A 72,089-nucleotide genomic window follows, 5' to 3' on the forward strand; every position below is an offset into this window, starting at 1 on the left:
TTTTGCCGGGTCAAGCATTCTAGTCATGCATTATTAAGATATTATTAGAGTAGATCTCTAGATTAAAATTGCAGTTAATGTTTACCACAATAAGCCTCCCTTTGGATACCACTTAAAAATGAAAATTATTTCATTATTCAGCTTATTTTGCTACTATTTATGGGCCATACTGCAATATTTGGTACTATTCATGGGTCCCATTATACTATTTCAATTAACTTTTACTTTTATCTATAGTACATTCAGCAAAAAGTTTTTAGTTTCAACAAAATAAGCGGTATCTAAATAGATATTAAATATATCTCTATTATATACTTAGTCTTACCCTAGAATCGAAAGATTTCATAAAAAAATATTAAAAAAAAAAACCGAAAGATAATTATATGTTGACCACCCAAAAATATAATACTTACCAATCTTCATAATGAGTATAACATATTAAGCCTCTATTTGGGAAGCACGTTTTCCAATGGAAGCGTTTTTTCCTATGGGTTTCGTGCACTATTCACAGAACCCAGAAGTACCATATTCAGTAACTTTTTCTTTAAAACTGGGTCTCACAACACTATTTACACATTTAAAAATTATTTTGCTACAATGTTTTCAGTTTTCAGCAATAAGCGGTATCCAAACAGATCCTAACAAACACAAGATCTGGTTTTGAAGCTGTTCTCGACAATCGAAAAGGGTCAATGGACTTTTTAATCTCCTACTCGCGAGTTGTTAGTCTCCAACCGAAAAGAATCTTACCTGCTAATTCTCAAGAGTTGTTTATCTATTACTCCTTTTTCTTTCTTTTTTTATTTTTTAGAATTGTTTATCCATTCCTAATTACCAAAATAAATATATACTTTTTTTTTTTTTTTTTAGAAATGGGGGTGTTAAGGACTCAAGACTTGAGAGATCTGTGGGTTCTATTAGTTCCACAAGTAAAATCTGAAATTCAATCTCCACCTACACTAAAAACTGATTGATGTCTGTTGATACCTATTTTCGCAACACATTTTCTACAAGCCCAATTCAACTAAGTCCGACTTTCTTATGGGCTCAATTCATGTATTATATTATATTTTATTCTTTTAAGTATGGCCTGAACCATGCAACTTATGGAGAAAATTGAGAAAGTGTGGTTTGGAAGGTATGGGTCGATTCCTTCGGACCTTTTGCATGAGCTCAGCCTATGCATGCACCAAGTGAGCAAGAGACACTGGTAGCACCTCTGGCTTATGAATGAGGTTTTGTACCCGAAATTTCCACTCCAAAACAACTTTTATGCTCTAGCTGACTGTGGCCCAAAGTTTCTACCTAAACCCTTTTTTCCTTTAAAAATGGTTGGCTCTCATTGGCTAACTTCAGCTACTAGCTCTCATTCAGGTGAGCCTCCCAATGGTCTGAAACAACTAAAAAGAGGGAGCCAATAAGGGTTAGTCAAGCATTTCCCAAATCATGTTAAAAGCATGCCAAACTCTTCCCTAAACAAAAGCAACCCAAGCATGCCAAACTCTTCCCTAAACAAAAGCAACCCAAGCCAAGACTCCAAATTAGTGTCATGGGGGATAAAAGCCTCTTCTACTACCAAAAATCTAGTCATTAGCAACACCTCAAACTCTATATAAAACTCTCTCTTCAGCTCAAAAATGAACCAACTACGTTTTCCCCATAGAACTAAAACTTGAGAGCAAAAGCCCATTCAGCCAGGAAACATTCTCACAATTCCGAAACTTGGGGGTGGAAATATGGGTACAAGGAAACCTTCCCTTTCTTCCTCAAAATCTCTCCCAATTTTCTCTTCTTGCTAACTATGGGTTGAAGTTTCAGACCTGTGTTTCTTTTATATATTTTTCAACATTTTTGTTATTGGCATTTTGATTTCTATCTTGTTAAAGCATCATTAGCCTTTTTACTAAATATTGGAATTTTGGGCTTGATACTCTCCACAAATAATCACTTCTAAATAACCCAAGGGGTGATTTGGGTTAATCTTGCATTTTTGGCCCTTGTCGCAAAAACGTCCCCGACAATGTCTTAGTCTTATAATAAAAAACTATCACTAGGAGCATACGCCATAAATTGAAATTACCTCAAAAAAAAAAAAAAAAAGACTCAAGAGATCTTTGAACGCCTATTTTATACATTTATGGACAAAGTTTGTATTTTTTTTTTTTTTAAGAATTAGAAGAATATCCTCCAAATTCATTATTTATGAATTAAATTATCCATGTGTTTTAAATCACTTTACTCGTTAAATTTTAAAATAAGTCATATTACTCATTAAATATACATGTGACTAAAACTACACATGGATAGATATAAAATATTTTTCTTTATTTGGACTTTGATAGGAATTTTGACCCCTGTTGATTAATTTTAATCCAAATTACCAACTTGATAAAGTAAATCAATTGTGCAATTGATTCCAATTCAATTAGTGACGGGCACAAACATATCACAAACACTAAATGAATAGGAAGTAAATTTTGAGACCCTTTGGGGGTTTATCAATCACCATCCAATAGAAGAATTCACTAAGGTAAAATAACTGTTTAATATCAACCGTCCTTTTATCGTTACCTACGCTTGAACGTATTTATATATATATATATATAAGTCTCAGTAATTTTCCAAAATTTTGAATTGTTAAGATTAAATTAAAATGAGATATTATCATTTGGTTATGCATTGTGAGGTGTCTAACATACATTCCCTACACATAATAGAACTTCCGAGTCCAAGGTATTTTATTCGAGGCTTTATCCTACCTTATTAGTCTAGGAGCCCTAATTTAGTTAATTAGGTAATTAAAATGTATTAGACACAATCACATCTAAAAAATCCAATGGCTAGTGGCAACTAGCGACTCTTAAACATATTACCCTTGTGTCACTAATGCACACAAATCATCACACGACGCCAAGATGAAAACACTCCCTAAAAGACACACTTTAAGGAGGCAAGTGGATCCACACTTTGATTATTCAAAATTCGGTGTCCATATGCATAATCAATTCATTTTAAAAATCTTTCTAAGATTATATTTAAACTTAAATGGTTAAAACAAATTAAATAATTAAAAAAAAAAATTCTCATAGGCCCATTAGATGGACCTCACTTGACCACAATCTAGTGATAATTAATGAAAGCCAGTTTCAGCTAGTTAGTCTAGGATGCCTAATCTCTTTCCGCGATTGTCCCTAACTTTGGACTTAGTCTAGTTGTGTAAACCTTTGATCATGGAGTTAACAAATGACAATGACCTGAAACCAAGTACCAACTCCTTTATAGCCTCTATTTTAGAGACACTGGCTGTTGAGGACCAAAATGTAACAAGAAGCCCATTCCATGAAAAATAAGGTCTTAAAAAAAAATGCCCAATTCATGAAGTTAAGAAGGACAATGAAGGCCCAAAGTCCCAAAAAGAAGGAAAAAGAAAGAAATAATAATAATTAAAAAAAAAAAAAGGAACCTAGACTTGGTTAGGCCAAAAAACATGCAGCAAGAAGAATCAACATCAAGGCCCTAGGACATTGATGTGTCCTTTTGAAGCCTTGAGAAGAAGACCTTGGCTGACACATGGGAAAGCCAAGGTGTATGTTCAAATTTCTAGCAAAAGCCATTAAAAAATCTAGCAAAACCAAGTATTATCTTTGTAACCCATGGTTGAAGCCCATGGGATCTCGAGTTAGTAGTAAGGGAAAAGTGGTTTGGTCGGGAAGGGAGTGATTTCTAGTGAAAGAAGGATCCCAAAGGTTTCCCTTGGTTCATATATTTGCTTAGAATGCATGAATCAATGGAAAACTCAGTTCCTCCCTGTGCATGATATCTCCCCACACTTTCCTCTCAATTGTCATTTTCAATCAAAGCTGTCATCCATTGCATTAAGTAGCCCACCCACTCCTTTGACTTTCCAAGAAGGCATCTTCAATTTATAGCTAAAGCCAAACGCCCATTTTGAGTTGTAATTGCCTAATTAAAATAAACATTTTCCCAATGCACTTTTTCAAGCGCCAAAGGACATGGTTTTACCTAGCAGACAAAGGAGGTCCTCGCTTGGGGTACCAAACCATGTTTGCTATAAAGGGAACACTAAAGCATAGCAAAGGGGGGGAAGGGGGAATGGGGATTCAAATAGAGGAAAAATGGGAGAGTTCAGAGGTTTAAAAGGATAATTCTTAGAGCTTTAAGAGCCTAGCAAGGGAGATGGGAGAGAAAATGAACAAAATAAGAAAGCCAAGGAGGAGGAATTCGTCCCATATCCTTGAGATCATTCAAAATATCACTTAGCCTCCAAAGAAACATATGTCAAAACATGCACACATCAGATATCACTCTCTCCCACAAAATCCTCCTCACCTGACTATCTTGAAAAGCAATGCTCAAGCAAAGCTACTTAGACTTGAGTTCCAAATCCCACAAGTTTTGTGCAAAAGCACTAAGTCTGTGAGAATTGGGGTCAGGATCCTCATAACTAACTCATTCTTATGAAATTCATTTACATATATGTATTAGAATGCATATCCTAATATAAGGAACTAACAATTATTTGAAAATATGCGTATTGTATAGTTCTTGTGTAGGACCTATAGAGGTAAAGGGAAAGGATAAAACTCCATTGCATAATAAGCATGGAGAAAGATCCTATAGTTCAAGGAACAAGCATTATGGGTTTTATGGATTACAGACCTAGTACCCTTGGGAACCTCGACATCACATTCAGGGTATCACGACATCACGCTCGGGGAACCAAGTAAAGAAACTCTTTTAATTGTTCACATAATAAAATATAAGTTTTAAATATTCTATTTTAATCTCCTTCTCATTGTGAATATTATGAATAATAATTATTTTATTTATTTTGTAAGAGTAAAGGGACACTAAAACACTTATAATGATATTTTATTACTTAGTAGGAAATCACATTTTTACCTTGAGGAGTTTTATGTGACTTGTGCATAAACCGGTTCATATAATGACCCAATAGGCCGCGGAGAATTGGACCCAGTCCAACCATCCATCCTTGGAGGCCCAGGATCCCTTGTCATCAATGGACTTGGGTACTTTCCAAAAATGTAACCCACACCGGCATACTTCTAAGCTTGATGCTAATGAATGAGTCCAAATCACACCAAGGGAGATCAAGTACTGTGTATCCTATCGTGTAACAAAGGGACCCAAAGGCATTGAAAAGGGCGTACAACCCACAACACTCACAATGGCTATTCACACATTCCCGCATATGACGCCAACTAACAATGTACAAAAAAATTAATGAGCCAAATATTCAAATAAAAGCACCTAGAGACTTGCTAGAATAAAACTCACTGTCAAAGAACTTTGATGTGGTATCAACTTAAACTTCTTTGATACGTAAGTAAGGATCTCAAAGAAGCCTAGGAAAATTGAAAATGCTCAAATTTTAGGGTTTCTCACTCATCCCAAGACTGGGGAGACCTGAGGTTTATATTGGAATTTAGTCTCATCACTTTTCCCTGATTTTCTCTACTTTCCTTAGTGGGTGGATGATGGAAGACCTGGTGTTAATGGTGGCAAGATCTTTGGGGTTCTGCCCATAGGTGGAGAACATGGGTTGGTGGGCAAATATCTCACACTTATGGCTTGTTTGGAAGTTTAGAGAGGGAGGAGAGTAGAGGAGAGTAGAGGGAAGGGGAGTAGTGGGGAGGAGAGTAGAGGAGAATGATTCACCTCCACCTTATTTGGATGTTTTTAAAATTAGTAAGGGGGAAGGGAGTAATTAGCCATTCTCCTTGTGTAATTTTGTTAATATAATAAGGGTAAATTAGGTAATTTACTTGGTTAATAGTTTATATACTCTACTCCCCCTCCAAATCTCTCCAATTTGGGGGAATTAAAATTGGGGGGCTAGAGGGAGTCCAAACCCCTCCAAACTCCTCCAAATCCCTCCTCCTCATTCTTTAAAAAACTTCCAAACAAGGTAATTGCATTACTCTCCCTCCCTCTACTCTACTCCCCCTCCTTTTTTAAACATCCAAACATGCCATTAAAGTTAAGGGTCTCCATGAGTGCACCTCTATCACTGTTTTGTCGTCCAACCAGTTAAACAGATCAAGCTGGACGTGCAATAGGCTTCTTAGAGCACTAGCATCCGGGGATGCCAAAATATATATATATATATATATATATATATATATATAACATAAGGCCCTACCATCGAGGAGTGCCATATGTGAGGGCTGTCTTAGCCTTCCTTGACCAAGATCGCTCCCACACCTGTAGCGTTCATGATCAGCCTACTCAACTATGTATCGATCGAAAGGCAGGGCAGCATAGCCCCTAACCAAGGGAGTGGTTAAATCTAGCATGTCCTCCCTTATTCCTAACATGTTATGGTGCCCCGAGGTAGGTAGGAGCGGGTCGAGTCCGTATCGCCGCAGAGTAAGAGCCATGTCCGGATTTAATCTATCTACTCAACAATTCATCTGGTGACTTCACGGTCGCTAAAGAAGCCCCAAGGTGCATCAAACTTTTCCGATGAGACCCATGAAGCGATTCCTAGATAGCAAGCACTAGCTCCCGATGTGACTTCATAAAAAGCAATCAAAGATAAGATCAAAGAGAATGAAACGCACGTAGTGGTCATTATAGCGCTTCCTTCTTATCCTAGAAAACATCCGAAAAACCCTGCTATGGAATTGCTGAGCAGGGGCAAACCTAAGTCCCCCTAAAAGATAAGCTTCATAAATGCCTACCCTAAAATGAAGGTTACAACATCATTCACCACGGTTGGCTAAATGAGGGTTAAGGTCATCAGGGATTTAGTACCAACTCCTAACAGAATTAAACTTTTTCTCTTTAGTTGAAGAAGGGATTCCTACAGCATAGCAATATATGGTCTCTTCTTCACTTGAAGAGGCATACTAGTGGGCACTGGTAGATGTGCCAAATAGTGACCCAGAGGCCATTCTTCTCCTCATCTCCTCTTGGAAGACCTCTAAGGGAACTCTAGGAACCCAAAATGTATATTGCTCGTCCATGGTGTTTCCCCCACTACTACTATTACTACTGCTAGTACTACTACCACTAGAGCTACTATCATGGTACTCGTCTATCGCCTTGTCATCACTATTACTAGACGAAGACACTACAATTTCAAACATTTTGAAAAAAAAAAAGGACGGAAAGAGGAGAATATCTAGCTCTAAACGAGGATGACTAAAGACGAAAGAAAACTCCTAGACGAGGCACTGGACGATAGAAGGTAGAGGAGAAAATATGAGAAATGTAAGGAGGTAGGATTGAAATTCCACTATTTATAGAAGACAGACCTGTCACTGAAACAATGTGAACCAACCAAAAGGAGTCACGTGGCACTTCTCTTGAAGAATGAAACGATGCAGCAAATGAATCCTAAGATCACACCACGTGTCAACATCAGGAGCGGGGTCCAGATCACAACAAAAATAAAATCAAATAAAATAAAAAAATCAAATCAAACCTATTGGAAAATCTGGTTTTGTATCTCATACAAAACACACAGCGGAAGCAACAACCATGGATCTACTTCAATAATGAAAGATAACATGTAACCATGAATTCTAAAATAAAGAACAGAAATCGTACCTTGATGCAGTGAATTTCAAAACATGACTTGAAAATACCTTCAATCTTCATCTCAATTCCACATGGTGCCCAAGATGTGTGGTCTCTCAATCAGTCTTTTGTACATAGACTATTAAAGAAAAAATCCTTCTTTTCTCCTTTTTGGAGAAAATCTTATTTCTTTTCTTTTCATCATCTTACGTACATTAAACTATTCTCATAGTTTCATTATGTCATGCAAACCAATTGGATTTTAGGGCATAAACCCCAACAAAACCAAAATCAAAACAACTACAAGAACGACACAAGGACAAAAGGGGGCAACTAATGGGACTCATCTAACAATGTTCATCCATAATGTTCATCCAGGTAGTCATCATAGCCATAACCTGATTACACCCAAAAAACCTTAAAAAGAGAAAAGCCCAAGTGGTACCAAGTATAACCTATACTCGTCAACAAGGTAACGACCACTTAATGGTGATCGTTTAGGATTGGCACAAGGTCGTGAAAAATCATAGAATACTTGGTTAATTCTACTAGAAAACTTCTAGTAAGGCTCCATGTAATCAAGTTGTAGACACTCAATTTTGCACCCATGATTTAATCTAGGAAGATGACTAGAGTGACCATTCATATACCAAAAATTTAGAGCTGCATTACATGCATTAATTCATTTATTTCATATCATAAAAATGATCTTGAGGTTCTAACGATCACGACGGTATGTTCAATTTCCAAACTAGACCGTCAAATTGAAAGATATCAGATGATCAAGTTTGCACGGTCTGCATGCATTTTGTTTGGGTGGAGTCTATCACGCATGATTAATTTAAATTAATTCTGATTAGTTAGACAATTAAAATTAATTAAATAATTTTGTGATTAGTTGTTGGTTAGTGTCAAAAATAGGCCTGCTTGCATGGGAATAAAGTGGGTAATCAGATAACAAAGAAATTGTGGATAATCAAGTCCTTTTGGAATATTTATCTACAAGATAATTATCACTTTAAAGATTAGAATATCAAGAAAAAAGAGATTAATTTTTAGAATATGGATTAAAAATGCATCTATGTGCAATTTCCAGCTAAAAAAACCTCAAAAAAGGAGTCCAAAATGAAACAAAACTCAAACGCAGGTTCGACACCCAAGAGGGCCTGTTAGCACTCTTAGAGTGCCGATCGTCACATGGCAGGTGTCGATTGGCCCAAATTTTCGGCCCGGCTCGGGGACTTCCTGATTGAGATAAAGCTTATCTTTTTCAACTTTTTAGAGATAAGGATGCGTTCCAATTCGTATCTGATCTCATTCAGCATCCCAACCTCTATAAATAACGGAAACAAATTAGAATTAAGGGCTCTTCTCTTCTGACTTTTCAATTCCCCTTACATTAAAGATGTTCTAGAGGCTTTTGCTTTAGGAACTTCTTTTTTGTAAGTAAGGTATTTTAGAGCTCAAAGAGGTAAATAAACTTCTTTGATTTCTAAATATTCATTCATTAGAAAAGCACGCTAGAGGTATTCTATTCTTCTTCTTTCTTTTCTTTTTCCATTAATTAGTTTGATATTGTTTAATGCATAAATATGTTTAGTATGTTTCATTATGACTTGTTCTTAATATACAATTGCCATGCTTAGATACCTTAGATTATTGTTTATTTCAATTCTTTCTTTTTTACTCCAAAATTTGCAATGATTAACAAAAAAAATTATGAAGATTCAAAACTGATCTGTATTTTCAGATCTGATTTTTTTTAAAACCCAAAACTGATCTATATTTTCATTAAATACAAATCTGATTTTTTTTTTTTTGAAAAAGTTTTCTTTTTTATAAAAGTGCAAATTTTCAAATTCAAAAAGAAAGAATTAAGATTTTAGGTTGAAGTTTTTTTTTTGTGACGCATGCATAATAAATTTGTCTTATGATTGTGAATCTTTCTTCAAAAGTCCTTTTTATTTGTTTCCAACAACAGATCTAGTTTTTCTTAAGCCAAAAATCTTTTTCTTTTTTTTTTTTTTTTTACTATATACAAAACAGATCTGATTTTCTTGATAAAATCTTGCTTTTTACACCTTACCAAAACAAATTTGATTTTTTTTTACAAACCAAGTCTTATTTATTTTAATTCACAAAACAGATTTGATTTTTCTTACAAACCAAGTCTTATTTATTTTAATTCATAAAAATAGATCTGATTTTTCTTTTAAAAGAGAACATCATTCATAAATTAAATTTTTTTGAATTATTTTTTGTCAAGTGTCTATCATGTGTGTTCAACATATCATTCAACATCATGTAAAAAAGGGTATATTGGTCATTAGAGTCTAGAAGATTAGCCTCTATCTGGGGCGGAATAGGTGCCTAACACCTTCCCATTCTGTAACCTAGCCCCCAAGCTTAGGATTTTTGGATAGGTAGATTAGTGTTTCGTCTTTTAATTTTGGTAGATTGTAAGTAGGACCAAAGCTTTGTATTCTTTTGCATAGATTGTAACTAGGACCCAAAGCCTTGTAAGGTTAACTAGGACCAAAGTTGTACTTTTCTTTATTCAATCAATGACAATGACGTATTTTGAATATGTAGTTTGTATTTATATTTTTTTCTTATTTTTTCTATAAAAAATAAGTGGCAACTCCACACCATTTACCCAAAAAGAGTGGTGCCCTTAAAAGCACCCCATATCTCTTTTTTGAGAGCACCTAATTTTTCGGTCTCTCATAGTGGTGACTCCGCTGGGGATGTCGAGAGCTATGTTTTGTGTTAGACTTAAGTGACCAACTATATACTCTTGTATTTGCATGAAGTTGTTGTTTGTTTGTTTGCATTATGTTTTGAGATGTTTGTACAATATTTTTTTTGTTTGTGATGCCATGTTGATTGTTAAGAGCTTTCCTAACTGTCATAATTTGTGCTATCAAAATAATAAATATGTATGCCCCATCTCAATATATGGTGGTAGTAGCCATGGATTACCGGTCTTCATTAGATTCGGGTACCCAATGGTGAACTCACAAACTCATAGCCCAAAGTCACTAAATCATCTCTTGTTGACTATAGAGGGTAGACCTGATGGAAATTAGAGATGAGTGCAGTGGAAAATAAGTTTTAAACGGATCTACTTCATTCGATATTGATAACACGTACTAAGTAAATTTCTTTGAGAACAAGAGATCGTACCTTGAAGCGGTGAATTTCAAAAACAAAGATTGAAGTACTCGGGAATACTTTTAATCTTCACTCTAATTCCACTAACGCCAAAGATGTGTGGTCTTTCAATTGGTAACAAAAGGGATGACTAGTGAGTGACAAAAACTCATATGCACACCATTTCAATATTGTTTTTCACACACAGAAAAATATGAACGTTTTTCCCTTTGTATCTAACCAATTTATCTAATTGGGCTGGCCTTTTGGGCCTTACCAATTGGGCTTAAATGTGTGGCTTGGAGTGGGACCAAAAGGGACCAATAAGACACTAGCTCCAATGGGCCTTAGGCTTTTCTGTCAACTCTTGACAAGTCCAAAATTACCATTAACTATATTTAATACCACTATATAAATATAGTTGCACTCTAGGTCTTATCTATAAATTATATACCAAGACTTTATTATACATGCAACCCCTTCATAAAATATTCGTAGTAATACAAAGTCATTAATGTAAACTGCTACTTTGTAAATTACTACATCTTAATCCTTGAGTACCCGGTTTAATCCTTTAATATTATTCATTATATATTTATGAAATCCAATTCCATAAATATATACTTTAGTCTTACTAAAGTGGTTAGGCCTAACTCTCTGAATAACAAACTCATTAAACATCAAAGCAACCTACATCTCATGATCAGGTCCATTATTCTCTCAGGATTTAGAGTTGATGTAAATAGAAGTCGTGAGCTTTATTATTCATTTGACAGTCATTAGGAGAATAATAAATCTCACAGCGGTCCAGTTCAATATGTCTTAACTCTTAAAACATATCAACATACCAACTAGAAGTCTCCACTTCCATGATCAAGACAAATCATCTTAGTTGATATGTTATAGTCTTCGCAGATGAAATGCCCAATTTCATCACCGACTACGAACTAAAATTCTGAGTTTACAAAGAACTTGTGATTTATATCTTTCTGTGACTTTTCACATAAATCACATACTATGCATCTCATGGACTAAGATAATGTCCCATTAGTTCATAAATGGTCTCATGCAATTAAACAACTTAATTATTCATGACATGCCAATAAATTGGATTTTAGGGCACAAACCCTAACAGATATGACAATTAATGCATGAAAGGTCCTACAAAGATTGAAGGAATTAGATCAATGACCAAAAGAGCAAAAACTCAACCATAGGAACCCTTCCTCATCCAAATAGAACAATTGTTTGGAATGAGTGTCTCAAGAGAAGTGAGACGAGGGTTGAAAGAATGAGAGCCAAAGATGCACATAATCAAAGAGTTAAGAGCATTAAACACTTTTTTTAACAACATGCTATTTTCACTAAAATCTAGTTTACCTTTTTTAGCACAACTTCCAAAAAGCTTAAGTTTCTCTTTTCTTTTGATACTTTTAAGAGTATGAAACTTAAAGCAATGAGGTCTTAAATGACCAAAAGCACCACAATAGTGATAAACAATGTGTTTAGGTCCACTAGGCTTTTTAGGAAGGGATCTAGCAACATGATTTTGTTTTCTCTTCAACTTATGACATTGAGGTCTTATATGACCAATCACACCACAATGGTGAAAAGTTGGAACAAATTTAGATCCATCCAAAACCTTAGGTTGAGACTTAAACGGATGCTTTAACTTAATAGTCTTTCTCTCCACCTTTTGATTTCTTTTGTGTGGAGGAATGTACAACGATTTGTCTTTTGAGGTAGAACACACAATACGTACAAAATCGGGTACCACAACATGATTGCAACAAATATTTTCATCGTTTTTAATAATAGGTTCAGCAATCAAACACTTGGTATGCATTTTAAGAGATTTATTTTCACATTTTAGCTTATCAACAAGTTTGTTAGACAGAACATGTTTAGCATCCAAGTCCCTATTTAAACATTTAAACTATTTTAGGTTTTCAAGAGAATTTTTAGCAAGTTTCTTATATTTCTCAACCAATTTATTGGATTCATTGAGCTTAGCAATTAAATCATCATTTTCACAAAATAATTTGCTCAAATCCTTTTGAAAGTTTTTAGCCTTTTTCTTCAAGAGTTTAATGTTAAGAATATCAACAACACCCAAGGATTCTTGTGACATAATATCACAATCATGAGGATTATCACTCATAAAGGAATTTTCACAAACACGTGGTATGTTACATTCATCAATATCCAAAACATGCATAGAAGCATACAAAGCACTATCCATGGTAAATAACACAAAGGGTCAAGGATCACACTTAGGAATTTAAACAACAACAAGTGTACCCACTCTGATACCAATTGAATGTTCAAAATGTGTGTAAAACACCCTTAAATGTTTAGACTCCCAAATTACAAATTACCAATTCAAACTTATTAACAAACAATGTACGTGCAAGAAATGTAAATAAGCTAAATCAGAATTGATAACATAATCTAAACCAAACAAAATCATATCCACAGCAGAAATTAAATGGTAAAGATTAAGGGAAGAGAGATGCAAACACAAAGACAACACAACGATGTGTTATCGAAGAGGAAACCGAAGTCCTCGACGTAAAATCTCTCCGCTGTCCTTCAAATAGTCAATAATCCACTAAAGAATGAAGTTGGAATACATGAACAGTAGAAGACTCTCCAAGCCTAATTTACCTAGTGTACCTAAACCCTCCAAGCTTCTTACTCTAACAAGGTTACGCCGAACCTTTGTCTTTTTTAGCTTACCGAATTCCGCTATAGCCTATAACATTAACCAATATCCATTGGTCCCTTTCTAACTGCTTCCCAAGTACCAAAAGTCCTTCTCATAGATATGGGTATGGTGAGAAAAGGATTTGGCTAAGTGTACCTCTCAAGGATGTAACAATAAAGAGGGTGAGAGTAGAGAAATTTGAAGTAACAAAGATGAAGATTGTGGATGAGTCAATCTTGTTTTTCTCTAGGGTTTCCCTTTCAAAATTCTCTTTAGAAGCTCTCTACATTTCGTGGGAATAAGGGGTATTTATACTAGAATGAGAATGGAATGCGAAGAGTCAGTTTTTCCAAAACAGAGTGGACTGGCGACTTGGTCTCGTGACTTGACTAAGTCGCGAGTTCAAGCCGCAAGCTAGCTGAATGGCCAGTCTAGACTTTTTATCCTGTAGTGCTCCAACTGCTGCGACTATTCAGCTCCTCTGCATGCTCCACATGTGTGCCACTTTTGGCAACTTGCAAGCTTCAAGCAAGTCGCGAGATCTAGTTGCAAGCCACTTGCTAAGTGCACAAACTTAAACTTTTCTTCACACTCTCTCACACACTACCCTTACATGATTCTTACCTAAATAAAGGGTTTCTAAATGCTGAAATACAACCAAATTTAGCATGGAATAAAGCCAACAAAATGGTTGATTAAATTCAACCTTACAAAAAGTACTAAATAATAGATGCCTAAAATTAAGGTCGATTTGGTTTGAAATTAACAACTCTAGAATAGGAAAAATAGCTATTAATTGGCATGGAGCTGGAAAGTCAATCAGTCATTATTCCACATCATAAATTATGCCCAATTAAGCGAGATCGGCCCTATCGATAGCTTGGATTAAGTTTATTACGTCTTTATCTTCCTTTAGGCCAAGCTTGGAATGTCCTGTGTTAGAATCAGCCCAAATCTCTTGAATCAGCCCATTAAGTGCTTCTTTGATCTTCTTGGATCTTGCACTAGTAATAAGCGCAACTGGAACATGCAATGGATCCTTTAATGGTGGTTGTTGATTCTCATCACAATGCTCATGAATCAAAAGAGGGGTAACTGTAGACACCTTATTTTGTACCCCTTAACTTGAGCCCCTGTTCCCCTAATGACGACAACACTAGAAGGTCTAGGGCTTATCTCATGCCTGGCTATGGAAACTCTTTAGTTGAAAGATGATTTTGGAAGAAAGAAAATCCTGGTAGAAACCCTAAGGGTGCGTACGCAACCGTAAGCCTACGTATGCAACCATGAGCATGCATTTGTAGCTAGGGTTTCAGGATTTTTATATGGAAAGTTTTTTACTCAAAAATATGGCAGAGGCAATCCCACATCGCTTGGAGTTACCTTTACTCCTTCTCTTTGAACACTATAAAAAGGCCCCATGGCCGTTTTTCTAAAAATACACAGAATCTACTCCAAAAAATTGATTCAAGATAAGCTTTTACTTTGAAAAGCATCCTAACTAAAATTTCTTGGCTAGGACTTATTTTAGTCCAAATCCTTCTAGTTAAGCTTACTAACCCTCTGGGTTTGTTTTGTATATTGATTGAGGGGAATGGTTAAAATCAAGCTCTAAAAGTTTCTTGTGTGAGGTACTTATTCTTTCTTTCATCTCTATATTTGTTTGTTTTTTATCTCCACTTTTCTGCTTTATAACTTCCTGGGTAGTTTAGATTCATAGTTTGTTTGATTCAAAAAAGCATGTTAGGTCATTTAGACTAGGTTTTGATTGATATTGCATGTTGTGTTTTTGGGCAACGTTGCGTACGCAGGTTCGTGCATGCGTACACACCTTCATCACCCTACGCACACAGGCTTTTGCCTATGTATGCAAGCTTAGCCTAGAAACCCAAAATTGATTTTTTCTTGATTTTATTTTGTTTAAATGCATATGTTGGCTCCTGTTTGGTTTATTCCTCACATGTTTAGGTTCTAGGTCAATAGTATAACATGTTTCAATTGCCTTGTGCTTAGATTACATGATTACAGTTTATATTTGGATAAATCACATGAGCATGCATATGAACATGAACATGCATTGATGCAAAGGTGTTGTAGTGCAGTGGTGTAAGTAAGGTAAGTCATGCATAATCATATGAACATGCATCTGGTTTGATTGCCTAACATGATTAAGAGTTGATTGTTTAGAATGAAGAGCATGTTTGTTCAAATGCTTTAATGCCATGCTTGTTTGCTTCTTTAAATGCCATGTTACCGCCTTGATGTGATTACTGCCCTTGGGTAATTAATGAGGATGCCATGATAGATAAAATCTAGGTTCTTGCACTTAGGATATATGTCATGTTGTCTATTTAGATGCATGCTAGTGTGTGCATGTGAGTTTAGAATAGCCTATTAAAAGACCTTTTAATGGGATTAGGATTGGAACACAATGAATGGAGGCTGGCCTACGGGTCAGGTGAGATTGGGTGCCTAACACCTTCCTATCCCCATACCTAAACTACAGACACATGCTTTGGTAAACATCAATCCTTCTACAAGGGTGCTAAATATATGGTTCCTAGACCTAATATAAGTGGCAAATCCATTTTCCCCCTTTGCCAAATCCACCCTAGGCCGAGACGTACTTCCCACGAGGAAAAAGTAATAGAGGCTTACTCTATAAACAAAATCGGTGGTCTTCCATGGTCTTACTCTTATATGTAAAAGGATAAAGTTGTACCCATATTGCTTAACTAGAAAACGCTCTGAATAAGCAATTTGATTAGGAGTTTATTATGGCTATTAAAAACATCCTAATTTGGTCTTTTGGTTAGGAGGATAGATGGAGTTGAACCAAATATGAAAATGGGAAGTTCTTGGTGAAATCTTGTTATCATCTCATTACTAAACAATATCTCTAATAGTGTTTTTCCTACAAGAAAATTTTAGAAGACTGTAGACACATCATTTTTTACCCCTTACGACTTGGGCCCTATTCCCCAACATTGGTAAAATTCTAAAGCCCGAGGTTGGTTTAAGACCTAATCAAATTGAAATTGACTTGAGGAAGGTTTTATGGAAAATATAACTCTTTTATGAGCTAAATAAAACTATTTTTGGAAAATAAAGGCCACAAAAATCCAAGAGCATGGGTATGCAGACACCTGTATGCGTACGAATGCTCTAGACTTGCATACGCATGCTTCATGCATGCGTATGCATACATGGGCATGTGTACGCATGTTAAGGTTCCGAAAACTATGAAAGACAAGTTTTCTGCATTAAAGCTGAGGTTTGGAATAAATCCCACATCGTCTGGGAGTCATTCTAAACCCCTATTTTCTTAACTATATAAAGCCATACATGGTACATTTTCAAAAGACAAAAAAAATCCTAAAGGAAACCACAAAATTCACTAGAAATAGTGAATCAAAGAAAGAGTTTTTACAAAACATCCTTAAGTCAATATTTTTTGACTGGGGCTTTTTATGGCCTTGATCTTCGAGTTTTAAGGTCACTAATCACTTTTGTATTTGATTATGAGTAGATTTGACTAAGGAGAATGGTCAAAATCAAGCCAAGGAACTTTGTGTTTGAGGTATATGTTCTAAGTCTTTTTCCTTTCTTTTCTTATTTTAATTCTTGTTTTTCTTTGTTTTCCTACTTATTTGTGATATAACATGTTTGCTTAGCTTAGGTTTCTTTGTTTTAGTGTTTTAAAGCATGTTAGGTTGTTAGATTTAGTTTTGCTCTATTTTCTGTGCTTTTGTTTTTGGACTAGGGTTTTAAGGCATGTATGCGTACGCATACTCTTTGCATGCATATGCATACTGATGGAAAATAACATGCGCAATGGAAGAATTAAACGGATCTACTTCATACGCAATCGATAACATGTACTATGTAAGTTTCAGAATATAAGATCAAGAGAGTGTACCTTGGTATGGTGAAATTCAAAATCGAAAATCAAAAGTACTTGGGAATACTTTTAATCTTCACTCCAATTCCACTTGATGCCCAAGAAGTGTGGTCTCTCAATCAATTATGTGTGTTTGCTCTAGAGAGAATCAAAGAGTGTGTCTCTTCCTCACATACAAACCATTTTTATTCCACAAAATTCTGTATGTTTTTCTCTACATAACTGATTATCTAATTAGGCTAGCCTTTTGGGCCTTTCCAATTGGGCTTTAGTGTGTGGTTTGGAATGGGACCAAAAGGGAACAAATAAGACTCTAGCTCCAATGAGCCTTGGGCTTTTTCTGTCAACTCTTGACAAGTCTAAAGTTACCATTAATTATATTCAATACCACTATAAAAATATAATTGCACTCTAGGCCTTATTAATAAATTATATCTCAAGACTTTATTGTACATGCAACCCATTCATAAAATATTCGTAGTAATACAAAGTCATGAATGTAGACTGTCACTTTGTAAATTACTACATTTTAATCTTTAAGTACCCGGTTTAATCCTTTAATCTTATTCACCATATATTTATGAAATCCAATTTCATAAATATATACTTTAGTCTTACTAAAGTGATTAGGCCTAACTCTTTGAATAACAAACTCATTAAACTTATCTCAAGGGAATATTTTATATCTCCGTTAAGAGACTATGAATTCCATCTTGAGAATATATGTTCCATCAACACTAAATGTGGCTACCCAACATACTGAGATTTTGACCGTTACTTTAGATCTTACTCTTGATATATTAAAGCAACCTACACTTCATGATCATGTCCATTATTCTCTCAGGATTAAGAGTTCATGCAAATAGAAGTCATGAGATTTATTATTCAATTGACAACCGTTAGGAGAATAATAAATCTCACAGCGGTCCACTTCAATATGTCTTAACTCTTAAAACATATCAACTAGAAGTCACCACTTCCATGATCAAGACAAATCATCTTAGTTAATATGTTATAATCTTCGCAAATGAAATGCCCAATTTCATAACCGACTATGAACTAAATTCTGAGTTTACAAAGAACTTGTGATTTATATCTTCTATGACTTTTCACATAAATCACATACTATGCATCTCATGGACGATATGATAATGTCCGAATATTCATGTTACCATTATTTCAAATGATAATAAAACAACTTTATTAATCACAATATTAAGTCATACATCATGTCATACATAATGTCATAAATAATATCATACATAGTATCATACAATAGGATTCAATGGCACTAATCCCAACACATACAGCAGGGATACGTACATAAGCCTTATGTATGCGCACGCATACTCAGACCTAGAAACCATAATTCAACCTTGTTACTTCTATTTCTTTAATTTGTTTATTTGTTTTATCTTATTTTATGTTTCTCAAGACTTTGTTTCTCTGTTTGTTTGCTCTCCACATGCTAAATTAGGGTTTCTCTTTAATATTTTCTTTCTTTGCCATGGACATGCATATGATATGAGCATGCATTGATGCATAAGTGCTATGATGTAGTGAGGTAAGTGAGGTAAGTCATGCATCCGTATGAACATGTATTTTGTTGATGTATTTTGTTGATGAACGTGCTTGGTTGAATGATGTGTTCTCAATGTTAAAATGCAATCACATGTTTATTTTGATCCACCATGTCTATGTTTTTGCCTTTGTGATATCTTGTTTATTTGCTGCCTTGGATATGATTTGATATGTATGCATGATAGATGTATGTTAGGGTTTCAATTGCTATATGTGTTGTAATGTTAGGGTGTGGGGTAGGTCAAATGCATGTTAGGGTTTTGGGATGATTACGCAATGTTGATTGCTAGATGTATGTTAGTGTGTGCATAAGTATTGAACACAATATTGAATATGCCTTTAATGAGATTAAGATGTAAGATGTAATAAGCGGAAGTCGACCCACAGGTCAAGTGTGGTTGGATGCCTAACATCTTCTCATCCCCATACCTAAACTCCGAACCCACACTCCAGTATTAAGATCAATCCTTCCACATAAGGGTGCTATATTTATAGTTCCTAGACCTAATCTATGTGGCGACTCTATTAGGGATAGAGCATTTGATTCCAATGTGTCCTATTTCTTAATCTTAATAAATGCCTGTTCAATACTTGTTTTCACACATTTCACTTCGTTCTTTTGTCCCTTTTACCCCGATTGGTGATGAGTGGGAAGATGAGTACACTCCATTCAAGCCAAAGTCTTTTGAAGTTCATCCCACCAACACACAATCTATGCCATTGCTTATGATGAGTTTTGAGTATGTTAACGGTTTACCATCAATCCACAAAGGTCCATTTAGGCCCTTGGTTCGAATCATGGCCCACCTAGTTAAAGTGACCTACTGATCTATCATTTTAGCTCTAGAGAGCCTACCCACACTTAAGGAGACCCTAGATCCTATCAATAAGAGGGTACCCTTTATATCTCTTCTTTGTTCAACCATATATCTTGTGTTCACCTAATTCTAAAGGACAAGTAAAAGATATGAAAACTTGTGGATGACCCAAAAGTTATGGCATACCCTAAGATATTGGGATAAAAGAAAAGAAGTTCTCACTTGTAAGAGGCTTGTCCCAAAATCCAAATGTATATCATAATTTGAAAGGTTCATAACACCATAGCCTACTTGTTATCATAAGCCCTAATCAAAAGGTCTCTTGAAAAAGAATCTTGGGCTAAAGGTAATAAATATGCTGTGGATACACTCTAATGAAGGGATGAAATTCTCTAAAGCACATTCTAATGAAAGCCCACGAGAGTAAGATGAGAGCTTTATTGTAAATGGAATAAAGCCCAATGAAACAATGGACAAAGTTCATGAGAAGAAAGCGAGCGACTTTGTAATTAGGCTTTCATTAAAATGGACTCAAAAGACTTTTTACAAGAACATCTAATAAAAGAACCTTTTAACTAGGACATCGGTTTAACAAGATGGGACTTCTTTTTAGGCACCATTGCACCACCAAGATCAAGAAAGCATGTCCCCACTCCAATTTGGGTTAAAGAAAGGCACGGAAGACATTTGGTCAAGATTGAGGATACATATCAAGAAGAAGTATTTCAAGAAGAATAAACATCTCAAGAAGTAATGGTTGCTCCAATTGATGACACAACTGCACAAAATACATTCAAGGCAATAGAAGAACAAAATGATACTCTCAAAAAGATGGGAGAGTGTCTCACCAAGCTAGAGGTGGGCAAACTCAAAAAGCCCATACACGAGGAGATACATGATGAAGAGAAAGGAGAGGATTTGGATGAAAGGGATAAGGCCAAATATGAAAGTAACAAGCAATTTAAGAAACTCACCGCAGACACTGTGGCTATGAAAGAAAAGATGGAACTGGCCTTTTGCAAGGCCCAAGGGATGAATGATTGTCTTTACAATATGGGTGGCATAAGCTCCAAAGTTCAAGATTTCTGATGCTGAAAAGTTTGATGGGATTGGAGACCCAAAGCAACATGTTAGGTGGTATCTAAGCATTGCTGAAATGAAAGGATTGGATGAGAAGCAAACTTTACATGCATTTCCTCTCTCACTTACGGGGGGTGCATCAAGGTGGTACTATAGTTTAGATCCAAATAAAACCAAGGTGTGGAATAAGCTAGTGGAATTATTTGTGAATCAATTCATCTTCAATACCATGATTGATGTAACTTTAAGGTATTTGGAGACTACTAGGCAAGGAGTAGGAGAGACATTTTCCGAATACATGAAAGGTCGAAGGGAAAGGCATCTAGGATGATTAATAGGCCAAATGAGAAGGACCAAATCAACATGATCATCAAGAATTTGCATCTGACATATAATAGTATGCACCAATCATCGCCTATTAGATCTTTTGGGGAATTTTGTGTGTGAGAGACCACCAAAATTGGGTGCCTCTCAAAAAAGAGAGATTTTTTGTGTATGCCTTTTAAGGCACCTCTCTTTTTGGGTAAGTGGTGTGGAGTCGCCACTTTTTTTTTTTTTATGCAAAAAAAAAATAAATAAGAAAAAAAATATACAAATACATGACTGAATTGTTCTCTTCAATGGTTGAATAAAAAATTACATATTACAAAAAACTTGAAAATTACATAGCTTTCGGTCCTAGTTACAATCTACCAAAAATACATGGCTTGTTATCCTAGTTACATTCTACCCAAAATAAAAAAAAGTAAAGACAAGGCTAGATCTACTTAACCAATAACCTAAATCCAAAGGCTAAGTTACGGAATGGGAAGGTGTTAGGTACTCATTCTGCCCAAACAAAGTCTAGGCTTCTAAAGTCTTGTGACCTATGTACCTTTTTATGCATGTCATGAATGATATGTGGAACATGTGAATAAAAAAAAAAATCAAATCACACAAATTTATTTATGAATGAAGTCTCTTCTTTTGAAAAGAATCAAATATGTTTTTGGTTGGTAAAAAAAAAAAAAAAAAGTGGTTTTTGGAGATGAAAATTCAAATATGTTTTTTGATGATAAAAAAATGGTTTTTAATGATAGAAAAATCAAATATGTTTTTATATGTTTAAAAAGAATGAAGAAAATATATATATATATATACATATATATGTATGTATATATTTTAAGAAAAGAGTTTCACTCATAATATGAATTTACGCAATCATCAATTAAACAAAACAAACACAATCATGATTTATCTTTTTCTTTATTTCAAAAAATCTGCATGCATTAAAAAATCAGATTTGTATCTAAGGAAGATACAAATCAGTTTTGATTAAGGAAAATTCAAATCTACATCACACATCCGTTTTATTTTGAAGAAAAAATCAAATCTACATCTAAGGAAGATGCAAATTTGTTTTATTATGAAAAAAAATTCAGATCTACATCCAAGGAAGATGCATATCTATTTTATTTGAAGAAAAATTCAGATCTACAACTAATGAAGATGCAGATCTGTTTTTATTTTAAAAAAAAGAATTGTTTATATGCAGATTATTGAAATTTATAAAAAAAAAAATCATAACAATTATAAAAGATTTAAAATCATGCTTTAAACAAAACAATAATTGGCAATTCATATCATGGATAACTAAACAGAAAAATGCATGCATCATTACAATAGAGAAGAATAAAGAAAAAGGGTTATCAGAAATAACCTCTTGCATGGAGCACTTCTTGTTCTTGAGAGGATGTTTTAGGGTTCAAAGAAATTTATCCAATTATCTTTGAAACCTAAAAACCCTAATTTAAAAGAGAACACTAAAAAAGGGGAATGAGAGATTTGAAAGTGTGAAGAGGTGTCTCTCCTTGAGCATAAAAGAATGTCTCTCTCTGGAGGGTGAAAGGTGTTCAGGATTATGAGATGCCTCCTCTATTTATAGAGGTTGGAATGCTGAAAGAAATAAGCAAAAAACGTATGGGAGAAAATCCTAAAAAGCGACTTGGATAAGAGTAAGCTGATTTTCAGATCAGAACCAGTTTTGTATTTTGATCATAGCTCTTTGCTCAAAATTTGGATTGAGATGAAATGTTTACACCTGAAAGTAAATTCGATTCTCTACAACTTTTCCAGAAATAGCCTAGTCCTAATTTTGAGTTCTACCATGCCAAAAGTGCCTCAGAACGTGAATCTGAAATCTGTTACTTGATTAGCACGTTTTTGAGGTGTTTTCCAACTCTAAGACTATATTTGGACGAATTTCAGAGTTATTTTCGTGATAAACCTCATTCCAAAGTGATAATTATGACTTTTAAAATAATTATTTTGAATACAATTATCCCAAAAGCCTAATTATCCATAGTCTTTAAATAATATCAGCTTATTTGTTTTAATCTCATGCAACAAATCTCACTTCAAGAAAAATACTCCACCAATCACATAAATTCATTTAATTAATTTTAATCATCAACCAATCAAAATTAATTTTAATTAATCACACGTGATCAGCCTCACCCTATACAATGCATGCTGACTATGCAAACTTGATCATGCGATATCTTTTGATCCAATGGTTCGATTTGGAAACTGGAAACACCGTTGCGACAATTAGAATCTCAAGATCATTTTTATGATATGCAATGAATGAAATGATGCATGTAATACAATGACAAAGTGATGCATGTAATGAAATGATGATTTTTAGGGAACATGGATGGTCATTCAAGTCATTCTCCTTGATTAAATCATGGATGCAAAATTGAGTGTCTACACTGTGATTGTGAAACTAGGATAAAAGATGCTATCAATAATGGATAATTGGAGAAAGGTGAGAGCAAACCTCCAATCAAGAAGAAATATGGGGAAGGTGTGACCACATGTGAGTGCCATCATACTTAGGAATGACCTTTGCCCAAGCATATGAGAACTTAACTTCTAAAGGATTCATTAAACCCTTAGACCCTACACCTATGCCTAATCCTGTGCCTCATACTTGGAACCTCAATAAATATTGCCACTTCCATCAAAAACTTGGCCATAAAATTGATAATTGCTTCCACCACAAACATGAAATACAAGACCTCATAGACAATGGAACTCTCCCAAATCCAAACACCATCACCAAGCCCAACATTAGGAAAAACCCTTTGCTTGATTATCATCGAGCGTCTCCTCCATATCAAAATTGGGTGCAAATAGAAGAAATCGATTGGAATTGTTCAAAGTTGATAGAAATCATGGAGGTCAAGGAATATGGGATGAAGAAGATGAGATTTTGAAAAGTGCAGTGGCTATGTGGGGGATACTCCCCAAAGGAATGACCGAGTTAAAGAAAATAGTCCTTAAGGACAATGTGGCAAACATCACTAGGAATGGGAAACACTACAAGCCATCCTTTTTAGAGAAAGATCATCCTAGTAGGAACATGGAAGAAAGGTCCAAGCCCGTTGAACCTAAAGGGAAGGAAGAGAAAGAAGAAGAGGATAGGGTTTTAACCCAATTAAAAAAGACTCAAGCTCATGTGTTCATAAGGAGCTTATTGATGGCTTCTCACAAGCATTGTAGTGCTCTCTTGAATGCTTTGAATAAGAATGAGGTGCCTATCGAAACTACGCCCCAAAAGGTTCAATCTCTTACAAGAGTTGAAGCTCCATCCCATCCTTTCCTCACCTTTTCCAGCGAAGAACTTCCTCTCAAAGGAGCCACTCACACTAGACCTTTGCAAATCACCATTGAGTGCATGAGTGCTAAGGCTCCAGTGGTGCTTATTAATAATGGATCCACATTGAATGTATGCCCTCTTAGGACTGCTCTCACCATTGGTCTAGATGTGGAAACAATCATTCCCTTTCCTTTGACTATTAAGGCATATGACAATACTTCAAGGAAGGATATGGGAACTTTCAAGGCTCCTTGCAAGATTGGTTCGTTAGAGACAGTTGTGGAATTTCACATGATGGACATCACCCTTAACTAAACCCTCCTCTTAGGAAGAGAATGGCTTCATCCCATTGGGGCTATCCCTTCTTCTCTACACCAAAAGATAAAGATCCCATGGAAGGGAGGGATTGGTGTAGTACTTGGTGATAATGAAATCCTATCTCTTGTCTGTGGACTTGAGGAATGAGGAAATGAGCTTCAAACGAGTGGCTTTGAATAACTGACTATGGATTGAAGGATGAGAGGTATACTACAGATTTGCTCACATATTGTAGCCATCAAGTGATTGCAATGATGAAAAACATGGGGTACATGCCTGGTATAAGTCTTGGAAAACAAGGAAGAAGGTTAGCTAAATTCCCTAACTTCAAGATTCAACTTACCAAAGAAGGTTTAGGATTCTTTGGAGGCTACGAAAGAATCGAAAAGAACCTTGGTACCCAAAATAGGAATTTTGTGAAGGAAGGAGGAGATTTTATTTTCTGTGGCTACCCCAAGCTTTAAGTGGACAAGGACGGAAAGGTGAATCCCAGCTAGGAGATATTCTTCAATGAAAAGCTCACCTTCAAGCAAAAGCCTACTATGGTGATTAAGGAAGTTCAAGAGGAAGTCGATTGGATAGACTACATGGATGCTGAGGTAATGGAGACTATGCTAAACATGGAGGCAGACGTGCTCGCCATCACCATCGAGGAGCCAAGTGATCCTTTTGCCTTCGTCATGTCTACTGTTGGGCAACTTAATAATTGGACTTGGGTTGGATTTTCTAAGAATATGGGAAAGAAATTTTGTAATGCAAGTTCCAATTTACTTTTCAACATTTTCAATAAGACGAATTTTGATTTGGCTTATTTTGATGTGTCCCATAATATTGAAATGCTGCATTTAAATGATTCTAATGAATTTGAAAATGAAATTAATAATCAATTGGAAAAGAAAATTGAACCTATGGAACCAACTTTTCTAACTCTTAATTTAGGCAATGATGAGAATGCACGCGTGTAAGGTTGAATTTAATCAACCATCTTGTTAGCTTTATTCCGTGCCAATTTGCTTGTACTTCAGCACTTAGAAACCCTGTATTTAGGTGGAAATCTTGTAAGGGTAGTAAGTGAGAGAATGTGAAGAAATGTTCAAGATTGTGCAAAGAAGCAGGGACTCACGACTGGATCTCGCGGGTGGCTCGCGGCTTGCAAGTCGCCAGAAGTTGTACATGTGCCAAGCATGCCAAAAGCTGAAGAGTCACACTAGTTGTTGCACTGCAGAACAAAAGTCCCAGGCTGGCCAAGCCGTTAGCTCACAGCTTGAACTCGCAACTCAACCCAGTCACGAGGTCAAGTCGCCAGAACACCCTGTTTGAGAAAAACTAACTCTTCACATTCCATTCTCACCCTAGTATAAATACCTCTCATTCCCACGAAAAGTAGAGAGCTTCCAATAAGAATTTTGAGAGAGAAACGTTAGAGAAAAACAAGATTGCCTCATCCACAATCTTCACAAAGAGACTCTTTAAATTCCTCTACTCTCTTCCTCTCCATTGATACATCCTTAAGAGGTTCTTGATCAAATCCTTTTCTCACCATACTCATGTCTGTGAGAAGGTTCTTTTGGTGCTAAGGGAAGCAATTTGAAAGGGACCAATGATTATTGGTTGATGCTATGGTTTATAGCGGAATCCGGTAAGCTAGAGAAGAAAAAGGTTCGGTGCAACCTCATTGGAGCAAGAAGCTTGGAGGGCTTAGGTACCTAGGTAGATTAGGCTTGGAGGGTTTATTGCTATTCATATATCCCAACTACATTTTTTAGTGGATTATTGATCGCTTGGAGGGTGGTAGAGAGGTTTTACGCTAAGGGCTTCAATTTTCTCTTCGATAACACATCATGTGTTGTCCTTGTGTTTGCATCTCTCTTTCCTTTATCTTTACCATTTAATTACTACTATAATTGTGATTATTTATGGTTTAGATTGTTTATCAATTCTGTTATAAGCTTGTTATCATCTTTCGCACATATATTGTTTGATATAAAGCTTGAATTGGTAATTTGTTGTTGGGGGTCTAAACATTCATAGTGTTTTTCAACGTTATTTGAACTTTCAATTGATATCAGAGCGGGTGCACTTATTGTGGTTTAAACACCCTTGTGCAATCCTTGACCCCACATTGAGATTTAATAGGTCTCAATCTCTAAATGTGCCACCATTCTTTGATGGTAATAATTATGCATTTTGGAAAGTCCGAATGAGGGCATTTTTGTGTTTTATTGATGATGCTGTGTGGGATGCAGTTGAAGTGGGTTGGACTAAGCCGGAGGTTGCCAAATCCACTTGGGATAAGGCAGCTCTTGCAGTGACAAATGCTAATAGTAAAGCCTTGAATGCTATTTTCTGTGGTATCTCTCTAGAAGAATTTCACAGGATTTCACATATCACTATTGCTAAGGAAGCATGGGGGATTCTAGAGACTACTTATGAAGGAACAAAGAAAGTGAAAGACACCAAACTACAGATGTTGATCACTCGCTTTGAGGAGCTCAAGATGAGCGAGGATGAGTCCTTTGACTCGTTTTATAGTAAGTTGAACGAGGTGGTTGTCGGCAAATTCAATTTGGGAGAAAAGACGAAGGATTCTAAGATTGTAAGGAAGATCCTTCGGTCAATGCTGGAAAGCTTTCATGCCAAAGTAACAGCTATTGAAGAAAGCGAAGATCTTGACGACATTAAAGTTCAAAAGCTGGTTGGTTCTTTGCAGACATATGAATTGTCACTGCCTACGCAAAAGAAGAGCAAATCTCTCGCTCTTAAGACAATGATGAGAGGGTGGTATCTCATAATTCTTTGGAAGAAGATGCTGTAGATAAAGATGTGGTGTACCTTGTGAAAAACTTCCAGAAGTTCTTAAAACTTAAGAATAGTGGGAAACTGACAAAGGGAAATTTCAGAATTCCGAGAAGGAGAAAAGGGAATTCCGAAGGAAAGATAGTAGAGAATCCCAATCTTCACAGGGAATCACATGCTTTGAATGCAATGGACATGGATACTTCAAGAAAAAATGTCCTAACTATTTGAAATCAAAGGGGAAGGTCTATGCACCACTCTAAGTGACTCAGATTCATCAAATTCTGATTCGAAGGAAAGCTATGATGGAGAAGAAAACTACTCCGCATTCATGACCATTGCACATGTGAAATCCTCAGATAATTTAGGTACACTTATGAAGGAGCTTGGTGAGCACTCTGATTTGGAGTCTATTGGAATAGTTAAGGAGTCTAAAGATGAGGAAGTTGGAGAAGCAGTGGGACTGCAAGAGACCTACAATTCACTCCTTGAGAAGACCGGTAAATATGCTAAGGTGGCTAACGCAGCCATTAAGAAGATGAAGAGGGCCGAGGAAGATTATAGAACTCTTCTAGTGCAATACAAGGAGACTAAATGTGAAATGGAGAAAATGAATAGAGAGCTGTTAGAAGCTTACTCAAAAATTCGATTCCTTGAGCATGAAGTACTTCAAGCAAATTCTAAGGTAGATCATGTCTCCTCCAAGAAACTCAATGAAATGCTTGCTCATCAAAAATCAGTCTCAGACAAGTCCGTAGTATACTAAAGGGAGTAGGTCATCAGCCAATGTCACCAAAGAAGTGAAGTTTGTGAAGGCCAAAGAGCCAATTTTTGAAGAGTCTATTCTTGATAAAGTTAAGACTGAAAAGAAGAAGAATATGGCTCATCAATGGGTGTTCAATACATTCCGTAATCCATCAGAAGTCAGACATGAAGCTAGAGGAAGATCACTTCCAAGATTACAACGGGGTCCTAGAATGAATCATATTTGTCACTATTGCGGATTGCAAGGACATACTAGACCTAACTGTCATAAGCTGAGAGCTTTAAAAAATGCAAGCGCTTCTCGATCACGAGGAAGAAGAAATGACAAGAGGTCTTAGGATGGTGAGCAACCAAGAAGTCAAAACTGTGATCCCGGAATGATTGACATGATAAAGATGATCGGTGCATTCACAAATTGCTTAGAAAGCTTCACAAAAAGGTTTGACAGTCCTAACTTTCGTACCCAATCCATCAAGGATATCACCCTAAACGCATGTGATGTGTGAGTGACTAAGGGTACTCATGTATAAGCATCATAACATGACCATGTACCAATTCTTCCTATGCTTTGTGATTATGTTTGGTTGTATGCTTTTTGCTCCTGAGTGTTGATTTGTTGTTTGTTTATTTGTTTTGTTTTAAAAATGTTTTTACATTGTTTTTTTTTATCAATCTTTTCTTGCTTTTATGTCAAAAATCCAAAAACACATAAAAAGTAGAAAATCCAAAAAGTTTAATCGACTTTGTTAAGCTTTGTCTCAAAGCATGTTTTGCCTTGTACCTTTGTACTAATGGCTTTGTGCATCTACGAGCTTAGCTTGTCTCATATGCACTCATATCTTTGTGGAAAAATCTTGAAATCTACGTGATTGTTGTAAATAGATCTTCAACCTTGTCATGAATAATTAGTGAATAGTTTTGTTGATCTCGAAACATGCATAGACTTGTGCCTATATATCTTCCCACTTTTATTTTATTGCTTTTAATTAAAAAACTCTCCAAATGTAAATCTCCAAATGAAAAGAGATATTGAGCTGCAAAAGTCTGTCGTACATACTAATATTTGACTAAGAAAAATGGAAAGCGACCAAAATAAAATATATGATGCCCAAAAAGCCAAAGACTAACTCATCAAATTGAAATATTGAAAATTTCAGGCATCGATCTCACAATAAGATGTTTTGATTCAAAATGATTAAATGATATGATGTATATGGAGCCAATTGAAAAGCTTCAAAGAAATATTCTCAAGTTTATGTGGGAGGTCATATATGCAGATTTCTATAATTGAGATGGGTCACATTATCTAGTGCTAGTTATGTATGCCTTGTTTAAATTGATCATTGAAGTTTCACATTAGACTAAGGACTATCTCATTTTTGATATTCACACACAAAACACAAGCCTATGTTCAATGAATGCCATATTCATTTGTGTGATTGTACTTGTTTAAATGTGTTTTTACAAGCTCAATCTTTGTCGATCAAACACAAAAATATTTTTGAGTGTTTTAGCTTGTTTTTGGAAAGTATTTTGTTTTTACAAAAATGTCAAAAATTTCAAAAACAATGTTGCCCTGTTTTGGTGACTCAGTCACGGGTTGGTCCAATCACATGCCCCAGTCGCGAGCTCACTCTAAGATTTTTCGCGGTTCACTGGCGAGTCAAGGTCTCAGTCACAAAAAAATACTTAGAAAATTTTTCAAAATTTAAGTTTGTATGATTTTCGCGGCTTAGTGTGGCGACTTGTTCGCGGGTGGAAGGTCCAGTCGCAAAGGGTACACAGAGATTTTTGCGACTCCCCTGGCGATTGTCTCACGGGTAGACCTTTCAGTCGCAAAAAACACTTAGTAATTTTTTTAGGAATCTTAACTTCTATGTGTTTCGTGGCTTATGTGGCGACTGACTGATGACTTGATCTAGTCTAGAAAAACACGTGTTTTGCGTTTTATGGACAGTTTTTAAAATTTTTTTAGTTTTTCCCTCGAATTTCTGTGATTGTTCATTGTCTTCCCCATTTCTCTTTCTCAAACATTCCATGTCACTCTTGAAAAAGCATCCATTTTTGCACCTTTTCTACTCCAAACTTCAAGAAAAAGGTTTGGATTTTCTCTATCTCACTTTATTTTTCATGTTTTGAGTGTGTTTTTCTTAAATCTGTGACTATGTTGTTACCATTATGCTTTGTGGTATATCATGTTCGTACAAGGGTTTGCCTTATCTTTGTTGAGTGTTCTTGTTGTAGTGTTGGCAATTTTGGGTGTTAGATGCTCCTCTGCGTTGAGTTTCCTTTATATGTTGTTCTGTTCATATCATTTCAGGGTAAATGGTCACATTGACAGTTATCTGTGACTATGCATTGTTCTATGTTCTTTTTCTACTATTTTGTTACTAAACAATCATCATTTCTGGTCATCTTTTTCTTAGTACTGTCTTGGTCTATGGTCTGTGATTTTAATCATATCAATCTTTGATCTTTTCTGCATAATCATTTTTTTTCTAACTGGACTCTAATCATTTTGGGTTTCATGTTTTGGGTTTTTGCTCTTGGTTCTCTACTGTGTGTCTTATTTTCTACAGATGTCACATCGTTCCACTAAAGGAAAGGACATTATAATTGATGTACCATCCCCTATTGCTAAACGGACTCGTCACTTGACTCAATCGTCTCAAGATTCAGATATCGAGAAATTCAGGACTCCAACTAATTCAAAGACATTCAGGTGTTTTTATGAAAGCTCCTCCCATTGTGGAATGAATAGTCAAATTTGATACTCTGAGGACAACATTTATCCCTAAGATCTTTGAATCAAGTGATTAGGCTGATTTGTTCAGGAATTTCGAAGATATAGTTGAGGAATTGGTTAAGGAATTCTACTCCAATGCTAGATACACTGGAGTAGAGTTGAAATGTTGGGTAAGAGGAAAGGAATTCTCCGTTAATCCAAACTACATTGCAAAGGTTCTTCGCATCACAAGACCAGCAAGTGTGGACATCACTCCATATGATGACAGAGTACTCAAGGCTCAAGACATTCTTCAAGTCCTTGGAATTGATCATGAAGTTATCAACAAGGGAACCTCTATAAGCACTGGACAGTTTTCACCTGAATTGACGACTCTGAAGTTAATCATGTTCTCCAACTTATACATATTGTCTAACACTGCCTTTATCAATCTTGGAAAAGCACAATTTCTCTGTGATCTCATTACCGGTGTACCGATTGATATCTGTGCCCACATATTTCAAACCATTGGGAAAGCAGCAGTTCGATCAGTAGCTCGAACTTGCCTTCCTTTCTGCAGCCTCATCATGAAGATTTGGTTTGTGAAGGCATTCATTCACCGTTAGATGGAAAGATTATAATGCATGCTCGACCAATTTCTATGATGACCCTTCAAGCTAGTAAGAGTCATTCTTCTAAAACACCTAAGAGTGAGCCATCCACTTATGAAACTCCAACTGTTCATGCTCCAGTCACACCTGCTCAATCAACTGGCACTTCATCTGTTCCCCCTGGATTTCAAACAGCCAAGCAAAGCCACTTGATTGCAAATGTGTTTCATTGGATATCCGATTTAGAACGGCTTCTTCACTCCTTTCACAGTCAAACTCAAATGCATCTCATAACTATCGAGACCTAATTGGATGCTATACAGCAAAAGCTCGAAGATAGCCTTTAGCTATTCCTGATAAAAAGGAGGAGAGCAGAAAGGGGGAGATAGGCAGCATATTGAAAGGGGGAGTTGTTTTGTTATACGCTCACACACATGTTTATAGTTGTTTGCTTGTTTTTGTTTATTTTTCTCTTTTGGAAAACTTGTGCTTATCTGGTACAATTATATCTTTATTATTTATGATGATGTTTTTTTAGTGTTTCTTTATTGCTTTGTACCCATGTTGCTTTTGTAAGTTTTTAGGGTTTGTTTCTATGCATATTTGTAGGCTTTTATAGTTTGTACCATGCTTATGCAGCCTTTATGCTTTGTTGCCTTGTACTAAATGTTATGCATTTTCCTTAAGTACTCTCACTCTTGTGCCCTTGTAGGACTTTATTCCTAGATGCATATACTTCATGTCCTGTACATTGGTTGAATGTTGGTCATTCAAGTTATTTGCTTTATGCTTATCAGCCTGAATGTCCAGATGTTCATTCCAAATGTGAATGAGCATTGTGGTCACTATCTTACAGTGATTGCTTGTTTGGTCAAGCCATGGTTTATTACTTTATTCCATTTTGCTTAATCTCATTATGTTTGTTCCATATGCATTATAAGTTTTCTGCATACAATGAACTTGTTGTGTTATTGTGTTTCAAGAGATGTTTTGGTTTTATGGTTCAAGAGCTTCACAGATTGTAGAGTTAGGTGTGAGTGAGTTTTCCAACTGTTGGCAACTCACGCGTTAAGTCTAGAGTTTATTTTAGGGTTTCGTCACGGAATAGCCAAAGGAGGAGATTATAAGGTTAAATTTAATCAACCATCTTGTTGGCTTTATTCCGTGTCAATTTGCTTGTATTTCAGCACTTAGAAACCCTGTATTTAGGTGGGAATCTTGTAAGGGTAGTAAGCGAGAGACTGTGAAGAAATGCTCATGATTGTGCAAAGAAGCAGGGACTTGCGACTGGATCTCGTAGGTGGCTTGCGGCTTGCAAGTCGCCAGAAGTTGTACACATGCCAAGCATGCCAGAAGCTGAAGAGTCACGCCAGCTATTGCACTACAGGACAAAAGTCCCAAGCTAGCTAGGCCGTTAGCTCATAGCTTGAACTCATAACTCAACCCAATCGCGAGGTCAAGTCGCTAGAACACCCTATTTTGGAAAAACTAACTCTTCGCATTCTATTCTCACCCTAGTATAAATACCCCTCATTCCCACGAAATGTAGAGAGCTTCCAGAGAGAATTTTGAGAGAGAAACCTTAGAGAAAAACAAGATTGCCTCATCCACAATCTTTACAAAGAGACTCTTCAAATTTCTCTACTCTCTTCCACTCCATTGATACATCCTTGAGAGGTTCTTGACCAAATCCTTTTCTCACCATACCCACGTCTGTGAGAAGGTTCTTTTAGTGCTAAGTGAAGCAGTTTGGAAGGGACCAATGATTATTGGTTGATGCTATGGTTTATAGCAGAATCCAGTAAACTAGAGAAGAAAAAAGTTCGGTGCAACCTCGTTGGAGCAAGAAGCTTGGAGGGCTTAGGTACCTGGGTAGATTAGGCTTGGAGGGTCTATTATTCATGTATCCCAACTACATTTTCTAGTGGATTATTGACCACTTGGAGGGTGGCGAAGAGGTTTTACGCCAAGGGTTTTGGTTTCCTCTTCAATAACACATCGTGTGTTGTCCTTATGTTTGCATCTCTCTTCCCTTTATCTTTACCATTTAATTACTACTGTGATTGTGATTATTTATGGTTTAGATTGTTTATCAACTCTGTTATAAGCTTGTTATCATCTTCTGCACATATATTGTTTGATATAAAGGTTGAATTGGTTATTTGTTGTTTGAGGGTCTAAACGTTCATAGTGTTTTTCAACGCTATTTGAACTTTCAATTAATTAAAATTGGCTCAACCCTAAATAAAGAAGAAAGAGAAGATATCAAAGAGCTTCTCACAGAATTCAAAGAGGTATTTGCATGGTCTTATGAAGATATGTCTAGCATTGATCCTGATAGCGCAACATCACATTGATACTCGTGCTCACATGGTACCCATCAAGCAAAAGTTGAGGCATATGAGAACCGAATGGCTTATAAAGATCAAGGAAGAGGTCACAAAACAATTGAAGGTAGGATTCATCAAACCCATGCACAAAGCCAATTGGATAGCCAATGTTGTGCCTGTACCTAAGAATGATGGAAAGGTAAGGGTATGTGTGGACGTAGAGACCTAAACAACGCTTACCCTAAGGATGATTTCCCTCTCCTTCATATAGATGTCTTAGTGGATAATACCGCTGGCAGTGCCTTGATGTCTTTCATGGATGGACTTTCAGGACATAACCAAATCAAGATGGCTCTTAAGGATATGACTAACACTACCTTCACCACAAAATGGGGAATCTATTGTTAAACCGTGATGCCATTTAGGCTCAAGAATGCGATGCAACTTACAAAGAATGGCTACAGCTTTTGTTAAATGACATGATGCACAATAAGGTAGATGTGTATGTTAATGACATGATCATAAAGTCTAAAGATAGAGAAGGCCACATAGCTAACTTAAGGAAGTTATTTGAAAGGATCAAGGAGTATAGATTGAGATTGAACCCACAAAAGTGTACTTTTGGAGTAACTATGGGGAATTTGCTAGGTTTTATGGTAAGTAATAAAAGGATAAAGGTTGACCCGTCAAAGATCAAGGCCATATTAGACATAAGAGGATTCTTAGGATGGTTACAATACATCAGCCGATTCATTGCCAAACTCATCTCTACTTGTGAGCCCATCTTTAAGCCTTTGAGAAAGAATGAACCCCATGCATGGAATGATGAGTGTAAGAAAAACTTTGAGCTCATTAAAGAATATCTTCTGCATCCACCTATCCTAGTACCCTCAAAGCATGGAAAGCCACAACTCCTCTATCTCTCGATCTTAGAAGATGCGGTTGGGAGTATGCTTACACAAGAAAATGATGACAAGAATGAGAGAGCCATGTACTATTTAAGCAAAAGGTTTCATGTTTATGAAACTAAACACTTACCCATAGAAAGTCATGTTTTGCACTCTGTGGTCCATGTAGAAATTAAGACACATCATTCTACCTTTCCAAGTATGGATAGTAACTAGAATGGACCCTTTAAAGTATCCATTTGTGAAGCCAGCCTTAAGTGGAAGGTTGTCAAGATGGTTGATCCTATTGGCAAAATTTGACTTGAATTATATGGCAAGAAAAACTATCAAGTGAAGCACAGTGTCAAATTTTTGTGTCGAGAACCCCATTAAAGGAGAGGATGGTATAGAGGATTTTCTAGATAAGGATATTTTGGACATCGAACTAGGGGCATGGAAGATGTATTTCAATGGAGCTATTAACCAATATGGAAATAGGATAGAAGTACTCTTGATCACCCCTGATGGATCCGATGTACCTTTGGCCATCAAGTTGGACTTTAAGGCCAATAACAACATGGTAGAGTATAAGGCTTGTATTGCCAGAAGGGAGGCTCTTCGAGAGTTAGGGGTAAAAGAGGCAAAAGTCTTTCAAGATTCAGTCATAGCCTAAGCACAGAAATCGTGGAAGGTGAAAGAGGAACACTTGAAACCTTATCAACAATATTTAGAGGATTTGACCAAAATCTTTGACGAGATTAAATACACTCTCATCCCTAGAGCTCAAAATCAATTTACAAATGCCTTGGCTACCTTAGCCTCCATGGTTGAATACTCAAAGGAGTATGGACACGACCCTTAGAGATTGAACAATGTTATGAGTTTGTACGGGAAGGATAAAGTCTTCAGTCATGGCTATAGAAGAAGAAGAAGAAGAAGAAGAAGTTCCTTGGTATTATGACAACATGAAGTTCTTGGAATTGGGAGTGAGCCCTAATAGTGCCAATAAGAGAGAGCGTTGTTTGATTAGAATGATGGCGATGCATTACATCCTATGTGGAGGACAAATCTATAAGAGATCCTATGATGGTATACACATTCATTGCATAAAGAAGGAGAAAGCCAAAAGAGTCATGAAAGAAGTCCATCAAGGAGTTTGTGGTCCTCACATGAATGGGAGAATGTTAGCAAAGAAGATCCTAAGGATGGGGTACTATTGGAATATGATGGAGATTGATTGTGTGGATTTTGTGAAAAGTTGCCACAATTGCCAAACACATGCAAATTTGAACCATGTACCTAGTGAGCTATACAGCATAACCTCTCCATGCCTTTCTTAGTCTAGGCATAGATGTGATTGGAAAAATAGCCCCTAAGGCTTCAAATGGACATATGTACATTCTTATGGCAATCGACTACTTTACCAAGTGGATAGAAGCCACCTCCTACTCTATTTTAAAAGCCAAGCATGTGTCCCAGTTCATAGAGAATAACATCATTTGTCAGTTTAAAGTACCGCAAGAAATCATCTCAAATAATGGCTCCTACTTTGAGGGGGAAGTTTGAAGGATCATGGAATCATACAACATTGAGCATCACAAGTCTTCACCATACCGACCACAAACTAATACGTCCCTAGAAGTAGCCAATAAGAACATCAAGAATATCTTAGCCAAGATGATAGTATCGTACAAAGATTGGGCCGAAAAGCTTCCATTTTCCGTATGGGGTTATAGAACATCTATCCATGCATCAACTGGGGCAACCTCTTACTCTTTGGTTTACAGGAGTGAAGTTATGCTTCCCATCAAAGTGGAGATACAATCACTAAAGGTGTTAGTAGAAACCAAAGTCCTAGAGGAAGATTGGATGAAAGAAAAATATGAACAGTTGGTTTTGACAAATGAGAAAACAACTAGAGCACAATACCATGCACAAGGTTACCAAAAGAGGATTGCTAATCCATTTAACAAGAAGGTGAAGCCTAGAAACCTTAAGGAAGGAGACTTGGTCCTAAAGGTACTTAGAGATGAGGCTTTCAATCCAAGAGGAAAGATGAAATCAAGATAGTCTCGACCTTTTATTATCAAAAAGGTCATCTCAGGAGGTGCTACAAGAATTACGGATTTGGATGGAGAAGAGATACTTCACACAATTAACATGGATAGGCTCCAAAGATATAATATTTGAAAAGAAGAAAAAGAAAAATTCCTAATAGGTTAAAAACCAAGAAGGCAGCCAAGCCAAAAATTAAGGCAAGGAAACCCTGCTAAGTTGAAAACCTGAAAGGGTGATCTAGGCAAAAGATAGGTGAAAATTCTCACAAAGACATCATGGGCAAAAATTACATGGCAAAGAAAAAGAAAAGAAATTATAAAGACAATAAGCAAAGATAATAAAATGGTTGGTTCTCTAATTGCTCAAATTAAAAGATAATAAATTGTTTCCATAGGGGATTCAAAACATTCCAATCCTTTGTTAAATTCAAAAAGTAAAGACATGAGAATCATAAAGTGCAGAAAAGTAAAATTTGGGGCATATCAAGGTAGTTAGTCGATCCTCTTTGTTTTGTTGGAATTCTAGTAATCTTTCGCTTCCATACAAACCGACCTTATGTCAACAGTCAACCAAGTCTTGTAACTCAAAGTAGGATGGAGAAACCGAGGGAAACAAATATCTTTAACCACCATCCTCTTCAACCAAGTCTCACGGATTCTGCCAAAGACTCTCTCAGTGAAGACTAAGATATGAAAGATGCCATCATCATTAGGAACTTCTTGACGGTCACCAAATTGCCTTGCAATGCAACCTGAGGAGTAGTAAGAACAATGACAAAGCCTAAACAAAGGAATACAGTTGTCTTTAAAGACACAATTGACCATGCTTGTAATGCGCCACCATTCCACCATCTATTCTACACCTAAAGGGGAAAAGATGCTTCAAGAACTTTGTAAACTTAGCAGGGTCTATCTCTTGGTTTTCGAGCTTGTAGTCATGATTATGCTTTGGTTGATATTGATTAGGAGGGACAAAAGGAGGTTTAAGCAATCAAAGCCTCTTATCCAACTATATCTAAATAAAATAAAATAAAATGAGAGAGAGAGAGAGAGAGAGAGAGAGAGAAGAGAAGAAAAGAAAAAGAAAGCATGAGTTTTTAGTGGAAAAAAGGGGAGATAAAAGAAAGAGAGAAAAGAAATAAGAAAATAAATGCAAAGACAATATAAGCTCAATAGATTGAAAACCGAAAGGCAATCCATGCAAAAGTTAGAAGAATCCCGCTAGGTTGAGAACCTAGGTAAAAATTAGAAATCATACCTGAAGGAAGAAAGGGCTCCCTACAAAGAAAGTTGCTACCTCCCTATGAACAACATCCAAATCATTGAAAGTCTCGACTAGGATCATGCCTATTGGACTTCCCCTCTCTAAATTGATGACCACCAAAATCATCCTTTGACCTACACAAGGTGTCTAATGCACCAAGAAGTACCTTGCAAGATATTCAACTTGTTAAGCATGCACCATCTTTGAGCCATTGTGAAAGGAATCCCAAGAATTGCTGAGCCAGGTCAGAGAAATCCTTGTCAATAATGGGAAGAATAGGAGTATTAATGTTTGGTTCACCCATGATTGCACTAAATTCTTTAAAAGTGGGGCATAATTCCATACCATTGAATTGGAAAACATGCTGAGTTGGGATCCAAAATTTAGCAGCAACATGAAGGAAAGGTTCACCCACTTTGATTTGATGGTAGGGAAAGATGCAAGAGAGACCAAGAGGGAAGAGAGCATCCTTGAAACTAGGGCCAAGCTTCTTAATCCATGCTAAAACAACGAAAGGAGTGAATTCTGCCATTGGGAAGTCTTGAGAGGTGTTTTCTGAGCTTAGAACACGTTTTATGAGGGTTTGGAGGCCTCCAATGACTATTTTATACTTAAAAGAGGCGGCTAGGGTTTTCTGGCCCACGACATGCGTACGCAAGCCCATGTAGTCACACGTAAGGAGGAAGGCAAAATCAAATTCCTTTTCCTTTTTGGAGTGTGATTTCTCGACCAACACTTTTTCTATGATTCCCATAACCTAAAGGACTACTCAAGGCACAATCAAGCTCAAATTTCAAGTGTCAAGGACCAAGGAAAATAAAATTGCATGAAAATAAGTACAATTATCCTTATGAGTTGTAAATTAAGTACATGTCTTAAATAAAAGCATAAATGTAAAAGATGTTCTTAAAATACAACCCAATGTCTCAAATAAAATCCAAGATGTAAAAATACATGCTAAATAAAAAATAATAATAAATAAAGGAAATAAAAAAGAGAAATATGTTGTTTGTCTGTGTTTGTGTGTGTCTATCTGCAGGATCATCACCGGTGGTGCCTCTTCCTTGGCTAATAGCTGGGATTAGTCTCGGAGCTACTAGCACCACCATCATCACCATCATCATCACAAGGGTGGGCAAACCCTCTAGGACCATAGATCCACCTAGAATACTCGGTCACCTCAAAACATTCCACGGTGGATTAAAAGCATCAAGAACATTCCTTAGCGGAACAGAAATCCCTAAGGAAATTCCCCCGTGAGTTAAGATCATCAACTAAATCCCCAATAAAGTATAGTATCATAGAATTACTCCCTCATGGGTCTAAGGCACAAGGACAACCCCCTTGAAAGTTGTGAAGAAACTGTTCCCATGGAGTTGATAAAACCCCCTGGTGAATGGAATCAACACAAGTTCCCCAAGGGACTACACACCATCAAAGACATCCTCATAGGTCAAAATCAACACCAAAACTACCCAGCAAGTTATATTTTCCTTAGGGGACTACACACCATCAAAGACTTCTTCATAGGTCAAAATTATCAAGAAGGCTCCCCCGTGGGTCACCAACACTCTCCTCAGCAAATCATCCTCCCTAGTGGATCTTTCACCAAGGAATTCCTCGTGAGTCAAAACACTAAGGCCACCTGTGCACATATCCCAAGGGAATTAAATATGTAGGCACAAGCCCATACCAGTCAAAAAAGAACCTCATTAGAACAGGAAGAAGACAAGTATTACCTAAAGGCACAAGCCACTCAAAGAAGTTTGACGCAAGAGCCCCAGATGGATACCACAGAGATGTATCTTTTTAAGCTCGTAAGAGCACCTTATTTGTTTGGTTGATGGTTGTAGCCGTTGGCCATGTTTGTTTTTCTTTATAAGTGACTCTAGGATAGTGAGTCACTCACCTTTTGCTTGCAATTGGCAAAACAGGTTTTGGGAAAGTAAACCTATCATTACTTGTTTCCTGAGAAACAAAGGTGGGAATTCGGACATACAAATCCCACACAACTTTGTGAAGTTACACCCCGCCCCATGTATGCATGTTGTGTGCCGTGTGCGTAGGTTGGTCCCAAGCTGCATATCGAAACAAAATATTTTGTCTCTTATTCTTTTGATTTTGTTATTGGAGCTCACGAATCAAAAGATGGGCATCTATAGACACAACATCTTGTACCCCTTACGACTTAGGCCCCCGTTTCCTAATAATGGTAAAATTCTAATGCCCAAGATTGGTTTTGAACCCAATTAGATTGAAATTGACTTGAAGAAGGTTTTTATGGAAAATATAACACTTTTACAAGCTGAATAAAACTATTTTTAGAAAATAAAGGCCATAAAAATCCTAAGGCATGCATACGCAGACACGCATATGCATACGCATGCTCCAGACATGCATACGCATGCCTCATGCATACGTACGCATACACGGGAATGCGTACACATGTTAAGGTTCCAAAAACCATGAAAGTAAAGTTTTTAGCATTAAATCTGAGGTTTGGAATGAATCCTACATCGTCTGAGAGCCATTCCAAACCCCCATTTTCTCAACTATATAAAGCCATACATGGTACATTTTCAAAAGACACAGAAAATCCTGAAGTAAAACACAAAATTCACTAGAAATAGTGAATCAAAGAGGGGGTTTTTCACAAAACATCCTCAAGTCAAAATTTTCTAATTGGGGCATTTTCTAGCCTTGTTTTTCGAGTTTTAAGATTACTAATCACTTTTGTATTTAATTGTGAATAGATTTAACTAAAATGAATGGTTAAAATCAAGCCAAAGAGCTTTGTGTTTGAGGTATATGTTTTAAGTCTTTTTCCTTTCTTTTCTTATTTCAATTCTTGTTTTTCTTTGTTTTCCTTGCTTATTTGTGATATAACATGTTTGCTTAGCTTTGGTTTTCTTTGTCTTAATGCTTTAACGCATGTTAGGTTGTTAGATTTAGTTCCACTCTGTTTTCTATGTTTCTGTTTTTGGGCTAGGGTTTTGAGGCATGTATGCATACGCATGCTCTCTACATACGTACGCATAATCGAAGTATGCGTGCGCATTCGGCTAGGCTAGGTATGTAGGCCCTATGTATATGCACGCATACTTAAGCCCAGAAACCCTAATTCAACCTTTTTACTTCTGTTTCTCTATTCTATTTATACAATATGCTTCTATTTTATCTTATTTTATGATTCTTAAGTCTCTGTTACTCTGTTTGTTTGTTTGATTTCCACATGCTAAATTAGGGTTTCTCTTTAACACATGTTTGTATCGCATACAAAACATATACAGTGGAAAATTAACGGATCTACTTCATTCGCAATTAGTAATATGTACTATGTAAATTTCAGAATATCAAAACAAGAAAGTGTACCTTGGTGCAGTGAAATTCAAAACCAAAGATCAGAAGTACTTGGGAACACTTCTAATCTTCACTCCAATTCCACTTGTACCTAAGAAGTGTGGTCTCTCAATCAGTTTATATGCGTGTGTTCAAGGGAGAATAAGAGAGTGTCCACTCACATACAAACCATTTAATTTATTTTCAAAACTCTGTATGTTTTTTTCCTTATAACTGATTATCTAATCGAACTAGTCTTTTAGGCCATTTCAATTGAGGTTTAGTATGTGACTTGGAGTGGTACTAAAAGGGAACAAATAAGACTCTAGCTCCAATGGGCTTTAAGCTTTTTTGTCAACTCTTGACAAATTCAAAATTACCATTAATTATATTTAATACCACTTTATAAATATAATTGCATTCTAAGCTTTATTAATAAATTATATCCCAAGACTTTATTACATTCAACCCATTCATAAAATATTTGTAGTAATACAAAGTCAAGAATGTAGACTGTCACTTTGAAAATTACTACATTTTATTCCTTGAGTACCCAGTTTAATCCTTTAAGTTATTCATCATATATTTATAAAATCCAATTTCATAAATATATACTTAATTAACTTCTTACTAAAGTGGTTAGGCCTAACACTCTGAATAACCAAACCCATTAAATTTGTCTCAAATGAATATTTTATATTTCCGTTAAGAGATTACGAATTCCATCTTGACAATATATGTTCCATCAACACTAAATGTGGCTGCCCAACATACTGAGATTTTGATCATGACTTTAGATCTCACTCCTGATATATCAAAGCAACCTACACTTCATGATCAGATTCATTATTCTCTCAGGATTAAGAGTTCATGTAAATAGAAGTCATGAGATTTATTATTCATTTGACAGTCTTTAGCAGAATAATAAATCTCACAACAGTCTAGTTCAATATATTTTATCTCTTAAAATATATCAACTATAAGTCTCAACTTCCACGATCAAGTCAAATCATCTTATTTGATATGTCATAGTCTTCGCAGATGAAATGCACAATTTCATCATTGACTACAAACTAAAATTCTGAGTTTATATAGAACTTGTGACTTATATCTTCTATGACTAAATCATATACTATGCATCTTATGAACTATATGATAAAGTTCAAATATTCATGTTACCATTATTTTAGATAATAATAAAACAATTTTATTAATGATAACATAATGTCATATATAATGTCATACATAATGTCGTGCATAGAATCATACAATAGGATTTAAAAGAAACATATCCTAACAGCTAATTGTGGCATGGTGGTGGTCGTGTGGTTGATTGTGGTGGTTGGTTTGGTTGTTGGTAATAGTTTTAGTTTTTGTTGGTGGTGGTGGTGGAGGCTGAGTTTTAGTTTTAGTTTTAGTGTTGGGTGATGGGTGGTTGAGAAAGAGAGAGAAAAAGAGGAAGACATTTTTTTTTAAGAAAAAGAGGAAGAGAGATGGGAGAGGAGAGAGAGATGAGTAGTTTATATTATTTGGATGTGTAGTTTCTGTTATTTTATTGGGTTGTATGTAAAATAAGAACTAAGATGTTAAGTGTATTGTTAAATGGGTTGATAAAATAGATAAAATAGTATCTGAGGGTGTAGAATAGGTCTTTTTTTACATCCCTGGATGTGAATACTCTTAAAAAGAGTGATTCTAAAGTTTGTATAAATGCCATCAAAGCTTGTTTGCTCTTAGTTCTTTTCTTTCTTTCTTTTATCTTTCTTCTTCTTTTTTTTTTCTTTTTTTTTTATAAGGCTAGACAATGATAGACAAGGGAGACACAACTAGGGCTTACTGGAAAAGAAAGTTTATTTGGTATGACGCTTTGTGGTGTCAATGTTTGAGAACAAAAGGATATAAAAAAGGGGACCCATATATCAAATGTGATTAAGTTTTTAGGGGAAAATATCATTTTAGTCCATATTTTGGGTTACTTTTAATGGTGCCTACATTTTTTTTTTTTTTTTTATATATACAAAATAGAAAATTCTATTCTAACCTAATTTTAAATTTATATGTGTGTGAAATTCCCTTCTAGAGATTTAAATCCTAACCCTCCCCCTCTCCCAGCACACTCTACAGGCACTTAATCAATTTAGTCTACATTATTTTCAACTTGCAATTAATTTGATTTTTACCACCAATTTACTAATGGAAATCTCGTACATAGTTGACAATGTGCATCGCTGGTACATGCAACAAAATAACATAAAGTCAAATATTAACATTAAAAGAGCCACATAACATAAGCATTTCAATTTAAAATAAAAAGCCATGTCAGACCAAAAAAACAATCTGGAAAAATTAATTGAAAGGAAAAAAAATTCTTAGTATCTTTAATTTTCTTTTATATTCTTGCAATTATTTAGCTACCTAACACATACCCAAGGACACACCAATCTCCGAAAATTCCAACCAAATTAAAACCCCTTACAAAATCAAACACACAAAAAGAACCGATCAAAACCCAATCAACTTTAACAAAATGCTCCCAAAAATAGATTGATTTTATTTTCTTCCTATTTTCCTTCTCATCTAGGTAAAAGTTTCACATTTTATTTAAACTTAACTTTGTCTAGTTTTTAGTTTTGATTTTAAGTATAATTTTCCTTGACCTGTCACTGATTTTGGGTTCATTGATTTTTATTTTTATTTTTTGAGATGAAAGATAAAAGTTCATTGATGTTTTAAAGTGAGGGACAGAAAAAAAAAATTGTGCTATAGAAACATGAATTTGCACTAAAATATAATTAATACAAAACCAGAGTATAATTGAAAGGACACTTAGCATGTAACTGGACTGCATTTAAAATCAGAAGACATTTTTAGCAACAAAATATAATTTAAAATCCCAAATACAAAAAGAAAAACAACCACACCAACGTTTCGGCCCAATTCATGTCTGAGTTACAAAGCGGTGAGAATGAATTGATATATTAAAAGCCCAGCCCATGAAGACTGATCAAGTGGGTGTGGGTAAAAGTAAAACCGTAAAAGAAAAGAATCTGTATGATTCTCAAGGGAAAAGGGTGGAACTGGAGATGAATGAGAGAGAGAGAGAGAGAGAGAGAGAGAGAAATGGGGATGTTTGCAGCGATTGCGGTAATAGCGCCATTCCCGTTTTACTTCTGGCTATGGACAAATCCGCAGTCATGGGTTGAACTGTGTGGGAAGGGAAGAGACCCATCAAAGGTGATGGCAAACGTGTCCCATTTGCTGAAGCTGGTTCAGTTTTTGTCACTTTTCTCAGTGTCTTACAGCTATCTCTCTTGGCCTCCTCCTCTCTACTTCTGGCCTCTCTTTCTCTTTGGCCAGTTTCTCAACCTCAGGTCTGCTCTCTCTCTCTCTCTCTCTCTATATATATATATTTGGTAATATTCTGTTCTTTCATCTCTTTATTACATCCTAAACACAAAATGGTTCCGAGCAAATGTTTGGGCTCTCACTGAATTGCCCATGTAATAGTTTTAGAAATTGCTTCTATATATTTAGGCTTAGGGAAGGGTAAAGGGTAGATTTAAACTAGTGACCTCTGCCATAAGGCGTGGTGGCCTCTGCATATATTTGATGCCTAATCTGGATAAAATAATGTGTTTGGACCTACATTAAGCTAAGTTCAAAGTTTTAATATAATGGTTACACGTTACATGGGATGAATGAATGCACAGACAATGACGGAGACAGGAATTTATTTTTGGGACCAAACTAAAACTAGGATGATTATCATTGCAGGAAATTTTACCCTCCAAATTGCCTTCCAACCATAGTTGGTTTTCTCGGGAGCAAATATTTGTATTCTTCATAGGGTGGCAATAAATTCTTTCTTGAAGGATGGGGAATGAGGTGGGTTTCAAAGATGAAGATTCCTTTAGTAGAGGATTGCTATTATCTTTAGCTGAGCAGTACAAATGATTGGAGATTATAATAAGGGTGATTCATCCTTTAAAGGATTTGATTAAGCCGTGTATGTTTTCGGGTTGAGGCCTTGAGGGATCCCTTTCTAAATTGCGAAAATGAATTTGCAACAGACAAAGAAACCATTGAGGGCATTGGAACTGGCCTCCTGCTGTGTCAGTTGACTTAGTCTTGAATCTTGATTCAAGTTAGGCTGAATAAATTTCTGATTGACAGAGAAGATACTGTTGAATGGCTGCCAGTTGCAAATAAGAATTCATGGGCAGCTGTCATATATCAACATCTGGGTTGATCCCAATTCTAGAATTTATCGTGGAAAGATTTCGATTTTTTTTTTTTTTTTTTTTTTTTTTTTTTTTGGGGTGGGGGGGAGGATAAATAGCGAAAGTTTATTAATCAAAATACCCAGTACACTGTTGGTGTGAATGGGTATTTGGTAGTAGTACATCAATCTCTTAAACTACAATGATCAAGCATGTCTAAAAAATTAGAACATTGAATAGAATTTAAAAAAGAACTCCAATCCAGTAAAGAGTGGAGAAGGAAAGATTTAATCTCGAGAATAGACTGTTCCCTTTCCTCGAAGCATAATGTGCTACAGCCATCCACAAATTTATATTTCGATGTTTATCGAAAGGACATTGCCAAGCTGAAAATAAGTCTATAACACTTTGTGGCATAACCCATAGAAGACCAAACAAAGCCCACACCATAGTCCATAATTCAAAAGCAATGGGACAATGAAGAAGAAGATGATTTACTGATTCCCCACTCCATTTACACATATAGCACCAATCCACAACTGTAACACCCTTATTCCATTAGTTATCTAGATTCAAAATCTTTTCTAAGGCGGTAGTCCATGATAAGAAAGCAACTCTAGGAGGGATCTTTGAACGCAGTAGTCCATGAGAAGAAAGCAACCCTCGGAGGGATCTTTGAACACCACATAGGTTTCAAAAGAAAAAGAGTGCTAGGAGTTGAGGGAAGGGAGAAATAGTATTCACACACTTTAAAACCCTTATTCTTTGCTGGTTTCTAACAAAGTTTGTCATCGCCATTAAGAGGTATAGAATAAATTGTTTCCAAAAATGCAGTTAAAGGTTCCAACTCCCAATTTTGGACAACCCTAGAAAATTGTAGATACCAATGTAGTCTCTGTTTAGGAAAGTGCATGACTTCTGCAATAGAAGACTCCTTATTACAACTAATGCTACAGAGTTCAAGAAAGGCCTCTTACTTATCAAAAAAAAAAAAAAAAAAGAGTTCAAGAAAGGCCTCTTGAAGAGTACAACCCTCACACCACAAATCATGCCAAAATTGAACTCTATTTCCAGCACCAACCTTGATGAATTTAGAAAAATTTGGCCAGTCTTGTCCTATGTTGCATGGACACACAATTTGGCCAATCTTGTCCAAAAACTAACACCATAAGGTTCTTTGTACACCAGCCACCCCAATCATTCCCATTTTTAATCTCAATAACCTGCCTCCAAAGGTGAGTTTGTCTTTATTCCATACCTCCCCAGCCATTTCCCTAACAAAGTTTGATGAAGTATTCTCAAATTCTGAACACCCAATCCACCAAACTTCATTTGAAGTAGAGATTATTCAAGCCATTAGGCAGGAAGTCAGATATATGTTGTAATTTTGTAAGAATGTAAAAAATACTATCAAAATTAGGTCTTTGTGTAACTTGCAGAGGATTCCTTTCACGGTCTTTGGTTAATAATTTAGTTTGGTTTACTTTGTTGTTTGGACGGTGGCTTGGAGCTTGCTGTCTGTTGGTAAAATTGTTGTTTTATGGATAAAATTTTAGCATATGTCATTGAAAGAGATGTCTGTAACTGGTAATTAATTATCTTCTTTGGCTCAGAAGTAGCAGCATATCATTTGTTTCGTATGATGATATCATGGCACATATATTTTGGTTTTAGGAACTGGTAGAATGAGTTTGCTGAATGGGAAGCGTGTTTAAAATGTTACAATAATCTTAACAGATATGAACAAGAAGTGTACTTGACTCTGGTCGACTCCATAATTTTATCTGGCTACTGTTTTTTGTTGGAAATTGAGCTTTGTATAAAATGCATTAACTGTGAGGCTTAACTTGTCTTACCTACAAGCAAAGACTAGACATGAAAACCAAACCAAGGGGCTGTTAGATCATGCGTTCATGAATTTAACTATATGAAGGATATAATACTTATTTTATTGTTGCTTTCACAATAGCAGTACACACCATTGAGGGGCCGGAGCATACATGACACCTATAGTTTAGAAACTCACACCCCACAAAAGCAAAACGAAATATATATATATAAATAAAAGAAAAAAAGAAAAGAAAAAAAAGATCAATGCTTTGTCTTAATTTATAAACAGGATTTAAAATGCTTCTCTCTCTCGCTCTCTCTCTCATGTGTACTAAAACTCTCAAATTACAGGGTGTATCAATTGCTTGGTGAATCTGGAACATACTATGGAGTACGTTTTGGAAAGAACATTCCCTGGGTGACAGAATTCCCTTTTGGGGTTATTAGAGATCCTCAGTACGTAGGAAGCATTATGAGTCTTCTTCCGTGTCTTTCTTGGGTGCCTTTTCAATACATTCTTCTTTGGTCACTGGGCTATGTTTTCATGATTTACGTGGAATCGAAGGAAGATCCAGCTACTCGTGCGAAGCTAATCCCATGATTGCAACAATAGCAACAGTACTAGCGAAGCAATCATGGAAGAATTAACTGTACCTCGGATTATGTAGACTTTTTTTTCATATTGTCTTTCTTTTTGTTGTGAAATTAATTAATTTATCCTACGTAATTGATTGGTACATTGTGAGGTTTCTCGTTCCTGTAGTTCCTGTAGTTATCTCCCGGACTAAATGAGTTTTGAGATGCCATGAAACATCATGCAACAACTAGGAAATCTAAATGGTGGTTCTCTAGAGCCCAAGATCAATAAATGCAATGGGTTTTAAATTTGTGCTAATTATAATATACTTACCTGTGATTTGACCGAAATTTAAGTTGTCTACCTATAATTTGAAATTTGACACTTTACTCACTTAAAGTTTGACTTAAATTTAAATTGCTTACCTATGATTTGAAATCTCATGATACAAGGGTTCTGCTAGGGTTTTTTTTTTTTTTTTTTTTTTTTTTTTTTTTTTTTTTTTTTAGATCTTGTATTTTCATGTTTTTTGTGTTTTTGGAGGTGAGAGACAAAAAAGTGAAGCAAAATTACATATTTTGTTATGTTTTAAGGAACTCTAACTAAACTAACCTCAAATGGGTAAAGTGTCAAATTTTAAATTACAAGTAGACGATTTAAATTTCGATCAAATCATAGATAAGTAAATTGTAATATACCCTTTAAATTCATTTGAGTAAAATAATCCATGGAGGGCTTAACAGTCCAGAAAGAATAACACGCCAGAAAACAAAACAATAAACATGGTAAATATGACTCCCTTTACATATGGGAGTTAATATAGCTCAGGTCTGCATGAACCCAAAAATTATGCATAGGCTCCTTGGATGCTAATTTGGCATTGTTGTAGTAGGTGGTGTTCAAAATACTGGTAGGTAGACTTGATTGTCAGCTTCATTCCCTATTGAGAAAGGGACTTCAAGTCAGTGAGCAGGACGCGTTCTCTCCAATTAGTTCTCGTGCCTCTCTATATTTTCTCTGTGCTCTTGCTGTTGGTTAGCGCAATTAATTTGCTGAATCCCAACTCCTTTGCTCTCATGACAGCTTCCACAATGGCCTCTTGACCTGCTAGGGGGTGGAATTTGCATTCAGCTATTGCAACATTCAAATGGTTTGACTCCTTCGATATTTTTGGCCTCAAAAGTATATCCACTCCTTCTATACTTCCTGTTCCTGATTCTTGCTGTCTTGATGAGGAGTTGCCAATCATTAACATATTCGATTTTCTGTTTCTCTTTGTTTTCTTTGCAACTCTCTATGGAGGTCCAAGACACCCTAGGCATAGGTATTTTGCGTTAAAAGGTCGGTCTTAATTCTGAGGGAAATGCCACACATTCGGCTTAAGATTTTCATCAGAAATAAGAGGTCATAGTTTAGGATTTTTGTACCAATTTTTGTCTCGGAGAATTCTGATGACATTAATTTCTTTCATTCAAGATGTCAGTCTTTTTCAGTGAAGAACTCCTACAAAGAGCTGAACCACTGAACCCCTTTTGTTGAATCTGGTTTGGCAAATAACAAACTTGAATTTTGCACTTTTACATGGTTGATTTTGAGGTCATGCTTAGCCAACCCCAACACTTACAGAAAGATCGATATTCATTTATACAATAAAATTTAAACAAAGCTAAACAGCCAGAACAACAAAACAAATTTTCGGGAAAAAAAAAAGGGAAAAGGAAGTGACCCTCTTCTCCTTTTTAGGCTAGAGCTAAGGACACATCAAAAATTTGAATTGCTCTTTTTACTGCTTCAATGTCAATATCTATTAATTTTCCTGTCTTGGACGAGACAATGACACATTTCTTCTCTTCTGCATTGGGAACAAATAGTTTCCCCTTTTCTTCAGAGCAAAACAATGCGATGCTGTGACAAATATGTATCATAGACGCATCAAACTTATGTCTCATCTAGTACCACCTAAACTTATGAAATTCTGTAATACATAATATTGTAAAGGGACAGAGGTTCTTTTTGCAACTCAATTAGCAAACTAGTGATTTTATTTTGCCAGACGCATTTACCTGGGTTTTTCACGTGCATTTGCAAGTTGGATAGCAGCTGTGTTTGTAGCAATTACCCCAGCTGAGTCATTGATGAGAGCTGCCAGCTGAAGCATACATAACCACACCATGAAGTGCCATTACTGGAATTTGTAAATGCTTCATGCTTTGAATCAGCTAGCATTATCATTCTTAATATTTTATCCTTTCGTAGAAAATTTGTAAATCGTTGTATGTTTTACAAGTTGGGAACTTTTTTGCAACTGTCCTTTGTAAACATAACGTATCATATTGCAATGAGAGGGTATTTTCATGAATGTTGACTCGTCACTCAAGGTTTCCTGGTGAATGCCTTTTGACAACAGTTGGTCCACATTAGAGGGACTTGAAAGTTGCAACCACTAAACTAATTTTGTTGCAAGAGGCCATTATCAGAATTGATTGGCAGTTCCAACCTGGGCAGTTGAGAAACCAATCTTGCTAGACATGGTTTCCTTTCTGACCTCATCTGCACCGTATGGTCCTTAAAAAAATTTCCTATCATATTTGTGTGTTTTAATTTTTCTTTTTCTCTTTTGGTGCAATAACAATTCAAAAAAAGACTAATTGAAAGAGGACAATGTTACCTGGCCAGGGGTTGTGACAAACACAATACTTGCATCATTTCCAACTACTTCCTCCACATCCTCCCTTACTTTATCATGTGGAATCACAAAAACTGGCCTAAATCCCCTGCGAACAAATACAATCACATGTCAATACTTCCACATGAACTTCACAAAATGTTTCTAAAACCATGGCCAACTAGGAGGGCAGACATGGAAGTTCAGTCAGGATAAGAAAATAAGGGATTCAATTAGATCAATTGCATACGGTCGCTGGACTGACTGATGTGGTTTCAGGTGTATGACATTAACTTTTGTGTTTTTTTCTCCCTTTAATTTATATTAGTCCTAGATTGATAATGAAATTGATCATACATTTGTTGATAAATGTTACTTTGATTTCCCTTTTCTATGGAAAATCCTTCTTGTACAAATATTTCTTATAAAACTTCCATACTATGATGTGGAGGGTTTATTGCCAACAATACATATGTAGCACAGAATACCTTTCTTCTGCACACTACCACATCACTACAGTTTTCTTTTTTAGGTGATACATCCACATTACAGTTTAGATTTGTGTAATTCATTTATATTTAGCATTGATTTTTTACATTCAGTGGTACGGTGTACTGGGTACTAATGCACAAGTTCATGGCTGCAGAACATTTGAGTTGAAGTATTTAGCATGTGACTTGAGAGTGCGTCTTATAAAATTCATTGGTTGAAGCTTAGGTAGTAAAATAATCTAATGAAAAAAGCATGTTGGCCAATTGACAATACGGCTGCATCTCCAAGCAACACTTTCATGCTGAAAATGATTTCATGGTCAGAAAAAAGAAAAAAGAAAAAAGCCACTTAAAAGAAACCAAAATAAAATAAAACATAACTTTTTAAAAAGAAAACAATTTTTCCGAGAAAATTTATGATTAGTTTTTGCATTCAATGTCACTTTCTTTATATCAACTCTATTTAGATAGTCTGTTTATAATAAAAGGCATTTAAGTCAAGAACGTCAAAGATGGCCTAACCTAGCAATAAAGTTATGATTAGTTTTTCCATTCAATGTCTCTTTTTTCTATAATAAAATTTCAGTACCTTACTGCTTCTGCAATTTCATCCCACACTTCGATGGGTAGCAAGCTATCAGTATCCCCCCTAGACTGCATCGAGGCCTTTGAATCTGATTCTATCCCATGAATTACTATGTATCTTCCTTTCTCTGCACCTGCATTCTTATATTTTGCCTCTACAACCTCCTTTAGCTTCCTTGAAATTGATACTCTGAGGGGAGGAACAACTTGCCTTGGCACACTTCGAAATGGTCTCCCCAACCAATCAAGCATCTGATGGTACCTAATTTAAACAAAGCCATGTTAAGACTTTCTAGGATAAAAACACCAAACAGATTGTCAATTATACAATAGAAACTCTCTCTCCCTCTCTCTCTCTCTTCTTCTTCTTCTTCTTCTTCTTTTTTTTTTTTTTTTTTTTTTTTTTTTTTTTGGTTAATCTATGTACATTTTGATTCAATTTGGGGTCTTTTATTATGATGAAAGGCACATTCTACTTGTGTTATGGCCATCTAAAATTATGCTATCCTGCACAACAAAATTCTCCTCAGAAAGGACAATGTTTTACTATTATACTAAGGGGCATCTTTATGTACTGAATTAGTGAATATTCAAGTACCTAAATCATCTGTGTTGAACTGTAAACTCACATGTTATATCCTCCATCAGAGAGATTCAAACTATCTGGCGTAAATGTTTCTGACAGAAGTAATCCTGCCCCTGCAGCATTTACATTTGGATAAACGTAGCTAACTCTATCTCGAGCTGTCGTCATAAACAAGAATGCTGCATGGCCAAGCCCTGCTAGTTTGGTTGATAACACCATGTCATAGTACCTATTCTGTAAGAACAAGGCACTATTCATTATAGCCCAGATGGATTATACTCCCTTGTTATAAAGATGCACAGAGGAATTACTTCTTAGAAGGATTAATCCATATCAAATATTCGATCACTCAATAATGCCTACTTTTTTTGCAAGAACAAAATGCATTCAAATTCTGATTTTTCTTTCTTCCACATTTATCATTTAGTCTAGAAAGAGAGAAGCCCAATGCAAGCACTCATGCCACCTCTTAGAAAACTAGGAAAACCTGCTACCAATTTTACTACAAAATATTTACAAACTAGCTAGCACAACAATTACAAATTGACATGAAATTGAATGTGATTAGTGTCGCATTAACAATATAATTAATAAATTTATTAATTACATCTTTGGATTAAGTATAGAAGTTGGCACATCAATTTCTAAAAGCTAGTGATAAAATTTGTAGCCCTAATAAAATCATTCATAATATTATTTGAATATAATTTGCTTCATTGTCAAATCTTGAGAATTACACTTAATAATTACATACCTTCATTATATGTTTCAATGTAACTCGTATATAGATTTTCATTATAATTCACAATGAAATACAAATTTCTCTTCCGCTCTCTTTCTCTTTTTAATTAACATGGTATCCGAGTCACTTTTTTCTATGTCCATAGGATTTGAGAAGCCAAAAAATTATTATAACATAAATACCAATTTGCAAACATAGTTTAAAAGATGAAAGAAAAAAATTTATTTATTTTCAAAACAATCTGAATTGATCAAATGATTCTAACAAGGACTTGTGGATCATATCCATATGAGATTAATAGTTAATCTCTACATCCAAGGATTCCAATACATTTAAAGATGAAAACATTTTCATAAAATGACATAGAATTGGAACTCCTTAAGCCTTTCTTAGCACTCAATATGATTTATATCGAATATCACCTAGTAGCACGATATTTCATACCAAACACCTCATTTAGACTTAATATAAAGTCTAAACCTAGTGCTAACTTTTGCATCTCATGCTGTAGCATAATTGAGATAAAAGCCAATGTAACATTTTAACATCTTTATGAGACTATGATCCCATCATAAGTTATCTTCCAAAAATGCATCATGTATAGGAAAATTATGACAATGTTGAATCGAAATATATTTATGTACTTCAGCTCCTTTAAGCACAATATCCAAAATTGTTTCTTAGTCAACATGATTCAATTAAAATAGTAATTAGAGAGCAAAAATTTATGACAGTTTTAATTTGAGACTATGAACATAATTACAAAGACATTATAATTTTGCATCCATAACCATATAATATGAAACCCATAAAACCATATTATATTAGGTGCAATGACAACCTAATCCCGCAATTGATATCCCTCAGCATAGAGTGAATATCGACCACTATTGATCAAGTGTGAACTATTCTCATTATCAATGATATCATCGTAACTCTTACCAAACAAAAATAATTTGCCGTTCTTCCCTTAGCCTCTAAGTAATAATAGCAAGAACTCAGCATAGAGGATACTATCAAACTTAGTATAATGTGCACCATTGCCTAGACTCGTGTAGTCACATAACTCTACCCTTGTAAGGCTTAGTCTTGTAGTACCATAATGCAAAACACCCTCCACATGAAATGCAAAGCTCGAGGCTTAGAAGAGGTGCTTGCCCACACCATTATAAATCGAGAAGTTCAATTTTGTAGTACCTTGAAATAAACACCCTCCGCATGGAACGCAAGGCTCGAAGCCAAGACGAGATGTTTACCCCATACCACTATTAATCGACAATGGAGGCCGTGAGACTCAGCCCTTGAATCTCTCTGCCACTAGAAATTTTAAAACAAGTGGGCTGTCTTGAAATCATTGTGATCTCATCACAATTTTAACCTTACACATCAAATGTGTTTAATTGTTTAAATTCAATCTAACTAAGTCATGTCACAGTAGTGTAACGAACATTTGTGTAATCACAAAGAGATTTAATCATGTAATTTATGAAGTAAATACACTCCACATGGAATGCAAGGCTAAGGCTAAGACAAGGCACCTATTCACATTACAATAAATTTAACAAAAAGGTCATTTTGGATCCAACACTCTCACCTGTTATTTGGGTTTTCTTTAGACTATTGTGATTTCATCACAATTTAAAACCTTGCACTTGTTAAAGACTCTAATCTCATTAAAATCACTAACTAAAATGGAAGTCCTAAACTATTTAGGATTCCTTATACTCTAATGGATCAAAAATTAGTTATAAAGAACTCTATCATTAATTTATTTGATAAAGGATTCTAATCTCATTAGAAACTATATAACTTTTAATTAGAACTTTAATCTCATTAAAAACTTCTAATTAAAATAAATCAAGGACTTTTAATCATACAAAGTTTCCAATCTCATTATAATGTTTCTTAAAAGACAAGTCCTAAACAATTTAGGACTAACAGCTCTATTTAACTAATATCTTTAATCTATTAGGCCTCTTAATTAGATAATGACTAATAAATGTCCTTAAGGACTATAAAAATTAATCACTTTATATAGAATTATGTGTAATCTCATCACACACAGCCTTGCTTTTTATCAAAGTTTTAACATTTAGTCAAAAACAAGTAAAAATTCAAAAATTCAATATCTTCAATCGGTTGAAACTTTTTCTCAATCGATTGGAAAAATAAAGAAATTCATCATATATTCTCTGCCTGATTCGATCGATTCTCAATTCCTATTTGATCAATCGAAAAAAAACATTCAATCGATAGAATTTTTTATCAATCAAGGCTCATAAAACTGAATTTTTCAGAATTTTTTGGTAACTATCCTTGATATTTCACATGAACAAAGCACAATCCCTGGATAATAATTAAGTGGAATTGAGTTCATAACTGAATTTCACAGATGCTATAGTCATAAAGTTCAATTCGGCGTGCTCAATGTTAAACTAAGACAACATCACAGCATCCATATCAGTTATACTTGTCAATGCCGAAAAAACATGAGTTGATATACCTTCAAAGCATTAGTTAAATGGCTTATGTGATTCTATATATATATATATATATATATAAAATAATAATAAATTAAAGGATTCCAAGAATACAAAAGCACGACACATAACCAAGAGACATGATCATAGGCCACTTCAAATAACATGCACCAATATATATATATATATATATCTCATATATAAAACATGGCATATGGTCAAGGACACAACTATGCAGAAACTTCACCGCAGAAAATAAAAACACCAAGAAACGTTATGTGTATGTTTTTCTAAAAAACATACACATAACTAGTAACTACCTCTCATCCAAAAAAAAACTAGTAACTACCAACCTTAAGAAGTCCAACCATATCCGTATACTCGGCGGGCTCCGGGAAATCATCATCAGGATCATAAACATTAGCCCATCTCACATTCTTATTCAGCTCATACGTCTGCTTCCCTCTAGCTGATGCAATGATGTCCACCTGCACACCCGGATACCTATCCTTGATCAACTGAATGGCCGGAAAGAAAAGCAAGTTCTCATACACACCGCCGGAGACCACACAGCAGCACCGCCTAACATCTCCTCTTATTTTCAGTCCCAATGAGGCGACTTCCACACTGAATCCAGCCGGGAACTTCAGGAACCCGTAAGGGTTGTCAGGGTTATCCGGTGGGCGGGGGTCCTCGTCCTGCTTACCATCTGTGAACAATGAGCCGTATTCCATTTCAGGGTCCTCACCGTCATCGAAAGGGTCGAGCCAAGGGTTCTTCTTCTTGTTATTGATGGCTTGCTGGGTGTGGAGTAGGTTTGGTCTCTTGGTGCAATGAGAGTGGTGTGATGGGTGCAAGAATGAGAGTTTGGAGAAGTGGGGAGAGGGGAATGACGGTGGGTTTGTGAGAAAGGGTGACAGGGATTTGGGGTGTAGAGAAGTTGTAGCCATGGTTAAACTTACTTTCTTTTCTTTTTTGATCTTTTTCTGGTATTATTGTTGGAGGGGTTATTGCTTGCTTATGCACAAGTTTGGATTTCGGTGTGTGGATGGCGGTTGGATAAGTGGGTCATGTATCCATTTCTCCATTTTTCTGTTCTCTCTTTTTGCGAAAAAACATGTGCCTTGCTGATTTTTTTTTTTTTAAAAATTAATTAATTAATTTATTATTATTATTATTATTATTATTATTATTATTTTATCTTGTGGATTTGAAATGATTTAATTAAGTATTTTTCAAGTCAAATAGTAAATATCTATTAATTACTGGATTTTATTAATGTAAATTATGTTTTACTTATAGATGGTGCATTCTTCTATGGTATTTTTAATGTCTGTTGTGAATAGTTTATCTAGTTAAAACTGAAAATTTTTCGCTAAAAGTAATTTTGTAAATAAAACTAAATGTAATTGAAATAGTACAATGAGACTCATAAATAGTATAAAAAATGTAATGAGACTTATGAATAGTAGCAAAAATAAGCTGAATAGTAAAAAAAACTGCATTTTTAAGTCAATCCCAAACACAGTGTGCGTTTGGGTTCAGCTTAAAAAGCCAACTTATTTTACTATTCAGCTTATTTTTGTTATTATTTATGGGTCATATTGCACTTTTTGGTATTATTCATAGGTTTCATTGTATCATTTCAACTAACTTTTACCTTTATCTACAGTGCTTTTAGCAAAAAATTTCAGTTTCAGTAAAATAAGCAGATCCCAAAACAAACCTTTAGTTTTTTTTTTTTTTTTTTTTTGAGGAAAAAAAATTGGAATATAGAGTTTTTTAAACAAACTTATAATATATTACATAACTAGAGTACCACTACAAAAGGGTTTAACTTTTGTAGTAGTAGCCTAGGGTTATAAGGACTGAAATTCTAGCACACACAACCAATGTGGGATAAACATCTTTTTTTTATTTTTTTATGAGGAAATAATATATAGAGTTTTTTAAACATGCTTATAATATATTACATAACCAGAATACCACTATAAAATGGCCTAACTTTTTTTATTTAGTAAAACGATATTGATAGCTCTTTATAAAGTTACTACTCAATGTGACTTGAATTAGTAGTGAATGTGAGAAAATTACTTCCCATGTAATATTTTGGTAAACAATTATTCCATATGTAAATCTATTGGAGTGACTCAAGTTACTCCCTATGTAAATTTACAAACTCAAGGATAATGATTGAATAAATTTACAAAGTTACTCTTTGTGAAAATATTGTGTTCTTATACTTATTGCAAGGATAATGATCAAAGTGATGTTAGAGATATTACAAATTTTACTACCTAACGATTTATGTATTATCAATCATAAATTAGTAGTAATTCAAATATTTATTTACTAATTTTTAAAGTGATATCAATCATATTTATTAGGTTAAATTATAAATTATACCTTCTAATCTGGGACAAAATTTAATTTAATCTTGAAACTTTTGATTTATTCATTTCAGTCCTATAACATTCCTCAATGTTCAATGTAGTCATTTTTTTCCCTTCCATTACAATGTGTTGTTAAATGTCTTCAAAATGATTTCTTCTTCTTTTTCGATTTTTTTTTTTTTTTTTTGCTGCTAGTTTTAAGATTTCAAAATGATGTTAATTTTATGAGGATTCAACGATAGCCTAAGTAGAATAGTGGACGAAATAATTATATTGAATAAAGTTCAAAGTTAAAGAATTAAAATAAATTATAAAATTGAACAAAATTAGGAACAATGGGTGTAATTTATAATTTAGTGTATATTTATTATAATTCCTGGCAATTATGGGAAATTTTTATTTTTATTATATTAAAAAGATGGCAATTTAAGGATTTTTGGAAAGTATATAGGGGGAAATTACCCATTTAGCATTATTTTAATAACTATTTCATTAGTTAGCATGCTATATATTGAAACATTTTAGCAAACTAGCATCTCGAGTTTCTTAGACTCAAGTTCAATAACGAAACTCTAGTCTCATAAACTCGATTTGATGCTCTAGCAAAGGTTGATGTGTATATTTTATACATGTGGAATTTGAGTCATTAAAACTCAAGTTTTGTTTTGGAGAACATGATCTATTATAGATCTAAAGAAGGAGAAAAATGAGAAGGTTATGATTTGAAGAAGAAAAAGAAGGAGGAGAAGGATATGATTTGAAGAATGGAAGAAGATGAATCTGATGTGGAGAATGAAAGAAGAAGGAGAAGAAGAAGAAGAAGAAGAAGAAGAAAGGACCGAAGAACAGTTCTAATTGCAGAAACTCGAGTCTTAGTTCCACGCGGATATTTTCTTCCACATTAGATGACCACTGCTTGTAGAGTTCCATCATTGGTGAGATAGTGAAAAAATAAAGCTAAATGCAAAAGAAGTTCAATATATAGTGGGATAGTGAAAAAAAAAAAAAAAAAAAAAAAAAAAAAAAAAAAAAAAAAAAAAATTTCAGAGTGCCATTCGGTGCTCCAAATGTGCCGTTTAACAGTCCAAAAGTGTCGAATTGGCTCTTGGACACCGAATGCTCTTTTGTGTTCGGGTGCCATTTGGACTCTTCTTCTAAGGTTTTTTGACAGGTCCTTGCACTTAGATGTGTTTTCATTCTCCATCTATGATTTTTTATCTCTTTTATGAATAATTCAAGCTTTTTTAAGAAAAATTATCTTGTAAATAAATACCCTAAAATAAATCTTGATAAAGTTCAAATTATCCACAATTTTATTGTTATCCCAATCATCCCTTTTATTTCTATACATGCATCCCTATTTTAAACACTAATTATCAACTAATCACAAAATTATTTAATCAATTTTAATTGCTTAACCAATTAGAATTAATTTAAATTGATCATGCGTGGTCAACTCTACCTAAACACAATGCATATTGACTGTGCAAACTTGATCATACGATATCTTTCGATCAAATGGTCCGATTTGGAAACCAGAAACACCGTTATGACTGTTAGAATCTCAAGATCATTTTTATGATATGCAATGAATGAATTAATGTATGTAATGCAAGAACAAATTGAAGCATGTAATGCAATCAAGATTTTTGGGTATATGGATGGTCACTCTAGTCATTCTCCTTGATTTAATCATGAGTGCAAAATTGAGTGTCTACAGTGTTATACATTTTTTATAAATAAATTATGAATTAAGAAAATCGAGTTTCAAAGTATTCAACAATAGTGTGGGTAAACATAAATATTATATAACAAAGTAAGCATTATATGTAAATCTTAATCTATATATATATATATATAACCGAAGCCTTTGCTAGCTCCACAATTTTCCACGTCACCTTTTTTTTTATATATAAATTCTTTTTAAAATTTTATTATATTAGAATTTATCAATTTAACTCCCCCATCAGTAGCCTTCACGTCACCTTTTTTTTTCTTTTTATAAATTATTTTTAACGTTTTATATATATAGATTATCAATTTAGAACCCTAAACCCCACTGCTCCCTCTTCAACCTTCACGTCTAAACCACTCTTCAGCCTTCACGTCTAAACCCACAACCTCTCTATTTTCTTATATACGCTGGCACCCCTAAACTCAGATCCTCCCGCCGCCACCGCCGCCATGGATCACCGCCACTGCATCGATTTTTCTTTGCCTCTCCATTGTCACTCAATCCAGCCCATCATATTATATGTCAACAAATTATTTTGAGGTAATTAAAACATGTTTTTTGCTCTCCTTAATTTCTATATATTGCTCTCTCTCTCTCTCTATCCGCTTCAATTTTTCATGGAATTTTGTTAGTTTGTGGCTGTGAGTTGCTCTGGATTTAAGTTTTTTTTTTTTTTTTTTTTTTTTTCCATGGAATTTTGTTGGTTTGTGGTTGTGGGTTGCTCTGGATTTAAATTTTTTTTTCTTTGCAAATTTCCACGTTTTCTTCTTCTTCCTTTGTTGTCAAATCTATGGAAAAGAAGAATCATGAAATTTTTGTAATTAGATTTTCTTTTTCCCTTTTTTTGTATGCAATTTTTATTGGATTTTTGATTTCTTGGGATTCTTCTATTTGGTTTTAATTCTGGGTTTGTTTTAGTTGATATATAGTGTTTTTCTCATCTTAATTTTACATTGGTTTGGGTTTTTTTTTCCCTTTTTTTGGTTATGCAATTTTTATTGGATTTTTGGTTTCCTGGGATTCTTCTATTTGATTTCAATTTTGGGTTTGTTTTGGTTTGATATATAGTGTTACTGTCGTCTTCATTTGCATTGGTTTTCCCTTTTTATAAATTATTATAATCTCTGGGTCATCTTGATGATGCTAAAATCGTCAGTTGGATCACTCGTCCAATCCAGAGCTTTAAACAATCTTGTAGGACCTGCAAAATAAAGAGAGTTGATCGAAGAGACCACCGGATTGTGCCCGATGGGGGAGCCTCCGATGCTTAAGTTAGTATTAGCCCATATCTTTTCTACTATAGATAGCATTTTGTAGTGGTTTTTGACATACCTTAGCAAATGGACAGATTGTCCCTTTTTATAGGTGACTTAGGTAGCTGTTGGACATAAATGAGGGTGATTATTACCCTAATCGTAACGTTCTTTGTCTTGATGGGAGAGTTTAAGACCTTTGATGGTCGTTATTGAATGTATTGAGTGGTTAGTCATCTTCCTTTGATGACCCACTAATGATGCAATTATCATCTCTTAAGATGGACGACCTTAATGGTTTTTATGGACTCATCAGTTGCCCCCCATTCCCAAGTCTGATTTTGCTCTATGCTAGTCAGGCTTAAGGAATGTTCTTTACTTGTTTAGATTCAGACTTCTTTATCTTCAACTACTTTCTTCTTCAAGAATGGTAGTATTTTTGTGACGACTTCTTAGTATCTACCTTTTGAAGGTCTTTTTGGACGTTCGAGAGATCATAGCTTGATCTTGAAAGTGAGCTAATTTCTTAGGACAACCATTCTTTATCACTGTTGAAGAGCAAGCTGATTTCTTTGGACGACCATTTTTTATCACTTTGATGCTTCTTCTTTCATTCATTCTCTGATTGTCACGTTTGATATTTTTGATTTGTGTGTGACTTGCATTTGTACGAGAATCCTTGTTTGCTTACACTCGTCTAAGGGTATTTAGTCACTTAGCCGCTTTTAGGTGACTTACATCTAGTTATGGAGCTTTCTCATTTAGACTTCATCAGTAATTTACATCGATCTAGTGGAATCTTGTCCTTTTTTTTTTTTTTTTGGTGACTTACATCCATTTAAGGAATCTTGTCACTTAGGCTTCGTCAGTGATTTACATCCGTATTGGCGGAATCTTATCACTTAGCTATTTTTTGGTGACTTACATCCATTTAAGGAATCTTGTCACGTAGGTTTTGTCAGTGATTTACATCCATCTAGGTCTTATCACTTAGCCATTTTTTGGTGACTTACATCCATTTAAGGAATCTTGTCACTTAGGCTTCATCGGTGATTTACATCCGTCTTGGCAAAATCTTATCACTTAGCCATTTTTTGATGACTTACATCCATTTAAGGAATCTTGTCACTTAGGCTTCGTCAGTGACTTACATCCATCTAGGCGGAATCTTATCACTTAGCCATTTTTTGGTGACTTACATCCATTTAAGGAATCTTGTCACTTACGCTTCGTCAATGATTTACATCCGTTTTGGCAAAATCTTATCACTTAGCCATTTTTTGGTGACTTACATCCATTTAAGGAATCTTGTCACTTAGGCTTCGTCGGTGATTTACATCCGTCTAGGCGTAATCTTGTCATTTAGCCATTTTTTAGTGACTTACATCCATTTAAGGAATCTTGTCGCTTAGGCTTCGTCGGTGGTTTACATCCGTCTTAGCGGAATCTTATCACTTAGCCATTTTTTGGTGACTTACATCCATTTAAGGAATCTTGTCACTTGTTGCTGGAAAGATTCCTTGACGCTATGTCGTTTTGGACATTCTTGAGGCCATGTTGATATTTGTGTTAAGTTGCACATGCACTTGCCAAAACTTGGTTAAACAAGAATTTTAGAACAATTTAAATATAAATAATAAGTTACCAATAGCCTAGGTGAGCCTTTTTCTTACTTTCTTATAATTCTAGAGCTTTACTTCTTTTGTAATTCATCTAGTAGTACATACATTTTTGCATGAAATCTTACTACGCGTAAATTTTATAGATGAATATAAAAAAGATAGAAATAAATGTGTTACCTTAGATGACGGCTTTATTTTGCCACACTCGTCGATTTTTCATTGCTGGGATCTTCTTGATGAGCTTTTCTCTATTAAGATTTTTAAGCTTAACATGATACTTCATGTCTAAGGCCTAGATCTCTTTTGCTTCAATTTTTTGAAGGTGTAAAAACTAGGCCACTTTGTTGCCCCCATTCAAACATGAACAATGCAATTCTTGTTTGTTAATGTCTAGAGGAATGGTCTATCATGGTTGGAACTTTTGTTTTTGTTTTTTTTTTTGTTTTTTTTTGGGAGTGCTTTGATGACTATGGTCATTGCTGTTCGAAGTAGCAATTTCCTCTTCTCTCTTCTTTAATTGTACACTTAAGTCATTTCAATAGTGCTAGCTACATTTTGTTAGGAATGACAATATACAAATATGCAATTGCATGCTATACAATTATGGATGTTATTTGACGAAGTGCATTAAAAGTATAATATGATTTGTGAAGACTGAAGCTATTGGCTACATGTTTCTTTAAAGTGTCAAAGTTAAAGCTGATATGTCCATTATTTTGGATACTTAAGTGTTCAATGTATGTCAAAAATGATTTTAAGATAAAAAGAAGTGTTTGATGTTGTGATAGCATGTGCAATAAGTTGGTAAGATATGAACTAGAGAAACGGTAACGAATTTTTTTTTTTTTTTTTTTTTTTTGACTGTCTGCCTTAGATTCATTTTGCATTTAGTTGCAATTCCTTAAATTTAAGATATATACGTTACACACATCAAAATCAAGTTTTGGAGATTAAGTTAACAAGAGAGAGAGTGAGTAAGGTTTAATTACCTGTTTGCCTTGGGACTTTTTCTAGAAATTGAATATCTGAGCCCACCTTTGCAAGGATCTTAGAACATGCATACTTGGCTTGGAACCACTTTGTTCACATGGCAAGTGATTTAGATGTGTGTGTGCAATACTTTGGGTACCCTTCTAAGCTGATTTCTTTTCAACGAGCTCTTCTTTGGTGGATTGATATTGGCTTCAAAGCTATTGGGGCTTGACTCCCCATTTGTGATGTCAAAGGAATTTTCATAACCTTTGGTTGTATTACCCTTTTCCACTTAAGGGTTTTTGATATTTTTCTTGGTAGGTTCTNGATGGAAGGATGATTGGTGTGCACAAATTCTTTTGCAATTTAACACCAAAATGCTAACAATTTTGTTAGTGAGCATGGTTTTCAAACTATTTAGGAAATTAACATCTCGAGTCTCAAAGTTTCGAGTTCCATGAAATGTCAAAGCTAAGGTGGAAAAAAAATCCACATGGAACCTGAGTCTTAGAGACTCAAGCTCCTTAAAAGAAAAATCCACAACCTTTTCTATTCTTTCGTTTCTCCTTCTTTCTTCTTCAGTTCAGACAATTTCTTCTTTTCTCTTTCTCTCTCTATTCTCTTTGCCTTTGTTATTCCTCTCTTCTCTCTTCTTCAACTTTGGGTGTTTGGGATTTTGGTTTGGGAAAGTTATAAATGTATTTTGTTTTAGAACTAAAGAAAACGATACATTCTAATTTATTATTTATGAAGTTAGCATTTTTTTTTTTTTTTTTGGTTAGAACTCATAATTTATATGTTTCTTTGTAGGTTTTTTTTTACTGCTATTTTGTCGAGTATGAGCCATAGTGATAAAAATGAAAATCAATAATGATTTCAAAGTATTTTCTGCGTTTTTTTTTTTAAGGATGCAAAAGCCCAACTAAACACAATTAAATTTTGATAACTTGATATGTTTTTAGCCAATTTCTTTATTTAATAACGTTTTCTTTATGTTAATACTTACAAATGATTTTCTTAATTTCATTGAGATAATGATTTGGGTGTTTGTGATTGAGGTCTCTATGTTTAGTTGTGAGAATAAAGTAGTTGAGGAAATATTTGGGGTTGCTTAAATTTATATAATTTTAGGATATAAAAGTATTTTATACTTAAAATTCTTATTTATAGATTTTAAAAATTAAAATATGCTTTTAATAATAAATATTATAATATATTATAGTCTAATAGTGTTTGTGAGAGACCGGGAAAATTAGGCCTCTCAAAAAAGAGAGAGATTTTTGGGAGTGCTTTTTAGGGCACCTATCTTTTCATGTAAGTGGTATGGAGTCACTACTTTTTTTAAAAAAAGAAAAAATAAATACATGACTGAATTGTTCTCTTCATTAATTGAATAAAAAAAAATTACATATTTGGAAAATTGAAAAATTACATGGATTTGGGTCCTAGTTACAAACTACCAAATAATTACATGGCTTTTTATCCTAGTTACATTCTACCCAAAATAAAAAGTAAAGACAAGGCTTAGATCTACTTAACCAAAGACCTAAATCCAGAGGTTAGGTTACGAAATGGGAAGATGTTAAGCACTCATTCCGCCTAGACAGAGTCTGGTCTTCTAGACTCTTTTGACCAATGTACCTTTTTATACATGTCATGAATGATATGTTGAACATGTGACACCAAAATTAAATCACGCAAATTTATTTATGAATGAAGTCTCTTCTTTTTAAAAAAATTCATATCAGTTTTGGCTGGTAAAAAAAATGGATTTTGATTTGTCAAAATACCAGATATGTTTTGTGGTATGTGGAAAAAGTGGTTTCCAGAGATAAAAATTTAGATTTGTGTTTATTTCATAAACTAAAGTCTTTTGATTTAAAAAAATATCAAATCTGTTTTCAAGAACTAAGAAAAATGGTTTTTTGATTTATAAAAGATCAGATCTGTTTTATGATAATAAAAAAAAGGTTTTTGGACAATAGAAAAATCAAATCTGTTTTTTATATGTTTTAAAAGAATGAAAAAAAAAAAATCTAAAAGAGAGTTTCACTCATAATTTAAATTTATGCAACATGAATTAAATAAACCAAACACAAACACAATCATGTTTTATCCTTTTCCTTATTTCAAAAATTTGTATGCATTAAAAAAATTAGATCTGTATGTAAGGAAGATACAAATCAGTCTTTTTTGATAAAAATGTTCGGATTTGCATCTAATGAAGACACAAACCAGTTTTGATTAAGAAAAATCCAAACCTACATCTATGAAGATGCAGATATGTTTTATTTTGAAGAAAAATTCAGATCTACATCTAAGGAAGATGCAGATCTGTTTTATTATGAAGAAAAATTCATCTCTACATCTAAGGAAGATGCAGATTTGTTTTTATTTTAAGAAAAAGTCAGATCTATATCTAATGAAGATGTAGATCTATTTTTACTTGAAGAAAAAGAGTTGGTCACATGCAGATTATTGACATTCAAGAAAGAGACTATAACAATTTCATAAAAACAGTCATACTTTAAACAAAACAATGATTAATAATTCATAGATAAAAGAACATTCATCATTATAAACAAGAAGCGTAAGAAAAAGAAAGGGTGATTGACAACAACCTCTTGCATGAGCACTCCTTGTTCTTGAGAGGATGTTTTAGGGTTCAAAGAAACTTATTCAGTTACCTTTGAAATCTAAAAACCCTAATTTTTGTAGCAAATCTCAGAGAGGATCAGTAGATATCAGCAATTTTAAGAGTCTTTAAATGTATGCCTCTTAGAGCGTAAAAAAAAGTGTTGAATTATGAGGTTCAATATCTATTTATAGAAGCCAGAAGACTCTAAAAAATAGGAACGGATAATTCGGATGTAAATCCAGGCACATCCTTTTGCGAAAATATCGATAAGGGTGTGCCTTATCGTCACACGAAAGTCGTTGGGTCAAAGCCCAAAAGAGGAAAATTCGACTCTTTCAGAGTGCCATTCGGTGCTCCAAATGTGCCGTTTAACAGTCCAAAAGTGTCGAATTGGCTCTTGGACACCGAATGCTCTTTTGTGTTCGGGTGCCATTTGGACTCTTCTTCTAAGGTTTTTTGACAGGTCCTTGCACTTAGATGTGTTTTCATTCTCCATCTATGATTTTTTATCTCTTTTATGAATAATTCAAGCTTTTTTAAGAAAAATTATCTTGTAAATAAATACCCTAAAATAAATCTTGATAAAGTTCAAATTATCCACAATTTTATTGTTATCCCAATCATCCCTTTTATTTCTATACATGCATCCCTATTTTAAACACTAATTATCAACTAATCACAAAATTATTTAATCAATTTTAATTGCTTAACCAATTAGAATTAATTTAAATTGATCATGCGTGGTCAACTCTACCTAAACACAATGCATATTGACTGTGCAAACTTGATCATACGATATCTTTCGATCAAATGGTCCGATTTGGAAACCAGAAACACCGTTATGACTGTTAGAATCTCAAGATCATTTTTATGATATGCAATGAATGAATTAATGTATGTAATGCAAGAACAAATTGAAGCATGTAATGCAATCAAGATTTTTGGGTATATGGATGGTCACTCTAGTCATTCTCCTTGATTTAATCATGAGTGCAAAATTGAGTGTCTACAGTGTTATACATTTTTTATAAATAAATTATGAATTAAGAAAATCGAGTTTCAAAGTATTCAACAATAGTGTGGGTAAACATAAATATTATATAACAAAGTAAGCATTATATGTAAATCTTAATCTATATATATATATATATAACCGAAGCCTTTGCTAGCTCCACAATTTTCCACGTCACCTTTTTTTTTATATATAAATTCTTTTTAAAATTTTATTATATTAGAATTTATCAATTTAACTCCCCCATCAGTAGCCTTCACGTCACCTTTTTTTTTCTTTTTATAAATTATTTTTAACGTTTTATATATATAGATTATCAATTTAGAACCCTAAACCCCACTGCTCCCTCTTCAACCTTCACGTCTAAACCACTCTTCAGCCTTCACGTCTAAACCCACAACCTCTCTATTTTCTTATATACGCTGGCACCCCTAAACTCAGATCCTCCCGCCGCCACCGCCGCCATGGATCACCGCCACTGCATCGATTTTTCTTTGCCTCTCCATTGTCACTCAATCCAGCCCATCATATTATATGTCAACAAATTATTTTGAGGTAATTAAAACATGTTTTTTGCTCTCCTTAATTTCTATATATTGCTCTCTCTCTCTCTCTATCCGCTTCAATTTTTCATGGAATTTTGTTAGTTTGTGGCTGTGAGTTGCTCTGGATTTAAGTTTTTTTTTTTTTTTTTTTTTTTTTCCATGGAATTTTGTTGGTTTGTGGTTGTGGGTTGCTCTGGATTTAAATTTTTTTTTCTTTGCAAATTTCCACGTTTTCTTCTTCTTCCTTTGTTGTCAAATCTATGGAAAAGAAGAATCATGAAATTTTTGTAATTAGATTTTCTTTTTCCCTTTTTTTGTATGCAATTTTTATTGGATTTTTGATTTCTTGGGATTCTTCTATTTGGTTTTAATTCTGGGTTTGTTTTAGTTGATATATAGTGTTTTTCTCATCTTAATTTTACATTGGTTTGGGTTTTTTTTTCCCTTTTTTTGGTTATGCAATTTTTATTGGATTTTTGGTTTCCTGGGATTCTTCTATTTGATTTCAATTTTGGGTTTGTTTTGGTTTGATATATAGTGTTACTGTCGTCTTCATTTGCATTGGTTTTCCCTTTTTATAAATTATTATAATCTCTGGGTCATCTTGATGATGCTAAAATCGTCAGTTGGATCACTCGTCCAATCCAGAGCTTTAAACAATCTTGTAGGACCTGCAAAATAAAGAGAGTTGATCGAAGAGACCACCGGATTGTGCCCGATGGGGGAGCCTCCGATGCTTAAGTTAGTATTAGCCCATATCTTTTCTACTATAGATAGCATTTTGTAGTGGTTTTTGACATACCTTAGCAAATGGACAGATTGTCCCTTTTATAGGTGACTTAGGTAGCTGTTGGACATAAATGAGGGTGATTATTACCCTAATCGTAACGTTCTTTGTCTTGATGGGAGAGTTTAAGACCTTTGATGGTCGTTATTGAATGTATTGAGTGGTTAGTCATCTTCCTTTGATGACCCACTAATGATGCAATTATCATCTCTTAAGATGGACGACCTTAATGGTTTTTATGGACTCATCAGTTGCCCCCCATTCCCAAGTCTGATTTTGCTCTATGCTAGTCAGGCTTAAGGAATGTTCTTTACTTGTTTAGATTCAGACTTCTTTATCTTCAACTACTTTCTTCTTCAAGAATGGTAGTATTTTTGTGACGACTTCTTAGTATCTACCTTTTGAAGGTCTTTTTGGACGTTCGAGAGATCATAGCTTGATCTTGAAAGTGAGCTAATTTCTTAGGACAACCATTCTTTATCACTGTTGAAGAGCAAGCTGATTTCTTTGGACGACCATTTTTTATCACTTTGATGCTTCTTCTTTCATTCATTCTCTGATTGTCACGTTTGATATTTTTGATTTGTGTGTGACTTGCATTTGTACGAGAATCCTTGTTTGCTTACACTCGTCTAAGGGTATTTAGTCACTTAGCCGCTTTTAGGTGACTTACATCTAGTTATGGAGCTTTCTCATTTAGACTTCATCAGTAATTTACATCGATCTAGTGGAATCTTGTCCTTTTTTTTTTTTTTTTGGTGACTTACATCCATTTAAGGAATCTTGTCACTTAGGCTTCGTCAGTGATTTACATCCGTATTGGCGGAATCTTATCACTTAGCTATTTTTTGGTGACTTACATCCATTTAAGGAATCTTGTCACGTAGGTTTTGTCAGTGATTTACATCCATCTAGGTCTTATCACTTAGCCATTTTTTGGTGACTTACATCCATTTAAGGAATCTTGTCACTTAGGCTTCATCGGTGATTTACATCCGTCTTGGCAAAATCTTATCACTTAGCCATTTTTTGATGACTTACATCCATTTAAGGAATCTTGTCACTTAGGCTTCGTCAGTGACTTACATCCATCTAGGCGGAATCTTATCACTTAGCCATTTTTTGGTGACTTACATCCATTTAAGGAATCTTGTCACTTACGCTTCGTCAATGATTTACATCCGTTTTGGCAAAATCTTATCACTTAGCCATTTTTTGGTGACTTACATCCATTTAAGGAATCTTGTCACTTAGGCTTCGTCGGTGATTTACATCCGTCTAGGCGTAATCTTGTCATTTAGCCATTTTTTAGTGACTTACATCCATTTAAGGAATCTTGTCGCTTAGGCTTCGTCGGTGGTTTACATCCGTCTTAGCGGAATCTTAGTTTTTGATATTTTTCTTGGTAGGTTCTTCTTGACAATTTCTTAAGAATATAGGTACAATCAAGCTAGTCTAGTTACACTAATGAATAGTTTAGTACTTTTACTATGCAAAGTGTTAGACTTGGAGCAACCTTGCCAAGTAAGAAATTCACAAATAATATTAACCACAAATGTATAAAATTTGTTGGGGGCTTAATTATTGATTTTTATATAGAGGTGTAATATAGTTTATACCAACCTTTGAAGTGTACTGGCTCAGTGAAAGCATGATGCTTTAACATATAAAGACTACTAAAGATTTCATGAAACCTTTTGGTGGGATTTATGTATGGAACAATTTAAATTCTCCATTCTCAAAGTGTAATTATACATGAAAAAGTTTAAATAGTAAACTTTGTTCATTCTATGGTGGAACATATGAAGATATAAAATTTTATAACTTAGCATTGATGATGGAATTTATTTCAAAAGAAACTGAAACTAAATATCTTTTATGCATATTGGCATAAATTCTAATGATTTTTGAATTATGAAATTTTACAAACTTGCATTCCTTAAATAACTGGATCCTTTGACTCAGAAATAATGCTATTAGCGTATTTTTTAAACCGTCTTATGTCTTTTTTTCTTTTTTTTTTAGAGAAAAAACATCTTATATCTAATGATATTGACAACTCTGAAAGTAAAAACATATAATGTTTTATACATTTAATTGATTGCTCTAAGGAGCATTTATAAAATTAATTTCCATTAGGAAACTAATTGTAGAAAGTAGAAACATATAGGAGTATTCACTAACTTTCTTCATCTGGAATTTCTTTGACTTCAAAAATCGAAACTGAATAACTTTGGGTTTAATGCCTAAAGCAGATTCTTTTTTTTTTTTTTTTAAATAACTTAGACAGGCAATAAGATTCAAATCCACCTTGTTAGTGGTCAGAATCATGACATACTACAATTCTATTAAGATAATAAATTTCGGTTTTATTTTTCTCAAATGGTAAAATATGAGATTTCTTACCTTTGACAAGGGCCATGCAATAAAATTTGACTTCTGATGAGTCCATAAAAACCATTAAGGTCGTCCATCTTAATGGATGATAATTGCATCATTAGTGGGTCATCAAAGGAAGATGAGTAACCACTCAATACATTCAATAATGATCATCAAAGGTCTTAAACTCTCCCATCAAGACAAAGAACGTTACAATTAGGGTAATAATCACCCTCATTTATGTCTAACGGCTACCTAAGTCACCTATAAAAAGGGACAATCTGTCCATTTGCTAAGGTATGTCAAAAACCACTACAAAATGCTATCTATAGTAGAAAAGATATGGGCTAATACTAACTTAAGCATCGGAGACTCCCCCACCGGGCACAATCCGGTGGTCTCTTCGATCAACTCTCTTTATCTTGCTGGTCCTACAAGATTGTCTAAAGCTCTGAATTGGACGAGTGATCCAACTGACGATTTTAGCATCATCACATCTAATATGACAGCCTATGGAATGTTATGTTGGGGCTACCGCTATTTTGGATTCCGTGGGAATTTTTTTTGAAGGTTGGGGTTGGTTAGTATAGTTGTTTGAGATTGCTGAACATGTGTTTGATAGAATGCTCAGGTATTTGTTTTCATATTCATTTGTAATATGCCTTTTGTTCTCTCTTTAAAAGAATTCAGCTACACGAAATTACAAAAGGCTATGGTTTGATATATAGTGTTATTGTCGTCTTCATATACATTGGTTTTCCCTTTTTTATAAATTATTATAATCTCTGGGTTGTCTTATATGATAGCCTACGGAATGTTATGTTGGGGTTGTCGCTATTTTGGATCCTGTGGGAATTTTTTTTGAAGATTGGGGTTAGTTAGTGTAGCCTACGGAATTTTTTTTTTTTTTTTTTTTTTCGCTAATAGTTTGTTGAGTTTATTATTTAACCCAAAAATTATAAAATAAATAGTGTAATCTATATATATATATATATATACACATATATGTATTGTAAATTGGGATGTGAATTATTTT

The 72,089-nt window shown here is 34.8% G+C and overlaps 2 protein-coding genes across 2 annotated transcripts; one reads left to right on the top strand and one right to left on the bottom strand.

Annotated features, from left to right (window-relative positions):
* Positions 1 to 44,574: 44,574 nt before the first annotated feature.
* LOC111983170 (phosphatidyl-N-methylethanolamine N-methyltransferase) lies at positions 44,575 to 48,340 on the top strand. Its single transcript, XM_024014837.2, has 2 exons — positions 44,575 to 44,912; positions 47,943 to 48,340. The coding sequence occupies exons 1-2, from the start codon at positions 44,629 to 44,631 to the stop codon at positions 48,190 to 48,192; spliced, it is 534 nt and encodes a 177-aa protein (XP_023870605.1). The 5' UTR covers positions 44,575 to 44,628; the 3' UTR covers positions 48,193 to 48,340.
* Positions 48,341 to 49,679: 1,339 nt separating this feature from the next.
* LOC111983082 (photosynthetic NDH subunit of subcomplex B 1, chloroplastic) lies at positions 49,680 to 56,758 on the bottom strand. The gene is made up of 6 exons (XM_024014749.2): positions 56,071 to 56,758; positions 52,539 to 52,729; positions 51,914 to 52,171; positions 50,837 to 50,942; positions 50,232 to 50,317; positions 49,680 to 50,073 (listed from the first exon to the last, which is right to left on the bottom strand). The coding sequence occupies exons 1-6, from the start codon at positions 56,665 to 56,667 to the stop codon at positions 49,908 to 49,910; spliced, it is 1,404 nt and encodes a 467-aa protein (XP_023870517.1). The 5' UTR covers positions 56,668 to 56,758; the 3' UTR covers positions 49,680 to 49,907.
* Between the last annotated feature and the right edge of the window lie 15,331 nt (positions 56,759 to 72,089).

The sequence above is a fragment of the Quercus suber genome, unplaced genomic scaffold (assembly GCF_002906115.3).
Source record: "Quercus suber isolate HL8 unplaced genomic scaffold, Cork oak 2.0 scaffold_532, whole genome shotgun sequence".
NCBI lineage: Eukaryota > Viridiplantae > Streptophyta > Magnoliopsida > Fagales > Fagaceae > Quercus > Quercus suber.

What these genes read in the sequence shown, in the direction of transcription:
- LOC111983170 (XM_024014837.2), top strand. Translation starts at nt 44,629, where the DNA reads ATGAGAGAGAGAGAGAGAGAGAGAGAGAGAGAAATGGGGATGTTTGCA. An exon ending in GGCCAGTTTCTCAACCTCAG is followed by an intron (nt 44,913 to 47,942) that starts GTCTGCTCTCTC and finishes CTCAAATTACAG; the next exon opens with GGTGTATCAATTGCTTGGTG.
- LOC111983082 (XM_024014749.2), bottom strand. Translation starts at nt 56,667, where the DNA reads ATGGCTACAACTTCTCTACACCCCAAATCCCTGTCACCCTTTCTCACA. An exon ending in GAAATTGCAGAAGCAGTAAG is followed by an intron (nt 50,943 to 51,913) that starts GTACTGAAATTT and finishes ATTTGTTCGCAG; the next exon opens with GGGATTTAGGCCAGTTTTTG. An exon ending in TTGTCACAACCCCTGGCCAG is followed by an intron (nt 50,318 to 50,836) that starts GTAACATTGTCC and finishes TGTATGCTTCAG; the next exon opens with CTGGCAGCTCTCATCAATGA.